Here is a 60,948-nt window from a genome sequence, read left to right as displayed (position 1 = left end):
TGTTATTATAAATCATTCCATTCAATCTGATATATATTAGAGAAAATCTTAAAATATTATCAATATTAAGTTTGTATTAACTATAATAGTTGGTCTCGAATGCAGTTAATGGGGATAAAAGTAGTAGGTACGTTTAGAATTAAATCATAATGAAATGTGCCAAGAATATTCTTTATCTATGGGATAGCATTTTTACATTCATGATTGTTTCACATTATAATACAATGTATTGTATATATTCAAAACTTCAGAAACATAAATAATATCAAAGTTAGATATTATTATGTTTCAAAATATTTGCATTGTGGGATATTTTGAAATATTGTAAAAAAAATACAGATTTCACTTATCGTCGCTATAGGATTTGTTTCCCGAATATCCATTTTTGTCGAAATCGACATTTTAATGCAGTTCAATTTCTTTTATCGAACTCTACCGAAATCATTTATAAAAAAAATATATTTTTATCTAGGAACAGAGATATTTTTTTGAAAAACCCGAATACGCCATGTTAAGTTACAATTACTCCGTGTTGTTCTCCCGAATGTCCAACTATTCGTACCTGAATATCCAAGTTAATTTCGGTCGAAATAAATCTCTGGCTGAGTTTTTATTTCCCGAATATGACTTTTAGCCAATCAAACCGCGCTGACGCCGTGCATCTCGCTCCCACATTCACGCTGTCTAGCTCTAAAACAATCACGCCCACTTTCATATTTTTCGGCCGTCTGGAATCCTCTTTCAAATTTCGTCTTATTGATATTGTTTTTAAAGTTACTATTGTTTTAATAGTGAATTCATCTAATTTGAAGAGATCATTTATAGCTGATACATCACCAGTTTGCCCTGAACTTATAGTAAAGTTATGGAAGTGAGTATTTTAACCTAAATAACTGCATTTTGTTTTGATAAATGCAATGACATTAATATGGACGAAGCATCTAGAAAATAAAATGACACTCACTTTGTGTCGGGTCTGCCGGATGGCGAAATTCATATTTTAATATCGGTATCCTACGCTCAAATGAACATTCTGCTTGCAAGCGGTCTGGCGACACCGCTGGGTCTGCCCATACAAAATTTCTGACTGTCAGGTTTCGACTCCACCGTTATTATTGTGTTACAAAATGCCAATGTGCCTAGTTAAAAATTGTAAAAAAATCTACTAAACACTCCAAGAAAGATGGGATATCACTTTGCATGTGTTAGTATTATTTATTATTTATAAAATGCCATTTTAAGATATTGATGAATGTTTATTCAATGCAATTGAATGACAGGAACCATTGGACAGTCAGTCGCCTGTGATTCGCTGCGCTCACTTGCGTCTAATCTCCGAGAAGTCGTAAGTAACCGAGAATCTGTTTCTAACGCAATGAGTCATGACACTAATACGCCATTACAATAAAGGTTATATTACTATAAATTCTCGAAGCTTGTATCGCATAATGGAAACGGATACGTCAATGGTCACGTGACATCTACCTATACATCTGTGAATGACTTTCATGCCCAATTTCTCGTGCGCGCCGGGTATGAAGTGAGTCGTCCATTTAATATGTCATTGGATAAATGACACAAAATCCCAACGGTTATATGAATTCTACAGTATGGCCCGGCAACTACTATGACGTAAAAAATAATTATTATTTCAAATTATTATTAATCAAACATTGTTTGTCTTTATTTTACTTTTAATCTAGGTATTTCTATGAAAATAAAGGCGATGCTATGATTTATTTTTGAATGCGCTGATAGTTAATTTAATTTAATATGTATGTTAGTAACTATTTATTTGGTGAATATTATATACTTAGGATATTGGTACCTACCTAATATTAGCAGCCAATGGTAATTAATTTATAGATGCTATTATTTTGTGTTGTCATTCCAATAGTAAATATATAATATTTATTTGGTGGTTTGTAATAAGTTTAATTGTTAATTATAGAAATATATAGATATAATAATATACAGATATATATACATAGTTTTTTTTTTTTTGAAAAAGTATTAATATAAAATTGTTAGCAAATACGAGTAAGTACCATCATAAAATATTGGAGAAATCCGTGACGTCGGTTAGTAATTGAAGTAGTAGATACCTACTTTTATTTAATAAACAAAAACCGATCGCCGATAGTCGCTTGATTTTGAAGAATACTGATGAGCAGGTATTAACAGGCCAATAGTTAAAGTTTGTCGTCATAAGTATGTCACCTCGTAGCATAGTGGATAATTCGTGGACTTGGTCGTAAACCCAGGAGATGCAGGGACGATTCCTGCCGGGTGTCTTACTTTTTTCAAAAAGATTTTTTCTGTTGGTTATACTCGTAATATATTTTCTCAGAAGTGATTTTCAAAATTATGTATGTTCAATAATTATAATGGTACATTCTTAAATCTTGTGAATTATTCGTTGAATAAAAAAAAAAAGATTATTAAAAACTATTTTATTACTTATTACGAAAAAAACCGAAAAAAGCGAATGCCGCATGTTATTATTACCTACGAACTTGGGTTATTACGATCATTAGGTATTTAAATAGTAAAAGTAATCATTACCAATTATCGTGTAAATAAATATATTATTTGAGGTGCGTACTTTTTAACCACTCAGTGATCCGTGGGCCGTGCAGCAATACGCTACGGTCTTAAGTCCCGAACGTCCTTGTTTTGTCCCGAATATCCATTATTCTGAGAGAGCGCTAAAAATTTCCCGAATATCCACAATGAGTACTTGTAAATAAAACGCATTTTCTGTGCATTTACTGATTTATACCAGTATATTATTCTTGGAATCTATTCTTAGATAATGTTGCAATCATACAGTGTAGAAAGAATGATTGATACATCTACTGATATTTCAATATACGACAATGAAATTTGTTTTTCGTCTCCTGAAAAATTGACATTTGGTCTATTCGGGAAACAAATCCTATAGCGACGTTATGATACCCGGCATCTAATTGAAAACGATTATTTAATTCTCCCAAGACGGTTATATTTCATTTAAAATATGCAAAGTTTAACTCAAACCATCGCACTGATTTTTCCAATGGTAGTGGGAAATTTCAATTCACAAATTGATTGGATTTCAAAATGACACGTAGGCACCATTGAAATCTTTTGACATAAATGCAAAGTACCTACTGAATACAGAACAATATTCATATTTAAAGAACGTCTATCTTAGAATTGTATCATGATTTGGAAGCACCTACGTATTTATATGAATCCTCATTTTCTCACTTAACACTTTGACGGATGATCAACTAGGACAACTAGGTGATTGCTTGCGTTTTGCACAAGTAGTAATTTATAAGCCTAATTATTTGAAGATTGACAATAACACGACACATACACAATGTAAATATTTCACTGATTATACACATTAAGTAATAAATATTTTTGAATTAATAAGAAAACTACTTGAAGATTGTAACCAAAGACATTATTATATGGTACAAATAATGAAAGTGTGGCTATTCACTTATATGAACAGAAAAATAATGTAAAATTTGAGGAATGTGGCATTTTTAGGCGCAAGTTCAGATGGGTTAATAGGTAATAATAGAATAATTGAGGTTAAATATTTTCCTTCAGTTGGCAACAAACAAATTTATGGTAGCAGCTCTAGAAAATAATATTTGCATCAATGTCGTTGATTCCACCCTTTGCCTGAAAAAGACTCATAATTACTGGTTTCAAATACAAGGTCAACTGTATATTGCAATGAAAGACTTTTGCGATCTAATTTTATATGCTGACAGTGGAATAGAAGTTGTAAGATTATATCGTGATCCAAGTTTTGAGCAAGAAGTCATACCCTGCCTGACTTACTTTTACGTGCACTCATTTCTTCCAGAGCTGGCAGATAGCCGTATTGAACGCGGTATGAAAATACGTGAACCTGCCTTTGTTATGACGGCACAAAAAACAGCGACAGATTGGAAGGCACTGTTACAGAAAGAGGATTTTTAGTTTTTTAGATGTGTAGATTCATTAGGTTACATACTTATTGATAATATTATTGGTCATAATGGTTTCGTTGACAATAGTATTGATACCAGATGAAGGTCTCCCACAGAAGACCACCTCAAAGGGCGGACCGAACCAGCATCTTTCCCAAAACATCACAGCCTACGTCCACTCTTCCCGCGTTACATCAAACTCGCAGACGTCATATTCCATGCTGACTTTTGATTTGAAGGTTATATCGACATCTATTGCCAACGATGAATTCTTTAAGTTTTTGTAATATCGATCGCAAAAACACCGCAACAAATATGTACTGATTTCACATTTATTTGTACATTTCTGTGTCATGTTGACGTTGATGCACCTGACTATTGTTTCAGTGAAATTGTAGTACATTCATTATCGTCCTTGTCTATCCACAGCTTTGTGAATGTGAAATCTTCATAAATTTTGTGTTTTATTTATTTTATTCATCTCAAAAAAATTAAAATACTTACATATAATCTCATAATTCACATTATCACCCTTCACATCGCCTTCTTGTATACCCGAGGAAAATTCTTTGTATATAAAGTTTACGCATATCATGAAATAATTGATATATATATAATATATATACAAAATGTAAAAATCAAACAGAATTGGAGTCATGGAGAGTTGGGATATTCTTACGTATGCCTTGTGTGTAGATGCCCAGTTGGCGTTGTATGACCATATTTAACATATATAATTATAATAGGTGCATGCACCATATACAAGTAAATAAACAATGATGTAGGTTTTTCAAACTCTTTGTGAAAGCAGAATATCAAACGCCGTGATATAAAATCCTTATTTCATAATTACAAAACTCATTTTCAAATAGCCACGTACTGACTGAGTGAAAAGCCTCGCGAAGCTGCCTCAGGCATTTGCTTTGCGAAAATCGCTGCGCGAGGTAGTTCGCGAGCCAGCTTGTAACGAAATTAACGCCACCCGAGGCAGGCCCCTTTGAGCATCGATAAACCGACAACGATTGGATCGGTCGTTCTAATTAAATTAAATAAATAGTATAGGTGGGCGTTGTTTTATAATTTCTTCACATAATATGGTCTACCACGTTCGGAGTAGGTACTTCCATGTATCTACTTTATATTTTTTGTATTTACTCTTTACTGTTACTATTTCTTTGCTTTTAATTGTCATATTGTGAATGTCTGTAAAGTTCACCATAATATGTAAAATAAATAATAATTTAAATTTGAATAATCAATCGATGTGTTCTAAAACTAGCAAATTAATCCACAATAATTAATGCTGACTAAATTTTATTCACACAATGGGACAATTTGTAAACTTTCTAAATACCAGGAACTTTTTTTTAACGTGTCCGGGAAAAAACATTGTTTTGGATTTGTGTGGTTTCCAAGGAAGAACGATGATGTATGTGTATGTACGTGAATCGTTATTGCAAATGTAATAAATTTGTATTTTTTTTGTCATTTGTATTTAAAATTTATAAAGATCTAATGCTGTCATTTTACTTATGCGATCATCGTAACCGAATGTACGTTCAAACGACAATGATTAGACTTGTTCGATCATCGCCTACTTGATTTGCAATCATCGCATAAGTCAGATTGCCAAAATACTGTTTTTATAGCACCATCGCTACTATAGTAAGAAATAAGATATTATGTTATTGTATTCTGCATAACCATTGGCTAATGTAACACGAGAAAAAAAGCCTGCAAGACTTGAAGAGCTCCAAGAATACACATTGAGTTGTTATGGCATCAGCCTTAGAAATATTTTATCTAAAGAAGAGACTGATGTTTTGTCAGACTGTCTTCTATCAAAGGTTGGCGACCAACTTGCAGTACACCTCTCTATCCTTGGTCAGTCATATCAGATCCCTGACGCCTTGGACACTGACACTAATAGATGTTGTGTGTAGCCGACAAAATGTCATTCTACCTATGCTCATGCTGCCTCCCGGGAGTAAATAACACATCTCACTGTTGAGAATATGGCAAACATTGATGAAGGGTGCAAAATCATCAATCGCATAATAGACTATGTACAAGACTGTTATAGCATGCTTCTCGGGCTCCGAGTCGAAGACGCCAGATTTCATACAAAACCCTATGAATTGGGCATTCCGTTTATACGTTTCGACTGTCGCTAGGTAGATGTGTGCGGTCTCCACAAGCAACATTGGATCGCGATTCTCTGAAAGTTTGATTTATGGCTGTGCGGCACACAAGGCGACTGAGAGCCGACTAACATTCAGCGACATTCATACGACCACAGCGATGAAATCTCAAGAGAGTTATCCATAAGTGTGGACAGTGACTGAAGAAGCTAATTTTTTTGTCATTTGTATTACTTACAAAGATCTAATGCCGTCATTTTACTTATGCGATCATCGCAACCGAGTCTACATTCAAATGACAATGATTTGACTTGTTCGATCATCGCATTGACTTGCAATCATCGCATAAGTGAGATTGCCAAAATACTGTTTTTATAGCACCATCTCTATTGTAATCATGGAAATTGTAATAAGGTGAATTAAGCTATACATTTCATTATCTACTTATATAAAAAATGGTGTATAAAAATATGAGCAATTATGAAAGTATATCCCGAAGCTCATGACGGCATCTGCGGCATAATTACCGAAGAAAGCTTGCTAAAATTATCGTGACTACATTTTTACTTCGTAAACGTCACATTTTTAGGTTATGTATCGTATTATGATAAAGGCCATAGACAAGATGATCTGTAGTATTTATTAAATTTAAATATTATCATCCCATAATATTATGTAATTTTTATAAATAACGCCATTGTGAAATAAAATATTAATTAAAATTACTGTAAATCCAGAATCTGGATAATAATAGAAATAGGTACATTCATATAATTATTATTACCAAGTCTATGGTCAGTATCATAGACTAATGTCAGTATTTTAATAATAATATGACAAACTATTAAGTGTCCGATTGAAATAAAATGCAATATACGGACTTTTGGCTCGCCAATGGAGCGTTGGCACTAGATATTCGAAAATTAATTAGCTTTGTAGACGGCAAAAAGATTTTCGTAGTAAAGAGGTTTTTTCTTACAGAGTACTTTTTTACTTCATCTGGCAATATTCGCATTCGCGTTGACGTTTTTAGACATAAAACGTAGATGATTAGATTAATTGCATATTTATTCGTTTATTTGTCTAAATAATTGTATTTTAACGTGACATTAGTCGACTCTAGTGTTTGAACATTGCCGAAAATCAGTAATTTGTCGATTTTGTTTCACTTCATCGAATTTAACCTTACTCTCAGATTGGTGTCTTGTCCAATTAAATACACAACTCTTAGCTTGTATCTACATTCCGTGAGACTAAACGTATTACAGTTGGCTAATTTATCTGTTTATGTGTGTAGATTTTCATTGAGTTGGGTACCTATATTCAAATCATTCGGTTTGAGGTTATGTCTGTTGTGTGGCAATTTTTAAAAGTTTCTTTGAAAGTGCTTTCATTCCATTTAAAACATCGTCATTTTTCATAAGATACAAGCGACCTTGTCATGAATTTGTGTGTTTAATTGGAAAACATGATATCATTGATTAATCGCAAACATAATTTCTGATATCATTGTGCGAGCATATTATAAACTGACATCGCATCGCATTGAAAATGTATTTCATCACAAAGTGCATAGATTAATCGCATATTTATTCGTTTATTTGCCTAAATAATTGTGTTTTAACGTTACATAAAGGGGCTCGTAAACGAGCAACTTTTGACAGCAATTGTGTTGCTGTTAAAAGTTCCCCAAAATACGAAAATAAGTAGTAGTCTACGTTGCCGAAACTTACCATCTATTGTCTTTGCTTTCTGGCAGCACGGTTGGTCGATATATCGAATATCGAACTCAATTAAAAAATAAAGCAATAATTGCTAGATAAATCTATTTCATTCTCGCTCTACTCCATATGTGCGTCTCTGTTTGATCTCACCCCTAGCAATAATAAAAACATTTGTGACAGCCGATTCGACAATACGTTGTTGTAATTTTTCGCTGTGTCGTTATTAATATTATTATGGTGGTATTACTAATTGTCAATTCACACTACGTACAATGAATAAATGGACAGACGACAGGGTATTGGAGCTTATTAATGTGGTTTATTTACGTTCGGAGCTATGGAACATCGAATCCAAACTATAATGATCCTAAGGCCTACCGCGCATGAACGATTTACTATCGTACGGTCAACAATCGAGGAGTTGTAACCATCGTATTGCAATGCAACCCCGCGCATGGACGATCGAGCGAACGGCCGAATTGAAAATCTGTGTTCAGACACAAAATTTTACACCGATTCGAACCGGCCGGGGTCCCATTGGCTATGCTATTAAATGAGAGCCCGCACATGACAAGTCATGGCCGGCCGAGAGTGCACTCATACATGCACGCGTATCGTATGGAGCACACGCATACATCGAACCGTTATGAGATCCACATTTGACTTGACAGTTCATCGATGCGTACCTATTGGCTTTGCATGCACGTACCAGTCCCATTTTTTCAGTTTCTTTCTTCATAAATTAATAATATATACACCCACATTTTAAAACAGTTTGATAATCTATACAAAACCTCTATATATTATATAATATAAGCTCTACAAAATCCATTTTGACGTTTCTTATATTGCGTCCGCCATTTTTCGGTGCGGATGCATATCTTCAGTGCGTGCGCATTGCCTCTGATCTATATCACGCCATGCGCGCTCAAACATACTGGCCGGTAATAATTTGGATCATGCGCGAGCAAACCAACGATTGTCCGAATGCTAACGGCCGGTTATGTAATCGTCCATGCGCGGTAGGCCTAATATGAAAAGGCCAACTACAAAGCTGCACAAGCTTCAAATTTTGATATTCTTTTAAAGTTTTTAAATACATTAATATCAATAACTAATTCCTGCGGGTCTATTCTATACAGAAGTCTGCTTTCGGTCTACTAGGGCAGCTAAATAGGGTAGGAAAGTATCGAATTATTAACACTAATTGTATCAATTACAATAAGTTAACCGTCTGAACTATCAAAACTGTCTATCACGGTCTAAAATTTATCACAGCCAAGAGAGGTGCTGTTCAAACATAGTACTTATTGTGACTGATGTTTTGTCATATTATCAAAGGTTGGCGACCAACTTGCAGTGCACCTCGCTATCCTAGGTCAGTCATATCAGATCCCTGACGCCTTGGACACTGAGACTAATAGATGTTGTGTAGCCAACAAAATGTCATTCTACCCATGCTTATGCTGCCTCCCGGGAGTAAATCGTACATCTCACTGTGGAGAATATGGCAAAGATTGATGAAGGGTGCAAAATCATCAATCGCATAATAGACTATGTACAGGACTGTTATAGTAAGCTTCTCGGGCTCCGAGTCGAAGACGCCAGATTTCATACAAAAACCTATGAATTGGGCATTCCGTTTATACGTTTCGACTGTCGCTAGGTAGATGTGTGCGGTCTCCACAAGCAACATTGGATCGCGATTCTCTGAAATTTGATTTATGGCTGTGCGGCACACGAGGCGACTGAGAGCCGACTAACATTCCGCGACATTCATACGACCACAGCGATGAAATCTCAAGAAAGTTATCCATAAGTGTGGACAGTGACTGAAGAAGCTAATTTTTTAAATAAAGATCTAAGGGCTTGAACAGACAGAGAGCGGTCGGCATTCTGCGTTCAACCGACCGTTGACCGGTAGCGTTCAATACGAGTTCCGACAGCAGACATGTGTGGCGGTCAACAGTAATGCGTTCCATTTGTATACAAACGTTATAGTGACACGGGCGCTGCGACTGCGAGACCGCTGTATTCCGACTGCGAGTGGGAGTGAGTACGCAACAGCGGTGCGTTCTCACTTCCACTCGCAGAACGCACCGCTGTTGCGTACTCACTCCCACTCGCAGTCGGAATACAGCGGTCTCGCAGACACAGCGCCCATGTGGTTTCGCCCTATGTTGTTTAACAGCTCAAATTCCGAATTGCTTTTGTCGAGCTTATAGGCGTCTCAAACAAAACAAAAGCACTGGATGCATCCAATAAATATGAAGCGAGAAGAAGGAGAATTTAATTTTCTTTTTCCGCAATTCATTAAAGATGAAAAACGATTTTTTATTTACTTTCGCATGTCAATACAAAGCTTCGATGAATTATATAATTTGATTAAATTTGACATTTTATCAAAAACGTATGTGAACGTGTCCACGGCTAAACGAAAAATAGTAAAAGACGAAGTTTCGTTTAATAGGTACCGTATTGGTTAGGTTAACTTTTTCAAGAAACCAATAAAATTTTCTAACTAAAACTAGTGTAAGATTTAAGTGTCTAACATCATTGTTAGTGTGGCTATTCACTCTAGGGATCTGTACAATATACAATATTGCGTAATGTAATTGTTACGCCCGAATCGAGTAATTACTTGTAAACTAAATATAATCTAGGTACTAAAATTACTGCTGTAATCAATGCATTTTATCAAACCAGATATTTAAAAACTTAATATCGATGATTTTAAACGAAGTGACATATAAACTTATTTGTTTGTGTACCTACCTCTATCTATAATATTTGACATTTCGATTCTAACGTTTCAATTTTACCCATAACCTCACATGTAAAATTTATTCTATTATTGAACTATGAAAACTATAAATCTCGCCAAATTATCAAGTATTTATGCACGTAAATCAATCAAGTGTTGATTTAAAAACAATATGTCTGTATTAAAAACGATTTATATAATTTGCGTCACTTAAATCAAGTATCAATCTTCTCTCTATCGATTAATTTTTCTGATCCCGACATTGCAACCGTTGAGAGGTACGGAGTTCTTTGTAATTCCGGTAATAGAACTCTAGAACGCAAGCGTTCTCATTGACCGGCGCGGTCCGACTGCCTGCTATGTGCACAGTCATGATGAAGTCCATACAGTACAAAGAACGCTGAACCATGGACGCTCCTGATTTACTCTATTAGGAATACGTTCGCAACACGGGATTCGTAGAAATGGTATGTTCAAAAAACGACGAAGATTCGTAAACGTTATTTCCCATGGTTACATCAAACTCGCAGACGTCATATTCCATGCTGACTTTTGATTTGAAGGTTATATCGACATCTATTGCCAACGATGAATTCTTTAAGTTTTTGTAATATCGATCGCAAAAACACCGCAACAAATATGTACTGATTTCACATCTATTTGTACATTTCTGTGTCATGTTGACGTTGATGCATCTGACTATTGTTTCAGTGAAATTGTAGTACATTCATTATCGTCCTTGTCTATCCACAGCTTTGTGAATGTGAAATCTTCATAAATTTTGTGTTTTATTTATTTTATTCGTCTCAACAAAATTAAAATACTTACATATAATCTCATAATTCACATTATCACCCTTCACATCGCCTTCTTGTATACCCGAGGAAAATTCTTTAAGTATATATAAAGTTTACGCATATCATGAAATAATTGATATATATGAGTCGTATAGTTCCTATATACGATAAGTCCACTTTGATGATATTTCGGCAAACTCAATATTTTCATTTAATACTATTTTTTATTATGAAAACATATGATTGAATTTATATTTTGGTGGTGTGTTTTTTTATACAAATATTCACTAATTAGCTGTCTACAAGGTCGCATGAACTTTTCGGCCTTTGGAACAAACCGCACTGTGGATTTATCGCCAATAGGAATTCATCGTGATTTTGAAACTCTCTTTTCATATGAATTTATAGCCTTTAGGAACCGATCAACTGAACCAAATTGTGGAGCGCTGGCGGTAGAAAAAAATGTCATCATTATCTCAATTTTGACCAAAAGTGGATTTATCGTATATAGGAACTATACGACTCATATAATTATATATACAAAATGTAAAAATCAAACAGAATTGGAGTCATGGAGAGTTGGGATATTCTTACGTATGCCTTGTGTGTAGATGCCCAGTTGGCGTTGTATGACCATATTTTACATATAATTATAATAGGTGCATGCACCATATACAAGTAAATAAACAATGATGTAGGTTTTTCAAACTCTTTGTGAAAGCAGAATATCAAACGCCGTGATATAAAATCCTTGTTTCATAATTATAAAACTCATTTTCAAATAGCCACGTACTGACTGAGCGAAAAGCCTCGCGAAGCTGCCTCAGGCATTTGCTTTGCGAAAATCGCTGCGCGAGGTAGTTCACGAGCCAGCTTGTAACGAAATTAACGCCACCCAAGGCAGGCCCCTTTGAGCATCGATAAACCGACAACGATTGGATCGATCGTTCTAATTAAATTAAATAAATAGTATAGGTGGGCGTTGTTTTATAATTTCTTCACATAATATGGTCTACCACGTTCGGAGTACTTCCATGTATCTACTTTATATTTTTTGTATTTACTCTTTACTGTTACTATTTCTTTGCTTTTAATTGTCATATTGTGAATGTCTGTAAAGTTCACCATAATATCGACGGCCCCAGGAAAAACCGGTGTAAGTCTAAAATCACAAATGTTCAGGAGAGCGAAAAAACTAAAATATTTACGCTATTAAATTCATCATATAAAATGAGTGAGTTTTTTCTAATCTTATTTAAGTAAATCAGATAGACCATTTTATGGTCTATATTTCTATCAAAATTTAATGGTGATTAATTGATTAACAGCTAAGATAATGACCAAAAATCGTTTTTATTTGGAATAATATTACGCGCTTGATGTTTTGACTCGGTTCAACATGCTTTTGCGCGGACAAAATAGATCACTGACTCCGCACAGCAGACTTATATTCTGGTATAGAACGGTTTTTTACGTCGCGTTTTTCTTACTCTATACGATTTTATTAAACACAACCATAGTTATCGTGCTCTTGTACGGAACAACCATTATAGCGCATTATTTAGCTCGAAATAGGACAGCGTGAATACAAAATAATGACAAAGAGTAAGGAGACATATTGACATACAGTTTTTTTGTATGAAGTTTTTATTACAGAAAAGTATCTAAGTATGATAATTTTTAAAAAATCAAAAAAAAAATTATTTTAGTTATTTATATAAATATTGTTAATATGTACAATAAGTAATATAAATTATTCAGGAAAATAGTAATTATGGAAGGATAAAAAAAGTTATGTAAGAAATTAAAATATAACGCAAGTAACCACGAGAGAGAAAAAAATGTTTACTTTTATACATAATAACACAATTTACATTAAAAATATGGAAAGAACAATCATAATGTTAATAAATATTTTGTGTTAATACAAATAAATCACATTTTATTCATTTTATTGGATTATTGATAACACAATTTATATTAAAAATATGGAAAGAACAATCATAATGTCAATAATTATTTTATGCTAATACAAATAAATCACATTTTATTGGATTATTGATAACACAATTTACATTAAAAATATGGAAAGAACAATCGTAATGTTAATAATTATTTTATATTAATACAAATAAATCACATTTTATTGGATTACTGATAACACAATTTATATTAAAAATATGGAGATAACAATCATATTGTTAATAATTATTTTATGTTAATACAAATAAATCACATTTAATTAATTTTATTGGATTATTGATAACACAATTTAAATTAAAAATATGGAAAGAACAATCATAATGTTATTAATTATTTTATGCTAATACAAATATCTCACATTTTATTACTTTTATTGTATAGTTTATACACCAATCGACTATTTTTCCTGCCTTCGAAATATATGTGGAGCCAGTATTGATTGATGTTTTCAAAATATTTTTTTTCCAATTAATTTCTTGTCGTCTTCTCTTTGCACCTTTAGATGGAGAATACGTTGATCGTACATCATTTTCATCATGTGTAGTCGAATTGGGATTATTTGGTTTTTCATTTGTCAAGGTATCATTGTCCATTATGATTTCTGGAATGGCGATTATGTCATTACAATGCACTGAAGTGGACGGAATCGCAATATCTTGATAATCATTGCGGTATGTTTGTATTGAATCAGTTTGCGGTTTCGATATTTCATCCATTAAGTAATCCAAAACTTCAGGAGATTCGTCAATATCTGGAGCACTCGATGTAAACGAAATTATACTGGGACAGTATTCTGAATAGCTAGAATTGTAATCCTTATCTGTCGTATCGTTAGAATCTGTAAAAACAAAATATAAAATTATAATTTAATACTCCAATGTATATACCCTATGATTAAAAAAGTAGATAACAGAGTGATACCAGTAAAAAACATTCCTAAAGATGAGTTTACAGTACCTAACCTTATAGAATTGCTTATTTTTCAGAAATAATAAAACTTAAATCTTTTCTAACATCTCAATATTTCGTGGTATTCAGAAAATACATAGATCGTCTGCTACATATATAACAAAAAAATAGGTTTTATCAATATAAAACGCAATATAATTCAAATACTTATTCCCCATAATTTACTACCTATGAGGGTTAGTTTCTTCTACTTTGATTGGATAGTGTTATAAAACTTATAAACCAACACAAAATCTTTAAAAAAATAAAATCTTCTATTGAAGCATAAAAAAACGGTCCTGTTTGTTGTGAAATTATGTCAAATAATATTACATAAATTGTATTATATTTTAATAAGTGGTTAATACACACACAGTCTCTTCACCAAGAATCGAATAATATTTTAATAGTCTTACGTTGTTATAGTGGTTATATCATATTATGCTTACCTATGACTTCATCGTTGTCAAGGGATTCTTCATTCACCATGTTTTTCACATTGCAGAATACGCCACTTGCTTCATCCAATATACAAGTAGTATAATCTGTAAATCAATACACAAGCACATTAGATACCATGATTTGGTAGATATTCATAAAATATCTCATTTAAATAGTAAAGTAGTTAAATATATAAGTATATATATATATAAAGTATGAATTACAATGAAGAAATGCACAAAATAAAATTATTTTAGAGGGTTAGCGCAAACCAGCAATCATTGCGTTATAAATTAATCAACTTAATATTAACATAAGCTAATTGGTTATCAAATAGTATTTTCTTTAAATAGTGGATATCATTATCTAAGCGTTTCATTATGAACTTTCAAAGAAACATATCATATACAATATCAATTTTCATTCATATCTAATTCTTTTTTATTTAGGTAATTATACAAAATGTAAACTCTGTCCAATTATACTAGGATTAAATAGCTAATAACTTTCATAATAATAAAACAATCATAATCAATAAGTAAAAAGTATGTAAATGTATGCACTTACCACTCTCACCACTACTAGATTTTTTTAAATTAATTGATAATTTATTTTGATGTCCACCCGATGCTAAATGCAATATATGTTTTGCGCGATCAGACATGGTATAAGTACTAATTAAATTTTAAAGAAAATAACGATAATTATAAACCGTTGATCATAAAATCATATAAATTAATACCAATTAGGTCACTAGTCATAAACACAAAGATTACATAGGTAGGTACTTAATACTTATTTGTAATTAATGATAAAAATTCTCAGTCGCTAATCAATGGGAAAGTTAAACGAAGAAATTATTCTGTGTACATTTTACCATCTACACGACGTTTTATTTGTTTCGTCTTTTCCTAAATTTCTATTATAATAATATATAGGTATAATATAAGGCACCAAGCCCAAAAATTCAAAATTAAAAGAAATTCTTCAATATTTATGTAGAAACGAATAAATGCTTCTTTATATTTTTGTTAATGTTTTATTGCGGCCAATAAATGCGTCTCTGTGAAAGCCCGCCTAATCCTTTTAGGACATCCCGCCAAATAAAATTATTTTCCCAGGATACTTATTTACAGTGAGTAAATTTAATGATTTTGTCTACGAGACATATTTAAAGTGATAATATAATAACAATACTGGCTACATTGTCATATTTGCAAAAATATTATGTACATGTGGTGTACTTAGGCCCACATTCAATAATTTAATGTTTGAATTTATTTTGATCTTAGCCGAAGTCATAATATTATTATAAAAAGGTAATATTCCCACAAAATTTATCGGTCTTTTGTAAAAACTCACTATTTCGAAGTGTCATAAAAAGGATTACCTATTTAACTTGTTTGTGTCATAAATATCAGTCCAAAATTACCATGTATTCCATTACACAAATAATAAAATTAAGTATCTTTACTAGGTATTTGTTTTCTATTAAATAATAAAAATTGTCAAATTTAGAAACAACATTACCGACTATTTTTGTAGGAATTTGTAATAATTTCAAGAGCAATTTATTTTATTAGTGTATATTATGTGATACATGGTGGTATAATACGTATCGAAATTATCGGCAGAGTGCATAAAACGTTTGAACTGAACCTTTTGTTGAGTTTAAATAGCAGGGTGTTTAGTCAACGTGTGTTTTCAGTCTCCAATGTAAGCATTCAAATTTTTATGTCTTGTTAATTAACAGAAAATCCGAAAAATTAAGATTCTTACAATCTGTCACAATAATGACGTATATGTTGACGAACACACACAAATACAGAAAAAGGAACGAATGAATAAATGAGCAATCAAGAGTCTGCGGCGTATTTAGGTATGTCCAACCCTTAAATTGAGATGGGCCGGACATAATATATCGCAGCTGAAACGACCGCTGAATGAATGCAATAATCCAGTAGTTTTAGAGGAACGTAAGATAATTAGAATTATAATAATATGCTATATTGACAAGATATTTAAGTTCGATGAAATCACGTGCCCGTGAAAAATAATTACCAAAAAAAAAATGGAGAAAGCGTGAGGAGGCCTTTACCACAGTGAATAGAAACAGGTGATGAAATAATATAGTTTCACAAATTTTAATGCAAATTAATTTGTTTTCTACGAGGAATTTATTTTATATTAAGTAATATAATATTTTCACATTCGGATATAATACTACTGACCATTTTTTAATTATTAATGCGTATAAATTCTGAAAATATCAATCTTTTTCGAAGATATACCAAAACAAATTACGAGTCTTATGTGATACATCAATATAAAACATGGTGTCTATTCAGATATCCGTGAAAGAGCGTAATAGCAAGTATTATGAGCCTCTTACTCGAAAGAAAGAGCGCACGACACGTTGCTTATTTAGATATGACTATACTTTTCGGAAATTTCTGTGAACACAAATTTAGTCGACGCAATATGTTGATATATTGCACAATCGTCGAAAACCTAACTTTGTCAATTTTTATGCTAGAGACCTGAAATTCTGAAATTTTTACAGGACATGCACAAAAAATATGATATTATAAAAAGCTAATAAAACTTAATACGCTATTTTCAGACTTATAATGGTTTTTCTAGGGCACGTTGATATGTAAAATAAATAATAATTTAAATTTGAATAATCCATCGATGTCTTCTAAAACTAGCAAATTAATCCACAATAATTAATGCTGACTAAATTTTATTCACACAATGGGACAATTTAATTTGTAAACTTTCTAAATACCAGGAACTTTTTTTTAACGTGTCCGGGAAAAAACATTGTTTTGGATTTGTGTGGTTTCCAAGGATGAACGATGATGTATGTGTATGTACGTGAATCGTTATTGCAAATGTAATAAATTTGTATTTTTTTTGTCATTTGTATTTAAAATTTATAAAGATCTAATGCTGTCATTTTACTTATGCGATCATCGTAACCGAATGTACGTTCAAACGACAATGATTAGACTTGTTCGATCATCGCCTACTTGATTTGCAATCATCGCATAAGTCAGATTGCCAAAATACTGTTTTTATAGCACCATCGCTACTATAGTAAGAAATAAGATATTATGTTATTGTATTCTGCATAACCATTGGCTAATGTAACACGAGAAAAAAAACCTGCAAGACTTGAAGAGCTCCAAGAATACACATTGAGTTGTTATGGCATCAGCCTTAGAAATATTTTATCTAAAGATGTGACTGATGTTTTGTCAGACTGTCTTCTATCAAAGGTTGGCGACCAACTTGCAGTACAACACCTCTCTATCCTAGGTCAGTCATATCAGATCCCTGACGCCTTGGACACTGAGACTAATAGATGTTGTGTGTAGCCAACAAAATGTCATTCTACCTATGCTCATGCTGCCTCCCGGGAGTAAATAACACATCTCACTGTTGAGAATATGGCAAACATTGATGAAGGGTGCAAAATCATCAATCGCATAATAGACTATGTACAAGACTGTTTTAGCATGCTTCTCGGGCTCCGAGTCGAAGGCGCCAGATTTCATACAAAACCCTATGAATTGGGCATTCCGTTTATACGTTTCGACTGTCGCTAGGTAGATGTGTGCGGTCTCCACAAGCAACATTGGATCGCGATTCTCTGAAAGTTTGATTTATGGCTGTGCGGCACACGAGGCGACTGAGAGCCGACTAACATTCATATGACCACAGCGATGAAATCTCAAGAAAGTTATCCATAAGTGTGGACAGTGACTGAAGAAGCTAATTTTTTTGCCATTTGTATTACTTATAAAGATCTAATGCTGTCATTTTACTCATGCGATCATCGCAACCGAATCTACATTCAAATGACAATGATTTGAGTTGTTCAATCATCGCATTGATTTGCAATCATAGCATAAGTGAGATTGCCAAAATACTGTTTTTGTAGCACCATCGCTATTGTAATCATGGAAATTGTAATAGGTGAATTAATCTATACATTTCATTATCTACTTATATAAAAAATGGCGTATAAAAATATGAGCAATTATGAAAGTATATCCCGAAGCTCATGACGGCATCTGCGGCATAATTACCGAAGAAAGCTTGCTAAAATTATCGTGACTACATTTTTACTTCGTAAACGTCACATTTTTAGGTTATGTATCGTATTATGATAAAGGCCATAGACAAGATGATCTGTAGTATTTATTAAATTTAAATATTATCATCCCATAATATTATGTAATTTTTATAAATAACGCCTTTGTGAATTAAAATTACTGTAAATCCAGAATCTGGATTATAATACAAATAGGTACATTCATATAATTATTATTACCAAGTCTATGGTCAGTATCATAGACTAATGTCAGTATTTTAATAATAATATGACAAACTATTAAGTGTCCGATTCCATTCGCGTTGACGTTTTTTGACAGGTATTAATTCATAAAACGTAGATGATTAGATTAATTGCATATTTATTCGTTTATTTGTCTAAATAATTGTGTTTTAACGTGACATTAGTCGACTCTAGTGTTTGAACATTGCCGAAAATCAGTAATTTGTAGATTTTGTTTCACTTCATCGAATTTAACCTTACTCTCAGATTGGTGTCTTGTCCAATTAAATACACAACTCTTAGCTTGTATCTACATTCCGTGAGACTAAACGTATTACAGTTGGCTAATTTATCTGTTTATGTGTGTAGATTTTCATTGAGTTGGGTACCTATATTCAAATCATTCGGTTTGAGGTTATGTCTGTTGTGTTCCAATTTTTAAAAGTTTCGTTGAAAGTGCTTTCATTCCATTTAAAACATCGTCATTTTTCATGAGATACAAGCGACCTTGTCATGAATTTGTGTGTTTAATTGGAAAACATGATATCATTGATTAATCGCAAACATAATTTCTGATATCATTGTGCGAGCATATTATAAACTGACATCGCATCGCATTGAAAATGTATTTCATCACAAAGTGCATAGATTAATCGCATATTTATTCGTTTATCTGTCTAAATAATTGTGTTTTAACGTGACATAAAGGGGCTCGTAAACGAACAACTTTTGACGGCAATTGTGTTGCTGTTAAAAGTTCCCCAAAATACGAAAATAGTAGTCTACGTTGCCGAAACTTACCATCTATTGTCTTTGCTTTCTGGCAGCACGGTTGGTCGATATATCGAATATCGAACTCAATTAAAAAATAAAGCAATAATTGCTAGATAAATCTATTTCATTCTCGCTCTACTCCATTTGTGCGTCTCTGTTTGACCTCACCCCTAGCAATAAGAAAAACATTTGTGACAGCCGATTCGACAATACGTTGTTGTAATTTTTCGCTGTGTCGTTATTAATATTATTATGGTGTTATTACTAATCGTCAATTCACACTACGTACAATGAATAAATGGAGAAACGACAGGGTATTGTGGTTTATTTACGTCCAGAGCTATGGAACATCGAATCCAAACTATAATGATCCTAATATGAAAAGGCCAACTACAAAGCTGCACAAACTTCAAATTTTGACATTCTTTTAAAGTTTTAAAATACATAATTATCAATAACCAATTCCTGGTTTATATTACTTAAATTGGTTTAAAATTTGGCTTCTTGTTTTGTTTCAGAATTTATAATGTCGAGTGAAAACAAGGAAGAATTACAGAAACCAAAACTATCAGATAGAAAAGATAAAAAAAAAAAATATGAATCGTATTTCATAGCATTTGATGAGAGATTTGCGAGAATAGGTTCTCAAAAAATGACCGAATCCGCTCCGACTTTGCACATGACAAATTCACCAAATAATATAATTTTGGATACATCGGTGGTAATTTACAACTTATCTAGTGTTCTCAGAATCTTCCCAACATTAACCACTCAGCTAAAGAAGAGCAGACCTGTGAGCTTTGAAATCGATGATGAAGTAGTACCTCAGACACAACCTATAGGTAAGAATATTTTCAAACTAATATGAATCTGATTCAAATGAATACATGCCAAACTTCTATTAATAAATTATTGAATACAATTTTCAGTCCCTTTTACAAATTATACACCGGGGAGTTCCTTCGCCGTGGACTTGCTGACAATCTTCCTAAAAGAGATATGCTGGGATCTTACTATACTTACAGACGAGGAGATGCAAATCAAAGCCCATAAAAATGTTCTCATTTCAAGGTATGAATGACTTAAAATAAATTATGAAATGAGTTTACTTTACTAAGTTGTTTATTTACAACTTCTTGTGAGTGACAATTTCGTTAGTTGCTACTCAGATTTCATATTGTATTGGTTTACTTTTATGGTATCCTACAAATAAATACAATGTAGGTTGCATTTTCAAAGAGTTTCTTTTTGAATCTTAAAATGAATGAAAAATGTCTATCTTTTGGTGTTTCTAAGGATTTTTTGGTTTTGATAATAATTATTAAACAATTCTTTTCCAGGTGCCACTATTTTGCAAGAGTGTTAAGCGGTGAATGCAAGTATGAAGAGGTTATAGCTCTCGACGGGTATGATTTCTTTTTTAATTTATGTTTGTTTCCATATTCATATTTACATTAATTTTTTTATTTTTTCTTTAATGCTTGGCATTTTTAATAATTTTAAAATAACGGTTAAATTTGTAGTGTTACTCTAAGCCAAATGAACTAATATTCCTTTCGGCAGGCGGTCATGTTCTACTTTGGATGTTGATGCAAATAACTTTTTCTTAGTTCATGTCCATTCCTTAGTTTGAGCATATGAATGCCACACAGCACCTCCAATAATCCCTGTCGCTCTCCAGTCCTATTGCATTTTCCCATGTTATGCCAGCATCACGTAGTTTTATCATATACTTTATGTGAATGGTATTTAACGGCCTTACAAGATGCCGGAATTAGGTTGGTTTGAAGAACAGGCAGGCCTGATTGAGATTCTCTTGAGGTAGATATATCTAATACGTCACTGAGTTAGGCTCAATGTCGTGTCTTCAGTATCAATGTGATAACATAATAAGTATGTACATAATGTTCCTAATTTATATTTTTTCCCCTAATATTCGCCACCCAACTATTATGAATATATTTGTTGATACACCATCACTGCCCTAGGGGTAGTCATTTCTATAAAATATTGTTTTTTTTAATCGTGTTCTTCGGTTTTCTTTTCAGATACATGTTTAGGACCGTCCATTTTGCTATATGCCACCTGTATGCGGGAACCATCGAAGTGCCAAAATGTGTTAACCTGGAGGATTTGGCTGACCTAGCAGCAAAGCTGCGCTCCGATGGGATATCCGCTTCTTTGGATGATGCCCTGGCCAGAAGATATTGCCATTATTTCCATGAGGTAAGTGTTTTCATACTATCATATTTGTTGCGAGCACAAAATATTTGATATGGTACTCATAGCTGAGTGATCCTTCTGCGAAACAATACATTTTTCTTAAGTGCCCACATGCCCCACGTAGGTCTTAATTGAGATTTTATGTTATTTTCAGAGCATAAGCGTGGACATTCCTTAAACGTCGTTGATAATCTTGTTATATAATTTTGAAGCCTTATTATCCCTTAATATTTGATGACTGCTTAAAGTATTTTTACTACATAAAATAGTAGATATTCTTTTAAACCTCTCGATCTAATGTTTTAGATTAGAATTTTATATTTGAATATAAGTTAAAGTGTATAGAAATAAACCAACGGTGTTCCAATAAGAGGTCCTTTTTCTTGAGTGTGTAATTTGACAAGATAATTAAGAGCTAGTCGAAGAATCTAGGTTATCACAGGTTTTGTTTTTGTTCCGTTACGACCAACCGAGTACCCAAGTACACACCGTTTTTTTTTCTTTCGGTTTGGTACTTGTTCATACACGCGCGGTAACATGATCTTACTTCCTACTTCAGTTATCGTTTGACAATTTATGGCTACAATGTATGTTGAAGCTTAGCACTGGGAAATGCCAATAAAAATAGCGTATTTAAAAAAAAAATAGTACTTACCTTATTATTAGGTCAATAAGTATTATAAAACAATCGTTATTCGTAGGATATTTTATCACGTTTGAATGGTCAAAGCCATGGCTTATAATCAGTGTCTTAAGAATTATCTTCAAATGTGTTAATCGTGCCCAATTTTTGAATAAGAAAATGTCTAATTCTTGTCAAATTTGAGATCGCAGAGATTATAAATAAAAAATTTTATCGTAAATATTTTACTATATTATAATGTTAACAACAATTTTAGTAATGGTTTTATAAATGTGTTTGACTATATTCTAAAACATTATATTGAGAGTTTTAAAATAATACTATTTTATGTAAATATAAAGGATAATAAGGCTTCAAAATTATATAAATAGATTATCTTCAACGTTTAAGGAATGTCCATGAATTTATGGAATGAAAATACCATAAAATCTCTATTTTGACATACGTACCTATGACCTTGGCGCACATGGGTCGTTAAGATTTTTAAATCTGACAACCTAATCACTTTTTTTAACAGATTATCATGATCTACTCAAATGACTTACGAGTAGTAATTGTTGGAACGATCAACTTGTTGGTCTCTATCCAATTATTTATTTAGCAGATGAGTGGTTTTCCATTAGATTCATAAATTTTTTCTAGATGTCGTGTATATATATATATATATAAATCCAGCTATCATTGGTGCGTCCTTTTACAGACCCCACAGTATAGCGTCCATCAGAAAGACTTGATTTTTCGTAAATTTAAATAAAGTATATTCTTTTTGTCATGCATCTGACAACCGTGAGGTATTTAAATTTTTGAAAAACGTTTATTTAAAAATATACAAAAACAAAAAACCACCTTTTAATAACCCGCTTATCGGAACTCCTTTCATATTAATACATTAAGGCGTCCTGCATATATTTCGTTATAGTGGGTAGCGTCTAGTGCGTCCAACTTTTATATTTCGTTAGATTATCCCAACAATCGGACGTCTTGCAACGTTGCCACTATTTCTTTACGTTTTTGTTTTATAGTTAGGTACGTTGTTATTGAATGTGAAAGCGTTCGTGCGTAATTATGAGTATTTTGGAGACTATTATTTAGAATAGAAAAATTGGAATTGTACTCGTATTTATATTATTATGTTTCGTGATATGATTGATATATGTAATGTTGGGTATTTTCCAACCTTTGTCTTTTCATTCTCCCGCCTCAATTTTCTTCCGTCTTTGCTGGAATACTTATTTTTAAGTATCGGAGATCTTGATATCTTCTATATAGTAGGTGGCAGTAGCGAAGGGTGGACGTGGGCTTTTAAGATCCGCCATAAATAGTTTTTTGTTAGTCATAGGTATTTGTTTTTATTGAAGTAAGACTACAATTTACAGAGGGTGCTGGTTTGTTTTAAAAAATCAATTAAGCCCTGCCTAAACCAAACCATAATAGTTTTGGTATAGTTTGGGCGATACTACAAAATTTTACACACTTTTTCATTCATACTTATTAGTTTTCGTTGGATTACATATTATTACAAATATTGTTGGTTCATTTTTTTAAATTCAATAAACATCCTAAACATCCATAACATGTCTAAAGTTACATTTGATTTAATTGCATAAATTTAGATATTTTATAGATAGATGAATATCTTTTGACTGTTATTTATTATGGATTGGTTTCGCAGGGTCTAATTACATTTTAAAAGCTAAAAAATACCGTGTGTAAATTGTAGTCTTATTTTAATGAAAACAAATACGTATGACTGACAAAATTTTATGTGCACTATTTATAGCTGATCTTAACAGCCTATCTCCATCCTTTGCCACTGGTAGGTGGTAATTAAGTTTCAAAATTCTCTGATTCCCTTTACTCTGATAAGTGAAACTATATTTTGCGGATTCATTAATTGTATAAGCAGAGTGTTGATTATAAAATTAATAGCATAATACCTGTATAGGTACCTACATTTGAATAAACACAAAAAAACTAGATATTTATTTAGTTTATACAATGTCATCATCATTGTCCAGGGTCTAACCGATGCTGGGTGAAAGAAAAATAGTCATAAGCCACAATTTTTTTTTTATACATTCATATTTTAATAGCCAATGGATAAATCATATTATGTTTTTCCTTGTGATGTGTAGATTAATAATAGTACACACAAATGAACACAGCAAAACGGCTATGATAATATAAAAATGCTCATATCTCAAAACAATGTTTTTGTGGCATATTATTGTCTTGTAATAACCCATTCAATTGTAAAAACGTGTATCTTCGTATTTTAAACATTTCCTTAAATATCATTTTTAAAAGGAAATTAGAGGGCGGCAAACTCAAGGACCGTCCTTGACGGCAAAACCCTTAGCTATGTCACTACCTTATCTTAAAGGAAAAGCATAAAATGTAACGAAACAATGGTACTGTTCGGTTATACGGAATACAGCGGAAAACGCATTTTTAGAATACCCGATATACTGGATTATTTGTTAGTTTGGGTTAGTTTAGGTTAGGTTGGGTTAGTTTAGGTTAGGTTTGGTTAGGTTTGGTTAGATTAACCTAACAAATAATCCAGTTTCTCGGCTATTTTCAAAATGTGTTTTCCGCTGTATTCCGTATAACCGAACAGTACCGAAACAATTAATAAAAAAGGTTTTTATAATGAAATATTATTTATCTTTTATAGATTGAAAATAACGTAGTATTCAATAATAATTGGGTGTCGTGACACACATAAAAAGTATTTTCATTTTATTGGTACATAATACCTTAATATAGTTAAGGTAATTGATAAAATTATATAATAGTGGATAGGAAAAAAAGGTACCTACCTGATCTGTACTTAAAAATAATAATACAAATTAATAATAGAAAATAACTATTCCTAAATAAAGTTAGGTTGGTAGTTAGCAGAAACATTAGTGGATAAAAATAATAGGCACCCAATACGTACTTCAAAATAGTTACATAATTTAATAATTAAAAAAATAACAAAAACAATGCCTAAATAAAGTTAGGTTTTTGGCAAAAACACAATTATGTATAAGAAAAAAGTAACCCAATATATAATGAAAAATAGTTTAACAAAAAACAAAAATACAAGAATTACCTATAAGTACCAAAATAAAGTTAAGATGATTGATAAAAACATACGAGTATCAATAAAATAGCTGGTAATAAACTCTTGCAAAAAATTGCTAAGCTCAATAAAGTATCTTTCCCTACCAACAATAAAAATAAAGATATTTATGATACTGTACAAAAATTTAATGCTAAGTAGGTTACTAAAACTCCAAAACAGTATCCGAAACAATAACGGTAATGCGATAAAATAATAATACATACCTACCTAATTTACCATACATCGCGACTATCCGAAGGTCACATCATAGGAATGAGCAATGAATAAATAAATATTATTTTTGCATTACCCGTGCTGACATTATAAATCTGGAATACAGCGTTGCCAATCGTAGGACGTACGACACGCGACACATTGTAAACAAAAGATACGTGCACAAATATACAATCATGGCTAGTAGCGCCGTCAGCGACAAAACTGCAAACTACAAATACATATTTTGTTCCTATGAGGTAACAAAACTGCGTCTGGGCTATTTTCGTTTTTAGACTATGAGCGGTTGGGAGATGAGATAACGTAAAATTACATGAATTCAATTCTGCGTCCGTATACCGGACGCCGTATTACAGTTGGACGCAAGATTGAATGAAAGTGTCCTATTAGATGACGCAGTAATGATAGCGGGATGTATATATATATATATATATATATATATATATATACCCCGTTGTTTATAAACAGAATCGATATACATATTTACATGATGAATATGCGAATGCGAATGCAATTTTTATGATGTAGAATTCATGTAAAACAAGTGTGATAATATAATAGTCGTTTATGCATGCGCATGTTCGTGGGTGAAATTATTTTGTGCAATTATGCATTATGCTGTTTCTTTTTTGCCAATTTGCCAAGACGAATATAATGGGATAGGTACCTATCTGTCTTTATTATTGTTTCGCTTGCGAGATGTAGATGATCACTTTTTGTTTAAAATTCAGGTATTTGTAACGCATTACGTTTGTGTATGTCTGTTTTATGTATTTATTACGATATTTGCCAAGCGTGTACCTGCAAGCGATTTATAAAAGTGCAACACTGTCGTCAAATAAACGCATTATAGACTCGTAGCATCGTAGCTGTGTACCATATATATTATTATTCGCAGTGTTAATTTTTTTAAATATTTTAATATATAACAACTCGTCACATACTAATTTCACATTTTTATTAATTATTAGGATCACTTTGTCCAACAACTACACAATACCAATTATCAATAATTGTTTTTCACCATATTGTTAAAATTTTGGAAATGCAGAGTTACACTGCAGTCTGCGATCTGCACTATTTCACATTTATAGCTGTGCCACAACACCCGCTTCACATTACCAACAGAAGCTTAGATGATTTTTATAGCTCGATGATATAACAGTCACCTTGGTATTGACAGTAATTTTATTGTTAAAATAATAATATAGTAAAGTTGTTGCGTCCGTGAATTTTTTATTGTAAAATTTTACAACAGAGCAACAAAAATATTATAAATTTTATTCATGTGTCAGCCTTTCTTTGTGATGTGATACTACACATTTGTCATGTTTTTCTTTTCAGCCTTGTTCCACCTGCAAAGTGTCAGGGCTAGAGTGCTTAAGATTAACGCACTCTACAGAAAATGATATGTTCAGCACAGTTTTGAAATGGGTCAGAAAATATATTGAAATATTCAAAAGCGGTATTGCGCAATTCGAATTACCAAATAATGTAGTTGAGATGGTTTTCAAAGATTACCATCCAGAACTGGTGAGTTAAAAGAATGTATATTAGAATAATGGAATTTGATTTTTTCTTATATTACCGTGATAATATATTTGTACTGGAGTAGTTACACAATGTACCTATCTCTATGGTTTTAACCTCTAAACTAATTAATTTGTAAACGATTACATTTCTTTTTTTCCCCCATATTAATGGTTTTAAATTAAATTTGTGTTGAAAAAAATCTTATTCACAATTATCACAAGTAACCTACTATGGCGTGTTTGCACTGATGCAGCGGTGGCAAACCTATGGCACGTGCGGAATTCTGCTGCCACGCGATTATAGTAATATCTATCTATATGTTATATAAAATACCAAGTATGCTTGTTTAGATGTATTAATGTAAGTCAAATGTGGCTTGTTGGTGATATAAAATCATATCATTTAGCTTTTAATTTTAATAATCTTTCGTATTGAAGTTTTGAAATATGACATTTATACAAAAGTTATTTAAAAAAAGTAACTCATTAATTTAGTATCTACCTAGCAGTGGCAGTGACATTATATTAATTCGATAATCAATTTCATTCAACTAATCTTTGTTATGTATATTATATAATATTACATACGATTATTAAAAAAAAATACAGAGCTGTTACTTTGTCATACAATACATCATATGAGGCGTAGAGTTACAAAACTCGCTCTGGGCGATTTTTCAAAAAAAATAGTTATGAATGTACGCAGGAGCTCTTTCGTAAGACCTATCTTCTGTTCTAGGTGAGAGTTTTAAATCCCTCTCTGTTTCTTCAAAAAATCAAAATAAATATCGAGGAGACTGACTAAACCCGCTCTTAAAATAAATTTCTTCTGGTAAAACCTCTCTGCGTAACCGGCCAATCAGACGCCGCGATTTAAATAATGACTCTTCACGAATCCTTTAATCTCCATACAGACCGTCAAACCGTTTTCTCGTGCGCGTCATAATTTTGCTTCAATTATTTTACTATTTTTTACTTTTAATAATGAATGTTTCAATAGTTAGTGTAACGGAATCTCAACAAGAATAATCAAGGAAGCGTTTGAAAAATTCAGCTGCTTGGAAATGTATTTAAAAATTGACTATATTTTGCTGTATTGTCATGAATAACCCAGTGGTGGCTCATATTATTTTCTAGTTTTACGTGTATTTTTTGTTGTCATTTATATTTAATATTCTGTGTGATATAATAAAATATCATAAGGTTCTCACACGTTTTTATCAATATTTGGTTTGTGTCAAAAATATAATTAAAGGAAAACTATTTTCTGTCGGAGAAATGCTTTTTGTTTGATAATTTGTACTATACAAATGATAGATTTAGTAGGTTATGTTACGTTAGGTATATTTTTCATCTCCCTTGATAAAAAATGACATTCCTTATCATTATCTCCACGGGACAATTTTTTTCGTCATAAAATTGTATCATTCGTATGAACGATAATGAATTTTAATTCAAATATGTTTAATAATTTGTAGATTAGCTTAGTTGTAATAACGACACATAGTTAACAATGCTGTGCTATCTTGTAGAAATACCGTTACTTTTGTAATACGTTTTTGCAATAAATTTCAGAAATTCCACGTTTACTATTATTTGTATATAAAAAGTAGCAGGAACAACAGAAAATATGTAATAAATATTTATGTGGGAAAATAAGTAAGCTCATACATGGCGACTTTTGTTTATCGGATCTGGTTTCTGAATTAAATGCTATAAAATTTCTAATATACCTAAGTAGATTATGAATAATATAGCTTAAAAATATTATCATTTTATTTTTACATTTAATAAATAGGTTGGTAGGTAATGGTGGGTTTCCCACAGACATGGAATTTGGGGACACAGGTAATACAGGGATTAGTTAGGTAAACGCCGGTACTTAGGTCCGCTGGGTTTTTTTATTTATGCTATTGATATTATTAAAAAATTTGTTATTGTTATTTCAAATTATCTTATAATTACCTTAAGGGTTTAAAAATATCTTTCTGATTCAAAATATGGTCATTAATATTAAAATTATTAGGAATTATTAGGGTACTTATATAATTATAAAAGATTAGTTACCTATTAAACAAATAATTTGCATGGTATGTAGGTAATAACTAATTGTCTCCAGAAAAAGTAACATTTTTTGATAATGGTTTTTTTTTGTTTATTATAGAATAAAAATAAGTACATGACATTAACATATTAAAATTAGAAAGTTGTACAAAGGCAATTTGACATAGTAAAAAGTAGGCACTATTCAACTAAATAACTATTTTTTTAAATCTAAAAAAAATATTTTCAAGACAAGTAAATACCACTATTTTTAAAAAATATTACATACCAATATAACAGCTAAATATGTAGGTACAATGCGAAAAATATACAGCTACCATTAGGTAAGAATGGCTACAAAATATTTTCTAGACAAAGTAAATTTGAAAATATATTACATAATTAAAATAAATACGGACCGCTACTAAACTATCATCTCCTGTCGACAATGTACCATTGTGCGACAAACTCCGCTCTTTTTAAAAAAATTCCGCGTCGAACGCCGCTCTGTCAGGTAGAGACTGACAAAGACCGCTCTTGGGATAATTAAAATGCATTTATTTGAATAAATACAGCTTATACATTGGATTTGACATTTTATTATACTTTTCCGTATGTAACGGAAGAAATATAATATCTAAAATTACACTTAAATCGTCATGATATGCCCAAAACAGTTTTTCGTCATTTACTCAAAACTCAAAAAAGTCTGTAGAGCGGGTTTTGTAACTCTACGCCTCATATTACACAGTACTTACCACTTGGCCAACATCTCGACGATGACTAAATCTGAATACTGGATAATAATTCCAACATATTAGTATGCATCAGCTGCGCGTGCGCGGTGATCTCGTCAAAAACGCTAAAATGCTACATGCTAAAATATTATTTAAGCTTCAATTACATTGAGCTACTTTACGAGCTGTTTGTTGGCGAATTTATAATCTGCCTGTAAAGTCGCCCAGTGTCGCCAACAAACAGCTCGTAAAGAAGCTCAATGTAATTGACACTTTACTGACCGCTGCGACTCTATCGAAATTATTATGGCCACAATTATGGTATCTTCCGTTGAATCTGTTTACGGGAAAATTATTACTTATACACAATAATATGCACTCTCTCACTTTCTTGAATGAGGTTTTGTTCGCTAGCGAAAGAGGTATTATATTTTTATTTTGTGTATTATTGTGTCAGTAGTTTCAGTCAATAGGTTATGGTAGTTCTCGTATTGTCTATATAATGCTCCATCCAGAGTAGAATTTGTGTTTTATATTAATTTTCAATAATTTAATTTAAACTAATGTATTTTCATTTCAGAACAAAGACAACATCATGGAAAACTTAGCGATGTTCGCAACGATACTGAATAATAAAAACGTCAGTGAAATGGTGGCGACGTTTGCAGTTGTCAAACAATTTATTAAATACATTGCGTCTAATTTAAATGCTGTCCTCTGCTCGAATGCATTTTTAAAATTAAAGGAGGACACAGTTAAGCATCTGTCGCCTATTGTTATCAATTGTCTTTTGCTGGGAGCAGAACGAGCCAGTGTAAAAGATGCAATCAGAGCATACGATAAATTGGATGATCTAACCGATGACCGGATGCATAAAATGTGGATTAATCTAAATAGCGAATTATCAGTGATATGCGAAAAAGTCTTAATCAAGAGTGTACTCCTGAACAAGCAGCGGCCACAATGGGTGGTGGAAGCAAAGATACTGAAACCATCAGTGAAACAGCATATCGCCGATTTACTTTCTGCAGTACGGGCATATACGGACTTTAGGCTTGTGCGCAATGTAAGTTTATATTATTTTCCTTTTTTCCACCAGACCCAAAATTCGAACCCAGGACCCATAACACATTATAGGCTGACATATTACCGCTCGGCCGTCGTGGGCGCTTGAAATAATACATGTCTTTTTTAATTGTGTATTTAATGTGTACCCAGAGAATGGACCTGATAGGTTGATATAAATTACTGACATCCATTTCTCGTAAAAAATATCTGTTATGGACCTCTTCGTGAGGCGGCCAATATCGACACTGAATTGTTGTGCCAATTTTGCAACTTACAAAAACAAGAAGTTTTCTTTTTCATTTAGAATATTTACGATGGCTATGTACTGTGTTAACTATATTATTTTTCCTTGTTTGCAGAGAAAAAAGACCATGACAGTACGAGAAGAAACTGATATTATCGTTAATGCCGTGGATATCTGCAACGCAAAGAAAAAAGATGACCGTTTGAAGAAAAAACGTAGGTCTCAGGACCAAACTAAAACTAAACATGCTCCGAAGACAACAGTTATTTACCGAAATGAATCTTTCATATATAAAAAAACCGTGTTTACAGCACAGGTAAAGAATACTAAATCATTGGGAAAGGTGGTTACGACGACCGCAGTAAAGAGTCTCTCAAAGGTTGCAACAGCCGCGTCAGCCCTGAGTCGTACTAAAGCACCGCAAATTGTCAAATTGAATAAAAAATCTAGAATTCCAGTGCCAATTGTTGGAAAGGCGTCAAAGAATGCAACAACAGCGTCAGCCCTGAGTCTTACTAAAGCACCGAAAATTGTCAAATTGAATAGAAAATCTAGAATTCCAGTGCCAATTGTTAGAAAGGCAAAATCATATCAGCGCAATCCACCTAATTATGACGAAATTATTTTGAATTTATGTAGTGGAATTGAAACGCTGCATATTACAGATAGTAATGTTGGTGTGGCACAATCACATCAAGACAATTCGCCAAATTATGAAGAAATTATTCTGAATTTATGTAACGGAATCGAAACGCTGAATATTACAGATAGTGATGTTGGTGTACGACCTGGGACATCGGGATTTCAGCACTCAATACAAAGCAGTTCTGCAAAAGTGGTTCAAAAATCACCTCATGAAAAGAAATATTAAACTGGTGCTTCTGTCATAAACCTGACTGACCCAGCTTTTGTTTATTTGGAATCGATCATCTGTTTGAAAATTTCTTTTTTATATTTTTATGTTTATTTGATAGATACCTACATAATAAGTGTTATTCCAAGTATGTATAATATCTTATCTCATCTCTCAAGTATTTCTTTTCAGTTTATTTTTTACATACTTTATTTACTAAGAATTCCTACATATTTCCAAGTGAAATTAATTTCTAGCTATTTAATCGCCGTGCTTCAACTGGCCGCGATGATAATGATTTATATTTATATTTTTCTTTTTTTTTTATTATTTATTGTTTTTTTTTTAGTTAAGTATCAATGTTTTTTTGCAGACTTTGTAATACTTCAAGTGTCATATTTACAATGAATCAATTTTCGAAAATATTCCACCTGCACTTAACTGTAACTTGTACTGCCATCTGACTTAACAGTACAATATAAACTTTCCATTAATAATTAATACTGTCTTTGAGAAAAAGAGACGTAAAGTTCCATAGACTGATTATTAAAATGACCTCGTTATAATTTTAATTATGTAATTTTCATCTCTCTGTATTATTATCTATGGCAATATCAGTGTATTTTAAAAGAACTTTTGCACTGAATTTATATACTTATTTATAACTTGGTCACATCAGCAATAGTTTAAAAATATAATCAATTCTTTTCAAATTGTATCGCAAAAGTGCTTATTCGTTAGAATTTTTTTTTATTAAAAGGTCTGTAGCTTAGTATTTCTTATATTTCGTAGGAGTAAGCTATAATTTTATACAAATATGGTTCAAACATGCATGACATTATCCTACAATTTATTGTTAGGCTATGTTGCTAGAGTATTTTGTGAGGCGATATGCTGACATTCTTCTAAGAGTTAGTTGGTGATAGCTGGTCGATTAATCTTATTATTGAATTATATTTATTACTTCAAATGTTCACTAAAGAAGCTGCCATTCCTAGAAATGATTAACAATAAATGTAGATTCGAATCCTGCTGAGTGATTATTGTTCAATTTAATGGCATTCTTTCAGGGATCGACTGTAAAATGAATTATAGAATCTATTATAGCATTTGCCTTTGCAGGATTATTCCACATGGTGGTTATGTGGTTTGTTAGTTTGATAAAAATAAATTTGTAATTATTAAAACTGTTTTGGGTACAATCAAAACGTGGTATTTCCAGTGATATTAATGTAACTTTTTATATTTAATGCTGGTCTATTTATTATAAAGTAAAGTATTCTCTAGTCACCTGAGATGTGCAAAATTGATTTACCTATCATTTTCCCACTAAAAAAGATTTTTGTGTTTAGTAGGTAATATCGAGAATCGACTCCATGACAGAATTAGAATAGTGTAGGCATAAATAATTATCTAAGATGGAACTGAGAATTTATAGTATTTATTGTGATCCGTAGCTCTGTAAAATTTATTATAGAATTTGCCTTTGCAGGACTCTTTTAAGTCCACATGGTGGTTATGTGGTTAATTAGATGGATAAAAATATATTTGTAATTACTAAAAGTTTTTTTGGGTACCAATCAAAAGGTTATTTTCCAGTGATATTAACATAACTATTCATATTTAATGCTAGCCTATTTATTATAAATTAAAGAATTCTGTAGTCACCTGAGATGTGCAAAATTGACAATTTACCTATCCTTTTCCCAATAAAAAAGGGTTTTTGTGTGTAGTAGGTAATATCGAGAATCGACTCCATGACAGAATTAAAATAGTGTAGGCATAAATAATTATCTAAGATGGAACTGAGAATTTACAGTATTTTTTGATAATTATTTTGGATACATACCTATTGAAAAAAAATCTATTTTTGTATTATTATACATATCCAAATTTACAAATTTTCTGAGATTTTCATTGTTACACGATTGTTAACTTCATTTTTTAAGTGCATCTTTAGTGTATTATATTTGCACAGAGTCATGTTATGTAATTTTAACCAAGATGAACTGAAATCTAATCTATCTAGGATATCTAAGATGAACTGAGAATTTACAGTATTTTTTGTGATTGTGTGCAGCTGCAAATGTGTCATTTGCACATATTATTGTATGTATTGAAAAAAAATCTATTTTTGAATTATTATACAGATTTTCATTGTTATACGGTTTTGGACTTTATTTTTTTAAGTGTAACTTTATTTTATAAAGTTTGTACTGAGTCACATTATTTGATTTTGTAATATACAATACTACTTCTTGTGAATGCTAAGTCATGATATTTAAACGAGTATTTAATAAATTTTGCAGTCTTCGATCAGCTATATAAACATCCTTTTTATTCAGCCATATTTTGACAGATTACAATGTCTGCAATAATTAAAATGAAAGCCGCTCAAGTCCATGTTAAACACTTATTTTTTTATATTCTTTTCATTCTAAATTCATTGTATTTTTGCAAGATCTATGATTTAATGTATAGCATACTCTAACATTATCCGATTCACAAAGACTTCTTTCTTACATACTGTAGTTGTGACCAGTAAAAAATGAGTTCTAGCCATTTCTTTTTCATTCCATGATTTATGGCCTCTTATGTTTTTTTTTGTTTGTGAGTCAATGATCCTGGAAGAGTACATTTTTCGTTTTGGTTATGAACTGAGTTTAAATAGTTTATACTATTCCTTTGTTAATATTGTTTATGATTAAATTTTGATTGTGATATTTGAAACTTACCTGTGATTTGTAAAAGTGCCTAAGTAGTTAGTCATTGTAAAATTTCTGCATAAGTACATAAAACGTATTATTTTTTTAGTACAAATTATTCATTTGTTTAAATTGTTTATGTTTTTTTGAATTTAAATTGTTTATTAAAGTTTTGTGATAAAAAAAGTACATAAGTATTATTTTTTTGGTTCAGATTAATCATCTGCTTAAATTGTATATACTTATGTTTTTTCTGAATTTAATTTTGGACTTTATTTTTTTAAGTGTAACTTTATTTTATAAAGTTTGTACTGAGTCACATTATTTGATTTTGTAATATACAATACTAATTCTTGTGAATGCTAAATCATGATATTTAAACGAGTATTTAATAAATTTTGCATTCTTAGATCAGCTATATAAACATCCTTTTTATTCAGCAATATTTTGACAGATTACAATGTCTGCAATAATTAAAATGAAAGCCGCTCTCAAGTCCATTTTGTAATGTTAAACACTTATTTTTTATATTCTTTTCATTCTAAATTCATTGCATTTTTGCAAGATCTATGATTTAATGTATAGCTTACTCTAACATTATCCGATTCACAAAGACTTCTTTCTTACATACTGTAGTTGTGACCAGTAAAAAACGAGTTTTAGCCATTTCTTTTTCATTCCATGATTTATGGCCTCTTATGTTTTTTTTTTGTTTGTGAGTCAATGATCCTGGAAGAGTACATTTTTCGTTTTGGTTATGAACTGAGTTTAAATAGTTTATACTATTCCTTTGTTAATATTGTTTATGATTAAATTTTGATTGTGATATTTGAAACTTACCTGTGATTTGTAAAAGTGCCTAAGTAGTTAGTCATTGTAAAATTTCTGCATAAGTACATAAAACGTATTATTTTTTTAATACAAATTATTCATTTGTTTAAATTGTTTATGTTTTTTTGAATTTAAATTGTTTATTAAAGTTTTGTGATAAAAAAGTACATAAGTATTATTTTTTTTGGTTCAGATTAATCATCTGCTTAAATTGTTTATACTTATGTTTTTTCTGAATTTAAATTTGCAATAAATAAAAATTCTAATAAATAACTCGTTTGATTTAATCAACCAGTACCAGCTATTATATTATGTGTAGCAATCTGGCAAGGGATTCAATTTTCTCTAATTCAAATTTAGAAAAGTTCTTTCCAATAATTGAACACTGGAAAACATGTCATACATATAACTAAGAGCCATAGAGAGAGAGGCATATAAATTCATTATCAAATTAAAGCTTTAAACATATTTTAATCGATCAAAACCTATCTAACTTCAATGGGAAAAATAAAATATATTTTTTTATTTCAAAGACAAAGGGACAAACTAGAAAAAAAATGGCCAAATACATATAAGCGCAATACTGCCAGAGCTATTGTATTGTTCAAGTAGTTTCTTGAAACAAAATTAACAAACATACGAAAAATAAAAATGAACAAATGTATCAAGCAAGATCGGTGATCTTATGAACATATTTTTCTTAATTTTTTAATATACTTTACGTCATTATTAATTACGTTGTAATATTAAAAGTTGAGCCAAATAAATTTAACATTTATCTCCCCAGGAAGTGGCGCCATGGTGGAGAGAATTGGCATTATTGGGCATTATATGGATTCTTGTTGGATTGTTTACGTGTATCGTGTATCTAAGCGCTGAGTATTCATTCATACGTCATAACAACGCTGCCAATCGCGTCCTCGACAAATGTCACATGTTCCAAGGTCGCGTTTTGTTTTCGTTTTTTATTCTGCTTTGCTTTCGAAGTTACTTACTGAACGTGTGTAAGTTTTGATAGGTACTGTGTTCGAGTAATTAGGTACCCATTCAAACGCAATTTTGTGACAGCATTTAAATAATACAAGAAGCGCTTTTAGATTCGTATCGTCAATTATGACGGTTAATGAATGCAATGAGATGTCTTTCACCTGTTTCATAAAATAGGCAATGTCTTCCAGAAGGTGTGTATTTCTGAATGACTTCGTTGGATCGCTCAACGATATTTATTTATTTATTTATAAAAAGAGTATTACGGCATAACCGCTATTGGCCAATGCGCCATAATACATAATAAATACAAATATATAAAAATATCTTAATAACAACTAATATAACAAGAAAGTGGCAAAGAGAGCATGTGTAAATATTAAAGAAATATGATAATATATACAATTATAAATTTAACCTATTTAATACGTCCACAAACATTATATAGTTAACAAAAAACAAATCAACCTTTATGGTGCCATCAAATAAGCTAATTGCACGATACACAGCATCTTGCAACATAACATCTGTCCTGTGACAAAGTATCTTGAAGTCTGTGGAGCTACGAGTGATATTAGTGGGAACATGAAAATTAATATTTGCCAGTATATGCGGATTGTAAATGAACCCACGAAGAAGTAAAAAGAAATGCTTTAAAAGAACAATCACTCTTCGGGTAGACAGGGATTTCATTGATAGCATACCCAGAAGAAAACGAGTCGGGAAATTTATTTTATTGTCATTATCATAAGGAAAGAACCCGTATGTTCTTAAGTAGAGAAATCTAAGAAATCTATTGTGGACTCGATCCAACTTAATTATGTGGATGGACCTATTAGGACTCCAAATTATGCTGGCATATTCAATAATACTCAACACAAATGATACGTATAATGTACGTAGCACTCGGACGTTTTCGAATGATTTTGAAACCCTTATAACAAAACCAAGCATTTTGCTAGATCTAGTACTGATGTTAAGAATATGCTGATTGAAAGTGAACTTTGCATCATACAATACACCCAAATCTTTTATCTCCGTTACCCTACTCATTATTGTACCAGACAATGTGTATGGGAATAATAAGGTGTGCCTTGAACGACTGAATGAAATAATATTACATTTGGAGGTAGCGAATTCAAGTTTATTCAATATAGACCATTGCGAGATAGCATCTAGGTCAGACTGCATGATCGCACAGCATAGTGGGGTTTCAATAGTTCGAAAAAGTTTAAGATCATCTGCGAATAGCAAACAAGAAGAATTGGTTATAACTTTGACAATAATTATCATCAAAAAATATTAAAAACAAAATTGGGCCAAGATTTGAACCTTGAGGAACACCAGATTTTGTTCTAAAAATCCGCTATTCATTCCCATGGTAATCAACAAATTGACGAAGATTTTTCAAATAAAAAGCAAAAAAACACATTATACTATATGACGCGCCAAATGTACAAAGCTTTTGTTATAAAATATCGTGATCAACACGATCATTGGGGTAAGTGTAACTAAATTCACCATTGTTCCAAAAGTTCTTCAAAACCATAACGTATTACATGCATAGAAAGGTAATATATCATTTAATGGATATTGACTCTTAAATTAAAGATGTTGTATAGATTTTCAACAAAAATGATCTAAGTATATCATTTTTTTTGGGGTAAGTGTGTCATACTAATGTATGTAGAGCTAGTGATGTCCCGAAACAAAAATTACGTTTTTTATTAGGTAGGTACTTAATTATTTAATGTGGTTATCTCAGCAACAGGAGTGGTAGGTAAATGAATCAAAGGCTTTTGAAGATTGACTTATAATTTTATTTGTCTCGAAAGAGCACAAATACAAAGTATACAATACAGGAATGCAGAGTAACCCTAAAAATAGTCAGTACTTACATGACACGACATGAAACGATTTTAGATAGTTTTGATAAAAATGAGAAAAGGGCATATCTATTGAATACGTAAACACTATGTAGGTATTTATTATTTGATTTATACATTATAAAGAGTATTATACCTATTTAATATATTTTACTCACTTTTTACATATTATTTTACTAAGAGAATAAATTAAAAATCAAATGATTTTTATTTTAGGGGACTTCGAAACTAACCTACCATTTTAAGGGCTTTTGAAATTAACATGTATGATTTTAGAGTGTTATGAAATTTGCATTGTAGCAATGACGCACGAGGAAATAGCAAAAGGCGTTCTGTGGTTATTTTTCTTGGAGAAAAAATAAATGTAAGTCGAAGTATTTACTAAATTTAACAATATAATTATGTTTGCGACATACATTTTATTACCGTATACATATACATATAAATAATATGTAAGTGTAATGAAAAATATTACAAATAATAAAATAGATCAGTAGGTGTTTATTATAAAAAAACTGGAAGATATTTAATACATTTTCGTTGAAAATGCTCAATTAACGAAACCAGTTCTGATTATTTACAAATAGGTTACACATTTTTAAAATTTGAAATGTTATAATAGCTTCACCAAGAATTAACAGGGTAAAATATTATTTTTTAGCTCGAAACAGTGAGCATTAACAAATAGTTGATGAAATTTATTACACCTAACATGATTATTTTCGTACTATTACAAATTTAAATAACAATCAGCAAACATAAAATGTGGATACAAATAGAGAGTAAGATATAAAAGAAAAAATAATAATTAATACACAAAAACATTAAAACTCTAGTAACGTTTTGGGTCTCATTCTCGAATCATTCTTTCGTTTTTACTGTACTTACAATTCAAGTTAAGTGCTTACTTACAAAACTATTTATTCTAACTTAATTATTTCGAATTGCAATATTTGAAATTGCGTGACTAGGTACCTACTGAATATTGTAACCAGAGATTTTTGTTTTGAAAATTATTTCGCCTCTTCGTCCAGTTGATGGTTGAGGCGATATGCAGATGACATCCTCTTGTTTCACTTCGTAAATGTCTTCTACTCTTGGAAATGAAAACATAATTTCGTTTTCTTTTTTAATCGTCTTAAGTTTTCGAGCAAACTTTGTCAGAATTCTGTCATCTTGCTCAAGTTTTATTATAACTCCGACAAAATGTTTCACAGTTTTTTTTGTAGCAAATTGTACTACATCCACTTTCCAATCTCTAACATTTCTGAATTAGATGCAACTGCAGTATCATCAAACTGATCAGACAATTAATTGAAGGATCGTTTTCCTCATCGCCGAGCAAATTATTAATATAGTCTTGCATATTATCTTCGCTTTCGTCACTTGATGTCCATGACAAATCTTCTTCTGATGACATGGGTTCGTGTTTTTTTTTTGTTTTGGTGTACCTTTATCGGTTTCAATACCTTCTTCTGCATGTTAGTTTTGTCTTGCAATGGCTTTATTTTCTTTTCTATTGGGACATTATTTTTCATTCGCTCTATAACATCATAACATGTAATCACTTCTGCTCCTGGGGCAACCATTTTTCTCTTATTCTTTATATGCGCCTTACTACTGATAGAATTCAGCAAAAGTGTTTCAAACAAAGTTTTTTCTATATTTTCTGCAGGAAACTTCTTTATTTGGTAATTGAACAACTTTGCAATCCAGAATAATAGGCTTAGAAGAACATTTTTGAGTAGAACAGTCCCCATACCAATTGACGATTTTTTTTTTCTTCGGAAAATTCGATTTATAGCGATTTTCGCGAATTCGAAATCAAATTTTCAGAGTCCCTTGGATTTCGAATTATATAGGTTATACGGGTATACAAATTCTTACATATAAACATTCTATTTCAATTACGAACATGTTCGATCTTCGATACTTCGATCGATATAAATAATGCGTCATGTCCCATCACTAGTTAAAATATTGACTTTGCAAATTCATACAAAATATATGGGGGAAGTGTGACACAATACAAAGGCACACTTACCCCACGTGTTTACTTTCGTGGGGGAAGTGTGTCTACTTGATTAAAGGTTTCAAATGCTTATAATTCAGTAAAACGATAGCACCACGTGAAGCAGCGTATCAAAACACATATACTCACCAATTTTTACAACCACAATGTGCAGATTTCCATGTTTAAAAATATATTTTAGTAACAGCTACCATCTAAGTCGTCGACTTCAAAATGTCGTCTGGAGAATAATCCATGTAGCCACCTCAAAAAAACATGGTATTGACACCATTTCTGATTATTTTTATAAATCGGTGATTTTGCTATCACCTTTCCATAGATGGCATCATCCAATTTGTAGTAGATACTGAGATATCTTAGTAGCTACACTTACCCCAAAGTCACACTTACCCCGACTCACCTTACTGATTTCACGTCCATTTGTACATGTCTGTGCCATGTTGTCAACGTCTTAGACTTAGGCACTTTACTAAGGCTCAGAGTAACTGTATACTGAGCTTTGAGTACCAGGCCACATTCTGAGGATGCCTCATCCGAATTTAAACCTGGCTAGTCTGTTCTTGAAGCCAACCGGATTCTGACATAAGAAGAAAAGATATATATATGTAAGACATTCCGCATAATGCCGGAGGATATACCAGCATGGCGGGTTATGTATGAACTCCCGAGGGCAATAGAAGACCTGCACGGCTGAAATTGAGATGGCTGAACTGTGCACCAAGAGATTTAAGAACGCTCTGTCAAAGCAACTGGAGATTGGCAACGCTCGATCGTCCAGGAGGGCGATTCACGAATGAAGCAGTATGACCGGTTGCGTAAGGTAAGCGCAATGGACTTTTTTCCTAGCGCTCGGACCGTACACACGTATTCGCAAATCGCTCCGATCCGAATTTTATTTCTCTACCTGAATTTGCTCTCTAGCCGATAACCATTTGAATCCAGCCGCCTCGCTCTGAGTTGAAAAGTTTGTTTTAAAATATTCGACTTTTGTGTTCGGCTTTCGCTTCATTTATATTGCCGCGAATACCGTGCATCCTGAAGAACGTTCTCGCGAGATTGCTGCGAGCCCAGGAGCGGCTCCCGGTTAGGTCTGAAATAAGGAGACGCGCTCATCGTGTAAGCAATATATGACAGAGCGTTCTATAATTTCCGGCTTGCCCGTGTAATACCCGATGCGGGTAGAAGAACAGTTTTCAATAAGGCATATTCTCTCAGCCGGCACAATTTTCATTTGACTAGCATCAAGTAGAGTAGTTTGCGTGCCAAAGTCCTTAAGAAACCTCGATAGTAAATGCGAGGTATCCATGAAGGCATCTAGAAAAAAAAGGTAAGCGCAAGCATACTACAACGAAGTATATTAAAGGTCGACCGGTAGTGTCGTGGAGGAAGTTTTTAAAGATTACAGAGAGGATTAGAATTTGACAAACCCGGGATCCCTGGACTAGTCCCGAGATTGGCATTTTTTCCATGGTTTATATATATTTTTTATATATACAAATAACATTAATAAAATCGGTCAAAAATAAATTTAGTAAGTATAATTTATACTACATATTTAAGACATTTTTATTAATATTGTGTACGTTCAATCTTGAAAATACATAAGTTTCAGTGACGTTCCTAGACAAAATGCCGCCCCTAAGCAGTGCCAAAATGCCGCCACATTTTTTATACAATACTTTTTATCATCCTTTCATGACTCCAATATCTTAAGAAATGTGTTGTGTGGATACATTACTAACAAGATATAGGTATACCACTAAATCTAATTTAAATGTCATCTCTGCTTCAATAGACAATATTGCGAGTCTACGGTTTCAGAAAGGTAGGCACATTTAAAAATGTACCTGAAAACTACCAAAACTCGAGTGACTGGCAAACATATTTGGATAAATTTTAAATTAGGTATGCACGTGTCATTGCTGTTCACCAAGAACGTGACATCCAATAACAACGGAAGTAAACTAGACATCGCACACCCGACAGAAAATAAAGCCCTGTTAAAACTTTTATAGTATCTACCTAATTAATATATTTTTTTCCAACCAGTGAGCTGAATTTTTTAATGGAAATATATTTCCGTTATTACTAAGTTTAGGTAGTTTTCTATGTATACCTAATGATTCTCCTCGACTTGCCGCCCTCTGGGTAACTGCCGCCCCCAAGCGACGATCAATCTGCCTACCCCCACGGGACGTCACTGATAAGTTTAATATAGTAAACAATATTGTAATATAAATAATCATCATCATCATTAGCCTGAATCTATCCACTGCTGGATGAACGCCTCTTCAAGCTGCTTCCATTTCTCTCGGTCCTGTGCATTGCGTTGCCACGTACTTCCGCAGAACTTTATCATTTCATCGATCCAACGGCTCTAAGTCTACATTGCGGACGGACTTCTTGGATACCACTGGATGAGTAGATTTGTCCAACGATTGTCTCTTGTTCGAGCTTCGTGTCCAGCCCATCTCCATTTAAGGCTTTTAATAAACTCTATTACATCGCAAACCCTTCTCTGCTTCCTTATCCACTCATTCCCCTTTTTGTAAGATATAAGATCATTTATAAGTAATGGACATGGTCGAAAACAAAATGTGTCATAATATGTAGGTATTTAAAGACTACCACGTCGCGAGAATCTATATGAACGTACATTGAATTTATTACATTTTTTATCAGAATGTGTCATTGTTTGTCTTGTAAAACATTAATTCGCGAGCATCTATATAAACACAAACCAATCGCATTTATGAGGGTGTGCTCTGTTAAGTTTTATTTTATTGATTTTATAAGGTTTTTGAACACTATTTTATGTCATCTTATGTATTTTTAAACTAGCGAGCATCTGTATGTACACTGATCACATTTAGGTTCTTCATTACAATGTGTTATTTCATGTTTTTTTACGAGTACTGCTGGCACCATTCACTCTGCTTTGCGAGAAGCGGAAGGTTGAGAAGGCTTGAAAGTCTTGGTTGCTCAAAGGATGACAAAATTTTTAAGTAGTCAAGATTCTCAGCCATGAGTATACAACCAAGAAGAGAGGAGAAGACAACTAATTTGCCAGCATCTATATGAACATTCATCGCATTTTTTAGGTTTTTCATCAGTATTGCCATTCCATATGTTTTAAGCTTACTAGGTATTTTTAAATTACATATTTGATTATATTGGAAATCACATTCATCACACGCAAATGGTTTTTCTCCTGAATGTGTAAGTTCATAAGTTCTTTCATTGAATAAGTTTATGTAATTTTAATATGTTTCTGATATTTCTTCCATCTACCTTCTGTTGAAAATAATGTAATTTCTATGCCATTTTACCATAATATTAACAAACTTATTTCGGAAGTCCTAACTTTTAGCTCAACTATTGAAAAATAATAAAAATGTTAGGTAATAAATAGTATTACAAAGATTTTACCACTGCGTTTCATTGGTTAGATTTTTATCTAGATCAATATTTTAAACATCTTTACAGTCTTTTGATGGTGGGAAATTGAAAAATCAAGAGTTACGTATTTTTATCAACATAATGAATAGCCAAAAAAAACAATGTTCTTTAAAATCGGATGATCTTGATTTTTTTTTCTAGCAAACGTACCTATATAAGTATAGACATCTTATCGGTGGTAAACTCAAAATACCTAAACTATCGACTTACGAACATTTGGCAGCAACGTATTGTATACGTTGTTTAAGAACTAATAATCTTACACATTCAGGAAAAAAACCAGTTGCGTGTGATGATTGTGATTTGAAATGTAATCAAATATGTCATTTAAAAATACATTTTAGTCTTAAAATATGTGGAATGATAAAACTGGTGTACATCCTCACAAATGCGATTTGTGTTCATATAAATGCTCGAGAATTAAAGTTTAAAAATACATACAATGACACATTCTGAAGAAAAATCTAATAAATGCAATGTATTTTCATATAGATTCTCGCGAATAATATGCGTACTTGCCAGACCGAGGATTAGAACATGGGACCCTTGACGCAATATGCCAACACTTAAGCCGCACGGCCATTTTTGGTGGATGGTGAAAAACCTTATAAATGCAATGTATGCTCATATAGATGCTCGCAACTCAGTCATATTAAAAGCCATAAAATGACCAATTCTGGTGAAAAGTCTTATAAATGCAAAGTATATTCATATAAATGCGTGGTACTTTGTTGTCTTAAAAGACATGAAATGAATATATACATATTATATAGAACATACACGTGAAAAATCTTATAAATGCAATGTATGTTCATTTGGATGCTCGCGATGGAATAATCTTCAAACACATGTTAAGTTAAAAATGGGAATAGCCTTTTAAATAAATTGACTCTCTCTCAAGCCCTCCGCAATAGCCGCTTTTAGTGAGTCATGTTTTAGCAAGTGCATAGCCAACACGCCACAAAAACGGCAGTCAGTCAATAAACTGACATTGTGCCGACAACATTTACACAAAAATCGGAAAATGTGCCGTCTTGTTCTATAAAACGATGTCAAAACACATCTAGGAACCAAAAAAGGGAACATGGGATTATTTTCCACTTATAAGTACTTCATAAACAGTGATTAATCTATATTAATCTGTAATCTGAAATCATTTCCTTGCTTAGGTAACATTTCGTTGCGTACACGCCAGAATTCTGCAAGTGTGGGTAAAAATGTTGCCAGATTTGTGATTTTTGATTTCATCTGTTTTAAAATAATATTGCACATTTTACGATATTATACACATATTTTAATATTTCGTATTCAATCTTATCTGTTGTATGAATAAATCAGCTACGGCTGCTGGTGTATAAAATATAGCGGTAGTTTTTAAATATCATTTATCACTTATTTATCGGTTTCGTATCCTCTTGCGTCCTGAGGTACACATATGTGGACGTTATTTAAATATTTTTTAGCAATGATTTGAATGGATACTTGAACCGCATTTGACTACAGTGGTATAGATAGTATATTTTTCTACCACTAGAGCAAAACACTAGCCTATGTAGTTTTAAAATAAATTGTTATTTTGACTTTGAAGTTATGGATATTTGCACAAGACAAAAATGGCGGCTAAAAAGTCAACTCTGACAAGTAAGTGCTTTTAATTAAATATTAATATTTATTTCTATTAAAAACCAAGATGTATTTACTTTCACAATGAATCATAGTAATATTCCGTATACTTTAAATTATTTTTACACTTTAGTAAAATATTATAATCATAGTTTCAAAATTCGATACACACATGTGTAACCCAGGTCTAGAGTGATATATTTTGACATTAGTATATCTGATTTATTGAGGTTATGTTTTTTGTTTACATTTAGACGAATCCTTGAATAGCCAGCATATTGGTGATATTTTGAATGATAATGATGTCAAAGTTGGTGGAGGATGTAACCCTGACGATAGTAATGATGTTCACATTCATCTCCTGGGGCCAGATGATGACTTTATCCTGGAGAAGCAGTGAACTTTGCCCACTGCTAGAGGCTGAGATACATCCTCTAAAATCACAATTCAGGATCCTATCCTGGCTTATGAAACCATAAGGTATCAATGCACATATTATATTAATTTATCATTTAGTAATAAATATCAAACTTATCATTTTATTAGGCAAGTGCATGCACTGCCAAAAAATCAATTAAGTAGGTACCAATTAAATTGATACAGTTTGAAAGGGCTTTGTGATCTCCATATTGAGGATTCCATGGACAGAATAATTAATATACTTAATATGCCTAGTGATTAATACTATTGGCCATTAGTATTTATATTCCTGGTGTTGAATACTTAATAAATAGGAATAAATGTATCGATTAATTCATAGTACCTATTGTATTTTCTATTGTTTCAGTACGCTGTGCCTAATAAAACGAATGATGCTGAGCTGAAGAGTTCAGTTCATGGCCATATATGGTTTATTGGGTGCTGGACTCCAATTGCTCTATAAATTATTCTCCTTGTGGGGAAGTGAATCCTACCTATCTTATGAAGATACGATACAATCTCAATGCTAGCGCTGTGATGTTACTTTGGCTTCCCAACAACTGCCCTTGTACGTCTACACATATGACTTTTTTACCAGCTTCTACCTCACCGATTTGTTATTTCAGGCCAATACGTGTTATGATTCAAAGAAGACGAAGAACGATATGCATCACTCAGTCAGCTGTTGTAAAATACTGATTACAAGTCGATGAGCCGCATTAATCTTCACAGTGGTGTGTTTGCTTTCACAGGACATCAAGCATGTAAACTGTGAGGATCTTTGACCACTGTGGACATGGACTTGTTGGACATGGACATGAAATAGTTTGCTCATTGTTCATGCAAACTTATAGGCAAGAATATATTCACTGTGATTGGAATACTTCATAGTCATGGAAAATCAGACTTGCAAACCCTACGATTTGGTATGAAAGTCATTTAGCCATCATTATCATCATCGATACAAGGTCATCCAAGAAACTCTTCACCATTAGCATCCATAACACACCGAGTAAACACAGATCTACTTCTAAAGCAAAGAATGGTTGTCCCTAAACCTATTCCCTGAAGTGCGCGCTAATTAATGTGTAGTATTTTAGGGTTTTGACCGTTATTGTACTATATTTTTAATCTAAATAAATATAATTATCCAATCACCATTATATTATTATGATTATTGTATTATTTTTCTAATAAAATTGTATCATTATATGGATATCACATTGTTTTTCTTTCATTTCATTGTTTGCACTGTATCCAATATTGTACTCTATTGTGACATGAGATGCACTCACGTGCACGTAGTGGATTTTAGTTAATATATAGTAAAAAAAATATTTAAATTTTTTTTTTGTGATCTTAATAATATTTATTGAACAGAAAAATGCACAAATATTTTTTCTCATGACTGGTTCTATCTCGGGTCTCAAGAGGGTATCACCGTAAGTAAGTACCACACTATATTTCGAAACGTCAGAGTTTGTTGAAAAACTTGTATACAAAACGACAATTTAAAAAAAAAACTAATCCAAAACCAAGGGCTATAATTTCTCATTCCATGAATGTCTATATGAATTTTCGTTTTATATTAAAATTCATGTTTATTTTTCAGAATTATTTTCCTAGCAAATTCCAGTACATATTTTATTCGCATTTAAACTAAATATGTCTCATTTTTAGTGTTAGCTACTCATAACGTGTTCTCCCTTGCCTCTTTAAAATGCGCCATCTCCGATGTACCTACTATATGATTGTAAATTTACATAAATTAATGTGAATTATTGATTTTGTTTTATGTGTCTGATTTGACTAGGTTATTTTTTTAGATTTACTAGATTTGTGTAAACGTCTTTGTTCTTTCCGAATAGTATGTGGCGCATGGAGATAACCAAAAGACTCCAGACCATTGGACTTCCTAGTTCTTAACCGGTCACGGAGGCTTCGTCAACGAGCTCTGTCAGCTTGGCTTAATAAAATTCGATACATGCTTATTTGGCAAATAGCAGGGTGCCAGTCACATCCTCTGGTAGTGTTCCCATTCATCGGTTGAAAGGGAATGCTCCCAGCACAATTTTGAAGGACGCTTCTCGTTCGTTACGCCATTTTATATGCCTGAAAGGGTGTTGAGACGTGGCGGGTGGTGGAGGGGAAAGCATGTGTCCATAGATTTGTAATTCTTTTTTTTTCTAGTATAATCATTACCTAATGTTTCGATATTTAAAATTCAGAATAAACCGATTTTTATCATAATGAATCTATTTTTAAAATCTTCATAAATTGTGGTATTTTTGTGTTTACTTATGCGTTAATTACATTGAGCTACTTTACGAGCTGCTTGTTGCCGAATTTACAATCTGCCTGTAAAGTCGCTTAAGCGTCAATTACATTGAGCTTTTTTACGAGCTGTTTATTGGCGAATTAAAAAGCGGGCGGTTCAGCTACTGCGATTTGATGATTAAACACAAAACTTTCCATTCGCTGATAAGCCACAAGCCAGCGAGCGAATTTGACGGAACGTAGTTCGTTTTTTTACCGGGAGGTCGCTACGCTCCATAACAATGTGTAACGTTATTATTCACCGTCTTGTGTATAATATACGTTTCTAAACACTAGCAACATTCGATGAGGATTTTGAGACGTCGTTAAATTGGCGGTACTGCGCGGAGATTTTTTTAAGTTGGCAGCTTGCCTACGCGTGATTAAAAGGCGTACGGATTACTGTGAAGATAGTCAAGAGTGGGACGCGAGCAAGGAAGGACGTTTATCGGGCGAGGCTGCTCGGCGAGCCAGCCAGCAATATGGCGGCATGACTCTACGGTATTTATTGTATCGATTTGTGTTTAAAGGACTAGTTTCCTGACTCTTAAATTTGTATTAACCTTCCCCCGGTAACTCAGGTAGTGTGGTTAGGGATTTTGGCATTGGTTTCGAACTCAATTTTGTAACTTTTATAATGTAACTTCGGCGGTGGCCGCGTTGTATTTCCGTTGTTTTTACTAGTACCAATAAATATGCTTAGTGTCCATTTTGGACCATCCTCAAATGATTTTATTATTTTTCTTGACATGATTTGTTCCTTATATAGAAATATGCCAGGAGAGGAGTCAGGCAAGATGGCGCCCTCTGATTTGTAATTAATTGATTATTTTTCTTAATCCTAAATGCTGAAACCTGGAAGATTTATAACCAAAAGACCACGACCTACTGTTGGTAGGTATTATAAACCTACGGGGATGGGATCCTCGTGTTTTACCGCTGTTTTGTATTGAGCTATTCCGGATGTTTTAAGCGAATGATCTATATCTATTTTTGGCCATGGTAGATTGTTATCGGCTTTCGTTTCAGTGGCGCACCAACTGGGGCATGTTTTTTTCATTATTCATGTGACATGGCGAACTTTTTCATTGCGTTTTTTATATAGCTTGTGCGCGTCGTGAGAGTGTTTTCGAAATAAACTTACGCGTCATGTCTATTTTTATTCCGTTACACAGTTGAGTTGTACGAAATATTTTGTGGGTGCGGTATTATAAATCCGAAAGTTTTCCAGTACTTAGTTTTTTGTTCAGATTTGTGATATTATATATTCTTTACACATTTGCCAATGCCAGATACCTAGATGCTCTGTGGGGTCGGAATATTATTTTTGCCGGATGTTTGTTACCTTTGTAACACGTCTCGTTAATTACCTTCTAGCACGGGTAATTAAATTTGTTACAACTTCTCATAGGATCTTGATCGCCACTTCTTGACGAACCGTGCAACAGGCAATATACTTTTCACTGTTTGCCTTCTTCAATATTTAAAACTTTCAATAGTTAAACCATTTAAGCATTTTTAAATATTTATTTAAAATGATTAATAGTGCTTCGCTATTTTTGGTGTCGGTTCGATACGGCACGCCTTTGAAATATTTAAATATTTACCCGTTTTGTTTTGGATTAATTAATTGGTGTTTCAATACTAATATGTTTTTGCAAACCTGTCTATAGCTTGCTACCCCACTGTCTATTTCGCGTTCGTGTCGTGTTGGGATTTGGAGGAGTTCTCGTTTCCTGGAGGTGCAGCGGACGTCGATTCCTGCCGGGTCTGCAGGGAGCGGAGGAGTTTTCGTTTCCTGGGAATCCAGCGGTCGTCGATTGCTGCCGGGTTTGCAGGGAGTGGAGAAGAATCATCAGCTCGCCACATGTCGAGATTGTTCCAGCAACAAGAAATAGCGGAGCGAAGACGAACAAAAGCTAAGTGGATTTAATTTATTGAAGTGTTTTCTTAAAATTTTGTGTGATTCCCATGCGGTTTTAGTACGGTGAATCATGCGTGTCAATTATACAGGGCCGTATTGTTGCTGTGTTCCTGTATATTTATTAGATATCCCATCACACGATTTTGTTGCGGGATTACCTATTTTTATATACCGGCTGTTGTATTGAATTGTGCGTTGCAAACAATATTTCGGTTTTGCAATCGTTACATTACAGGTTCGATTCCTGTTTTCATCTACCATCGACAGCGTTGAAATTTACTGATTACCTACGCTGTGGATGTTCTTTTTACTCGATGTGAACATAGCCACCCTCAATTTGGGAAGAGGTGATTATTGACACAAGCTCAGGTTCGATTTCTGTTGAGAATTTTGTGTGTGATAGGTTTTCTTTGTCTCTCTATGAAAGTCTACTTACCAACTTATCGTGTAGGTAGGATTCTTCATTATTATAGGAGTCGCTCGGAACTATTGGCGGCACTACTAATTAAGTTGTTTCAATGTTGGTGATGGGTTTACTTATAACTTATTATACTTAATTATTATTGTGCTGTGTTGCTTATATTTTTTTTTCTGATTAATTAAATTTGGGTTCGTTGCAAACATAACATGGCTTTGCAAACGAAACGACACAGGTTCGATTCCTGTGTATCTGCTGTGAAATATTTAATATTTTTCAATTTTAAAAAGAGAAAAAAGTTACTTTCCTATACATACTATCTAGGTAGTGATGATTTTTCTCATTTCAATAAACTGCTTGCCAACATACCGAGCAGGTAGGTTTTTATTTTATATATAGGATTCGCTTCGAACAATTTTGAGCAGCAGTACATAATTTTAATTACTATTCTATTTGTGATCGTTCTAATTAGAGATTATTATCGTGTCGTAATACGACAGAGCTCCGTTCAGTGTCGGCTTTGTTTTATTTTTTTCAAACTATAACGAAATAGTATAATTACTGATTTGGCGTACTGACGCGTTTAATAAAATTAAAATCCTTTTGATTTATTAGATTTTGTATTATATTTAACTTCGTCGTTGCAATTTAGGTTTTCGTATTTTAGCTTCTGCGTATTATACTAATCCCTAGTATCCTCTTCAGTTAATTTATTTAATAAAATTTATTGAGTTATTCCAATGTGTCCTGCGGTTCTGATCTAAGATTTAATTACTAAATTTCCAATTTTTAATCCATATTGTTTGAGAATACTATTCATTATTTCTTAAACGGTATTGGAATTTCACTTTTTTTGCTTCTTTCAACCATAAATACCTACTTTAGTCTTTTCTTCTGATTTTTAATAACCATTCTCCTATTATCATAATAAAACTACTCCCGTCTGAATTGATAAATATTAACAATTGTTTGGATACTACTTCTACTTGTTCGTAGACCTAATCGGTCCCCTTTTCTAAATTAATTAAAAGTTTCATGTTTGTGTTAGCAGTAGTTGATATAATCAAACTATTGGTACACAGTTTTGTTGAATAGAAAGGAATAAATAACTTTCTTATAAAAATATAGTAAGTATATACCGTCGAGTTGTTATTCGTATCACTAAATGCATGGGCGTTCTTGCGCATTTTTTTTCTCTCTTTGAATATTTTACAAGTATAAATATTTATAGATATTACAAGTTGGTGCTGGATTGTGTTCTTTTTGTAGCCTATAATTGCCTTTTTGGATCTGGAGCGAAGGGAATATCGATTTAGTACATGCTTTATTTTCTCAGACCCCCATGTATTTGGTGCCTCTTTAACAACTTTAACTACTTATTTACCTCATGTCCAGGTTGCCTTGAATTCAACTGTCAAACTGGCTACTAAATTTTCTCCTTTCTTTTCTTTCTCGGTTCCTTCAGAACTAGTTTTTTAAAAAATAAAAAACTTTCTCCTACAGTTTACTTACTTGCAGACACCACTGGTAAAACAGTGGGTCGCTTTCATATAAAAGACATTCTGAAACATTAACTTTTCAAGTTAATGCAATTTAGGTAGTTTTTGCTTTTCAATGTACTAGTGAGAATATTCTATTCCATTCTATTTAAAACTAATTTTGAATTTTGACAAGGGATTTTTGTTCCCCAAATCAATACAAATAACTTATTGATAATTATGTAATAAATTAAAGTAAAAACTTGATTTAAAATTTAACTTAGATTTGAGTTTACATTTTTATGCATTATTTCCAGTATATAAAAATTACTCGAGCATTGTATTAAAACTGCTACTAAACTCGTTAATGACTATTGAATTTCCTGATTCAATACCTTATGGGAATTTATCTTATTTTTATTGAAGCTATCTTAATTGACAGATACAGATCTGAAGATCGTCATGTCTAACCTATTTAATAACTGATCCACACTAACTGAAGTTAGTACTGAAATCTGTTGATATTATATCTAACAACAGAATTGTAATTAATAAAACTGAACCCGCAGTGATTACTCGCTTGACTTAATTGTTTGAATTAATACACTCACTAAACGCTTTGCTGGTGTATTAATGTGCTTTACATATTTGACTTTTCCTTGATGACTAACGTTGATCATGTACAGGTACTTCCTATTTTTGGTTGGGAGGTATTTCCGTGATGCTTCACGTTCAAACTTAATACATTAACTATTAAGAATGTCAATGTATACCTTATAGTTACTTGGAATACATATGTTTATAATCTTATATCTCTCTATTGTATATGATTGTATATAACTGTTGTTTATTATAAGCCTTGTATATAGTTAGAAGATATTAACACAACAAGTTATATTGTTCCTACTATTGTACTACTAATCTTGTAAATAATGGAAAACAAGAGTTATTAGGTGCTTTTGTTGCATTGTCTTTTCAATTAAGACCTATTGTACTGTTTACAGATATCAAAATGTAAATAATGGAAAACATGAGTTACTAGGTGCTTTTGTTGCATTGTCTTTTCAATTAAGACCTATTATGCTACCTTTTTGTTTTGCATTATACTATAGATATTCTCAAATGCTTTCAGAAATGACTGTTGATGGTGCCTGGTGGAGACTCCTCGATTTTGCTGTGCCCTGCTGTCAAAAAATCCTGGTGTCGTGATCTTTCCGAACGGAGGCTGGAGAAACAGAACAACAGAACTTTTCGTCTCCAGCCAAGTGAAACTGTGGTAATCAAAAACTATATCCATTGTGTAAACTTTAATAGGAGGGTCAAACCCACGGATTAGGCAGGGACCAGCTGGTCGAAGAGCCTTCCGGGCGAGTGAATTAACTATTTAGTGTAATGTACTGTATTGGTGATGCGAAACAATTTTTTTTTCTCTGGTGAAACTGTCTAATTTGAAAAAACTGTCTAATTTGAAAAACTGTCTACTTTGAAAAAACTGCTAACGCTTTGATTCTCGCATTTTAAAAGATTATTTGTTTTTCAATTTAATTAAGATATAAAATATATTGATACCATTTGAGGTAGGTATACAGGAGGACTCGCGTTTTCGCGCAAATGTAATTTGATTCAGATGCTGGGTGATTGCTTGTTGTTGTTTTGGTTCAACTATTAGTGTGTTTTTCTACTTCTACTTCTCTCTAGCCATCACGAATCGTGCCGCAGATGGGCCGATTGTGATGTTTGCTCCCGCAGACTGGAACTTATTGTATCTGGTCGTGCTCTGCTCTACTATTTCTTACAGCGATCATGAATCGGTACTGAAGGTGGACCGGTTATGATTTTTGCTCCCGCCGACTGGAACTGACAGTATATGGTCGTGCTTTTTGACACTAATAGTTGTAACGTTCCGCTCTAGGGAGATAGACACTTTCTTTTCTCTCTAGTTCACTGGATAAGGCAGCGCTGGTTGGAGCTGATTGGTCTGACTAAGCCTACTTTTTGCGTTCTGGGATTCATGTTTTTACCATGATACCATCGCGCTCTTTGACGAAATGGTGGGGTTTTTTTTAGGTTTGACACGATGTGAATAATATATACAAATGTCATTCCGGCCTCGAGATTCGTTTGAATCTACTTTGACGATGTGGAGATCGCAGCCTGATATCAAATTGAGAGTACCTTTCCTTTTGTAGATTACGTTGGACGTTTTGTTTAAAACGGTATCTGTAGCCATTTTTAAATTTTATATTTTCAGAGAATTTCTTACTCGAATGTAAGAAGCCTCAACCTCTGAAGGTTATATTAACTACTCATAGCTTCAGACTTGATTTTTGATTTTACTCGACGTTGTTTGGTTTACGTTTAGCACTTTCTTAGCTTCCTTTTGTTAGCCCGCTGTAGGAATGGTGTCTTCAAGGACCTCTAGCCTCAGGATTAGCTCTCCGGTGGTTGGAGTGGAGCTCCCGGGTCAAGGCACGGGTTCCGCCGCGGACTGTCTCATGTTTTGTTGGGTCGATGTGTTTCAGCGTCTACGGTGTGGTACTATTAATTTAACCTTAAGTTGTTGCGTGAAAGGGATACAGTTAGTTTTACTGTCGCGAGTTGTTTAGAGTAATTTTGAAGATCGAACCGTGTACTCTGGAACATATGACGCTTTATAACACTTGATAGACATTAACGTAGCTTACTAACGTAGAATATTTCATAATTATTTTTCAAATTATCTCAAATATATTAGAGCTTCCCTCTGTTTTAGGTGTCAACTATTTTGTTTGTCTTGTTGAAAGTTCTACACGCATTCTGAAGCAGCGGCTTGTGCTTTCATCTCTTGTCATTTTTTTTGGACGCTAGGCTTACAGGGATTCCAACAACCAGTAGTTTATTTATTTTGACTAAGTGTTCTGACACTTGTTTTGGTAATATAATATTAAATGATATGAGTACTTCGGACTGGGATTCAGGACCAGTAAATTTATTCCGAAAAGAGAAGTAAAATCAATTGCTAGGAATCAAAGCGCAGTTTATTGTTATTGTCTAATATGTCTACTATTAACTATTATGTTTAATATTGACTTATATTGTTTACTATTACATACGATGATATGTTTACTATTGATACCTGTTGGTACGTTGCCTACATTGTCAAATGGCAACTCCTATTGTTACTACTTCCACTTATGAGATTATACCTGAATAACCATAGTGTGACTATTTGTTGAAAGATAATTTCCGTAAGATCACCCATCTGCGGTAAATTAAGAACTGGTATTGAACTTTTACGCCATAGTTGTGGAAAGTTTTTCTGTTTTCACAAGTTAAATTCTTTTGACTGTTGCCTTTTGCTGGCAAATTCTTATCTTTGACTTAACTTAACTTGAATTAAAAAGTACTGATTACGTCTAAGTTAACTATTACTTTAGCAAATATTTATTATCTAAAATTAAACAATTAATTGTTGTCTTTATACTGAGAAGGAGACTATTAATCTTGTTGTACGTTCTATTTGATGAACGGTTATTTGTGCAAGCAATTATTAAAGCAAATTCATTGACTACAAACTTAGATTTAAAAAAAAAAAAATGTGCCAGTACATCATTGTCTGGGCACTGATTAAAACTATTTGAAGAATACCATAGTAATGGGTTGTAAGATCTGATTTAATATTCCATTACTTATAAAAATGGAATGCCTTTTGTAACTACTTTTTACTACTGACTTGTATAAAAATTTGTTGCCTTACGAACCAATGCCTAAGAATTTATAGTATTTTAGCTTTTCCCCACTTTACAAATTTTTACAAATTATTATTGAAGTTATCGGTTAACATAACATGAAGAGATGTAGGGAAAATTATGCGACCGAACACCACGGAATCCGCCGCCCGACTTGACGGGAACCCCGACATAACTCAATGACTTATCTCTGCCCTTCTATAACGGAGGGAATTATTTGGAAAATATTTTGTGAACTACTTCTGCGCTACCTGCCTCTACTGAATTTATACTCCTCTGCCGACCAAAGCAGAGTGGGAGCTCTACCTTTACTCACCGCACCTCCACCCAAAAGAGTAGTGATGGCCATGTTATCCGCGCTCCGGAAGCGACACTATCTATAACTCATACTACCACCGGACGACGCCAGGAGAAGTTCCAACCTCTGGCCGGACCTTCTTTCTCGACGAGGGGGTTAATGTAACGTTATTATTCACCGTCTTGTGTATAATATACGTTTTTAAACACTAGCAACATTCGATGAGGATTTTGAGACGTCGTTAAATTGGCGGTACTGCGCGGAGATTTTTTAAGTTGGCAGCTTACCTACGCGTGATTAAAAGGCGTACGGATTACTATGAAGATAGTCAAGAGTGGGACGCGAGCAAGGAAGGACGTTATCGGGCGGAGCTGCTCGGCGAGCCAGCCAGCAAGATGGCGGCATGACTCTACGGTATTTATTGTATCGATTTGTGTTTAAAGGACTAGTTTCCTGACTCTTAAATTTGTATTAACCTTCCCCCGGTAACTCAGGTAGTGTGGTTAGGGATTTTGGCATTGGTTTCGAACTCAATTTTGTAACTTTTATAATGTAACTTCGGCGGTGGCCGCGTTGTATTTCCGTTGTTTTTACTAGTACCAATAAATATGCTTAGTGTCCATTTTGGACCATCCTCAAATGATTTTATTATTTTTCTTGACCTGATTTGTTCCTTATATAGAAATATGCCAGGAGAGGAGTCAGGCAAGATGGCGCCCTCTGATTTGTAATTAATTGATTATTTTTCTTAATCCTAAATGCTGAAACCTGGAAGATTTATAACCAAAAGACCACGACCTACTGTTGGTAGGTATTATAAACCTACGGGGATGGGATCCCCGTGTTTTACCGCTGTTTTGTATTGAGCTATTCCGGATGTTTTAAGCGAATGATCTATATCTATTTTTGGCCATGGTAGATTGTTATCGGCTTTCGTTTCAAATGTTTCCATTAAACGTCAAAAAGGTAAATTTCAAAATGAGTAATTCGTTTTTCCACCACCATCGCTCTACTGCGCAGACGCAGTAAGCCCACACGACGGCGTGTGGTGTGAAAAGTTGACCGGCTTTCAACTTTACTCGGTGGAGTGTTTACAACCTGCTTATTAGCTTATTCGATGATTACACTGGGCGAATTTACAGGCAGATTATAAATTTGCCAATAATCAGCTCGTAAAAAAGCTCAATGTAATTGACGCTTTAGTGTCATCATCGAACAAGCAGATTGTAAACAATCTACCGAGAAAAGTTGAAAGCCGGTCAACTTTACACGCTACACGCCGGCGTGTGGACCTACTGCGTCTGCGCAGTAGCAACCTCCCGGTAAAAAAACGAACTACGTTCTGTCAAAATAGTCGCTGGCTTGTGGCTTCTCAGCGAATGGAAAGTTTTGTGTGTCATCATCACAATCGCAGTAGCTGAATCGCCCTCTTTCAAATTTGCCAACAAACAGCTCGTAAAGTAGCTCAATGTAATTCACGCTTTATATTTTTCTTTACTTATACTTCCAAGTAGGTAGGTACCTGCTACATAATTTATATAGCAAATATGTTTGAATCGTTAATTGAATGTATTATTTGATTAATAATAAATAAAATTTATTGAAAACATGTTTTTTTTATTTCTCCGAACACTATAGGAATGTAATAAATATTAATCGTATTTTTGAGATTGTGTGTTATCTAAATATATTTCGTATTACCAAAATTCACTCTCCTAATAATTATTAATATAATATAAAAATAAATCGTTTGTAAAATCATTCGAAATCTGGCAACACTACGCCAAGCAAATGTTCACGCACACTGTCATGTATTTCCGAAAAACCCTTGAAAGGGGCGTGAAGGTCGCGTGGTGGGGGCGACCCAAGCGCGAGAAAAAATTCGTCATCTGTTCGGAAACAAACACTCACTATCGCTCTATCTATATTTTTCTATAATCTAAGGTCACTGCATATTCAATATATTATCTTATGTGATATTTGGCACATTCTCATATTCGCATTGTACCAAACACACATTGAAGTATTTCATCAATAAATATTGATATGTACATGTGGATGTGGATGTTTTTAGTATTAGTTCAAAACAACGACTCTAACCCCACCCCAACGCACGTAAATAAATGTACTTTAGCGATCTGTCAAATATCATAGACAGTGAGAAATAAATCAGATGTGCCATGTTCTATGGATTTTGTGGAAAAATAAAATATCGCATGTTCTCGGCACATACGATTAATTATTCTGATGCAGTCTGTGAAGAAAAAAATGCGCTTCAAATGGTATTAATTCATTTTGGCCCACAACTGCACTCGTATTACGAAAATATATTATTAAATATGCAAGGACGATTCACTTCTTACCAGTTGCTAGATATCGCAATGTTACTGTTAATCGTTCTTCTACACTTGTGTCTTGTTTTTTGGCAAAAGGTCCAATCTTGCAAACTAGTTTTTCGAAATCCACTGGCCTCATTCTCACAAAGTTCAAAAATTGAGTTGGATCTTCGATTTTAAACTCTAACATTAAACGGAAGGCACCTAGTTCTTCTCGTCGCTGAATCCGTTCCCGCACCCATTTAGACCGTTTTTTCCTCCTTTTTATTGCCAAAAAACATAAAATAAAAACACTTTTTTTTGACATTCTCATAAGAATATACTAGAGCAGGCTCAGAGGGGACTGTTAAGCCCCTCACCACTATCATCACCAAAACAGAATGGCTTGACCGGTTATTCACCTCGTCTTATCAATCGGATGATGAGAGACGCTCAAGTTAACCTTCATCGGGGACTAGACGATGAAATAATAATCAACCGAACACTCTTTGCCAAGTCACCTAAAAGAAGGAGATTCTTAAAGATAGACCTGGCGTTGGTTTCCATAGACGACTTGTCAAACGACCAGCAAAAAAGTCTGGAAAAACTATTTGAAGACCATAGGTTGGTATTTGAGGTCATTCCACAACCTGCCAGACAAATGGAACACTGCCTCAACACCACTACCGAACTGGCTATATCGAACGCATCATATCTATATCTTGCACCAGGCAGATGAAACAATTCCATATCAGCTCAAAACTGATGTAAGCAGTAATGCATACATGCTCCAGGGGGAGGGGGAAGAACCAGTAGAATATGCTAGTCGTCTACTCACACACGGAGAGAGAAACTACTCGACAACGGAGTCAGAGAATGTTATACCCGAGATAACGCCGAATCTACTCCAACTTACTGACACTCTCAGACGCACTAGGGCAGTGCATGACAATCAGCAGGATATCAGGAAGCAATATGCCAACCAAAAACGTAGGCCAGATCCTGACCCAGACTCGGGAGACTACGTACTAATTGCATCGCATGCACTCAGCAACGCATCAAAAGGCTTAAGTTCCAAGCTTGCCCCACGACGAGACGGTCATACGTTATAGGTATTACGACGACATGGTCCCACCAGTTATGAAAGAGCCGCTCATGATTCTTCGAGCACACCAATGGGGGTCTATCATACCTCTGCATTGACCCTTTATAATGGGACGGTAACCCAAATTACCAGGACTAGTAATTCCTCTACGCAAAACGTGGAAGACCGAAAAAAAGATCAACCTAGAACAAACATCGAGAGTCAGATTCTGGATCTTCAGCGGGGCGCTTAACAGATCCAGAGGGACCAATTATGTTCCTCATATTTGTCAATGATATAGTTAAAGCCATGGATGGAGTAGAATTTTTACTTTTTGCGGATGATCTGAAATTATATGCACCGATTCGCAATGAGTTGGCCTGTTGCATGTTACAGAGAAATCTCTGTTCAATTGAAAGTTGGTCAAAAAAGAATAAATTAGAATTGAATACTGACAAATGCTTTTGTATTACTTTTTCTAGGTCAAGAACTCCGATTAAATATAATTATATTATGCCGCAAGCTCCGGCTGAAGAGACTACCAGGAAATTTGTTCGCGTCAATTCAAAGTTATTTCACCAATAGATCGATCGAGTTTCGAGTTGGTTCAACCACAATAAAGAGGAACACCAGCATGGGATGTCCCCAGGGCTCAGTCCTCGGGCCCCTTCTCTGGAACGTACTCTTCGACGATCTCCTTAGAATTCCGCTTCCAACCGACTGTACTGTCATTGCCTACGCAGACGATGCGCTGCTGCTGGTCGAGGCCGACAGCAGGGCGAAGATTGAGAGCACCGTTGGTGAAGCTTTAGCATCAATTGAGGCTTGGGGTAGATTAACTAGACTATCATTCGCACCTTCCAA

The 60,948-nt window shown here is 33.1% G+C and overlaps 1 protein-coding gene and 2 long non-coding RNA genes across 5 annotated transcripts; 2 read left to right on the top strand and 1 right to left on the bottom strand.

Moving 5' to 3' along the window:
• Window positions 1–13,554: 13,554 nt before the first annotated feature.
• On the bottom strand, window positions 13,555–18,931 carry LOC147080114 (uncharacterized). Of its 2 annotated transcripts, none has more exons than XR_015072189.1 (3): window positions 18,870–18,931; window positions 14,781–14,876; window positions 13,555–14,221 (listed from the first exon to the last, which is right to left on the bottom strand). It is a non-coding gene; the product is annotated as an uncharacterized LOC147080114 (long non-coding RNA). The 2 variants fall into 2 exon arrangements; XR_015072191.1 differs by lacking the exon at window positions 18,870–18,931 and adding an exon at window positions 15,340–17,346.
• Window positions 18,932–19,168: 237 nt separating this feature from the next.
• LOC147080113 (uncharacterized) lies at window positions 19,169–32,745 on the top strand. 2 transcript variants are annotated; one of them, XM_085960252.1, is made up of 8 exons: window positions 19,169–19,214; window positions 20,410–20,733; window positions 20,821–20,962; window positions 21,232–21,297; window positions 21,940–22,117; window positions 27,448–27,636; window positions 30,996–31,481; window positions 31,843–32,745. In XM_085960252.1, exons 2-8 carry the CDS (start codon window positions 20,418–20,420, stop codon window positions 32,596–32,598), a joined length of 2,133 nt encoding a protein of 710 aa, XP_085816378.1. In that variant the 5' UTR covers window positions 19,169–19,214; window positions 20,410–20,417; the 3' UTR covers window positions 32,599–32,745. The 2 variants fall into 2 exon arrangements, with proteins under 2 accessions (XP_085816378.1, XP_085816386.1); XM_085960260.1 differs by lacking the exon at window positions 27,448–27,636.
• Window positions 32,746–45,945: 13,200 nt separating this feature from the next.
• LOC147080112 (uncharacterized) lies at window positions 45,946–47,381 on the top strand. The gene is made up of 3 exons (XR_015072186.1): window positions 45,946–46,121; window positions 46,358–46,583; window positions 46,891–47,381. It is a non-coding gene; the product is annotated as an uncharacterized LOC147080112 (long non-coding RNA).
• The last annotated feature ends 13,567 nt before the right edge of the window (window positions 47,382–60,948 follow it).

Source organism: Rhyacophila brunnea, unplaced genomic scaffold (assembly GCF_057557595.1).
Source record: "Rhyacophila brunnea isolate RB1 unplaced genomic scaffold, BYU_Rbru_1.0 scaffold_1, whole genome shotgun sequence".
NCBI classification, from domain to species: domain Eukaryota; kingdom Metazoa; phylum Arthropoda; class Insecta; order Trichoptera; family Rhyacophilidae; genus Rhyacophila; species Rhyacophila brunnea.
Note: the sequence above shows the minus strand (reverse complement) of the source record. Positions and strands in the feature narration are given on the sequence as shown.

Bases quoted from the DNA above. Each gene is read 5' to 3' on its own strand.
- LOC147080113 (XM_085960252.1), top strand. From the start codon at position 20,418: ATGTCGAGTGAAAACAAGGAAGAATTACAGAAACCAAAACTATCAGAT. The intron at 20,963-21,231 runs GTATGAATGACT...ATTCTTTTCCAG, and splicing joins AAAAATGTTCTCATTTCAAG to GTGCCACTATTTTGCAAGAG. The intron at 22,118-27,447 runs GTAAGTGTTTTC...TTTTCTTTTCAG, and splicing joins ATTGCCATTATTTCCATGAG to CCTTGTTCCACCTGCAAAGT.